The sequence below is a fragment of the Cucumis melo genome, chromosome 12, assembly GCF_025177605.1.
Source record: "Cucumis melo cultivar AY chromosome 12, USDA_Cmelo_AY_1.0, whole genome shotgun sequence".
In the NCBI taxonomy this organism is placed as follows: domain Eukaryota; kingdom Viridiplantae; phylum Streptophyta; class Magnoliopsida; order Cucurbitales; family Cucurbitaceae; genus Cucumis; species Cucumis melo.
Window position 1 is genome coordinate 7604232 of NC_066868.1, and position 72089 is coordinate 7676320.

The window sequence follows — 72089 nt, forward strand, 5'->3', positions numbered from 1 at the left end:
ATATACGTGACACACATGGATTTTGCTCAAAAATTCAAAAGAATAACTTGGTTTGAAATATCTTAAAATGAAACTTAAAATAATTCTATATACCTAATTTTTCCTTTAAAATATATAGATAGATGTAGACCTATCAATCAAACCCATACCAACTTTAGAGTGTTAGAATATAGAGAAATCATATTATCTTTGGGAAATTTTACCGGTGGCAAAATTATTTAGCAAAATAAGATTCATGTCACCACGTTTATTAATATTACAAATATGAAAATAGTAATTAAAAACTATTCAGCAGCTAAAATAAAGGTAAAATAACGTTAATCAATTTTATTTAATTCCAAAATTACCCCTTAAATAAATTTAGAGTTTATTCTCCCCCATCTTCTTCACCCACTCAGTTCTTCCTCGCCAACTCCACTCTTAATTCCTCTCTCATATACGACGTCTCCACCAGCTCCAACCAATATTTAGTCAACCTTCATCCTGAAAACCCTCCCCACGACCTTCTCATCATAGTTGACATTGTAACAACCTCATCGAGGTCAAATGTTTCTCCCACAGCAACTACTTCCATCCCATTTCTTCCTCATTATTCTCCTCACACTGCTACAACCGCCACTGCCACTTCTCATTCTTCTTCGCTCAGTTTCTCTAATTTTTTTCTTCTTTGTTTCTCAACCCTAGAACATCAACAATATTTTGTCAAGTTCCAAGATGTCAACCGATCTAACGCTCCAGTATTTCACCAATTTTTTCTACTCCAAGATTTTTTTAAATTCTTTGACTTCATTCACACAAAATTAAGGTTCTAATTTTATTTTATTTGTTACAGTTTTGTCCACTACAAGAAATCGGGCCTTTCATGTCACTTAACGACCGACATCTTTGCGAGCGTTATTAAAGGGCTTTAATGTCGGTTGGGCTTTAATGTCGGTTAGATGTCTTTAATGTCGGTTATAAACCGACATTAAAGGCCTTCAATGTCGGTTATAAACTGACATCTTTGAAGGTGTTATTGAAGGCCTTTAATGTCGGTTCATCTTTAATGTCGGTGGATAACCGACATTAAATATGTCTTTAATGTCGCTTATGATACATCTTTAATGTCGTTTTTCCACCGACATTAAAGCTATCTTTAATGTCGTTTTGAAACCAACATTAACGATGTCTTTAATGTCGTTTTTTCAAATTTATTTTTATTAAATCTTTTCATTATTGTCCATTTTGTATGACACCAAATAGTTAAAAATGAAATCTTTTACTTGTACATATACAAAATGAAATCTTAATAATGTGTACATTTATATACAACTTGGCTCCAAACACAAAGAAATTATGAAGCTTAATTATTACACTGATCATCCTTTGGAAAAAAAGAAAGAAAGAAAGAAAAAGAATATATTGAGAGAGCAATAACTAAAACTGCAACTAATAGTAAACTAGAACGCTTTACAAATGACAAACTTCAAGATCTTGTCACAAAGATGAGGGTCTAGTTAATTGTACTCACTTGCAACCATTTCTTCTATTGCAGTCATTTGTTTAGTGATAGCTCCCTGTAAAAGACATCAAGATGGTTCAATTATGTAACAATGTTATGACCTAGTTGCTAGTAGAAATATTCACATTTGATTACTAATTAATAAAGTAAAGGGTTGGTTACCAAACATAACTTTTATTGCGCAATGCGGAAGGGTCTGAGGGTGGCTAGATGGATCGATGACAGCAATCGGAATATGCAAAAGAACCCAAAACTTTTTTTTTTTTTTAAGAAAATTAAAAACATGAGTTAGCATAAATATTTCCATAATTCAGTGATGACAACACCTTGAGATTGGAAAATGACCAACATCAAAGAGATGCTAATTAATTACCAGAACGAAATTGTTTGATAGAAGCCCTATCAACTTAGAGAAAATGAGGAACGGTGAGAATTAGCCATTCACAAAGGCAGTGTTTTAAAAAGCCCTCTTGGACGGATCTAGCACCTTCCCTTGGAAAGGCACATTCTATGCCTAAATGAAAAATCAAGTTTACTAAGCCTAAATGAAAAATATACTTTGCGGGTTTTTTTCTTCCATATTTTAACTTCACCGATGCTTTCTCTGTTTAATGTAATATTTTTAGAAAAAAGAAAAAGAAAATCGGCAGCCCTTGCGCCTTGTACATTTAAAAACACTTCACCAATTTTTTTTTAGAAAAAAGAAGATAAGCACTTAAAACTTACTGATGCTTGACAAAGTTGACTCTAACACTAGGTAGCTTGGAGTATCCAGGCCAAATAGTCTCATTTGGAGTGCCTAGGGTTCTAAAAATCTGTCAAGTCATACCAACAAGAAGAAGAAGAAAAAGAAGCAGCTCGTTATTATAATACAAGAGTTTTTTTTAAACATAAACTAGAAAGTTTGGCTTATCGTTTCATTGAAATTTATCGTTTATTTGAGTCTTTTCAAAGCATTCTAAATAACTGTTTAAAGTTTAAAGACCAAATAGATACGAAGAGTAAATTGGATCGGATTGGGTCGAAAGAAAGCTTACTTTTGCATAAAGCTATATACCTCTCAAATTGTCATTCTGAATGGATACTTTACGGTGTTGATTCCCATCAGAATTCTGAAGGATGAGCAATGCTTATTATTGGGAAGAAACATCCTCTTGGAAGGAACTCAAAGCACTGATTAAGGATTCATAAACCTTGGTTCCCCTTATGAACACAGAATCACTCAAGAACTCATTGTGATCATGCAGTAAGATTGGAGTGTTAATCATTGGAGAGAAACCAAGAACAGGAATCCTCATCTGTCTCATGAATCGAGCATCCGTAGTCGTAGCCAAGATTTCGGGCTTAGAAAGCTTCCCTTCGGCGTCGGTCAGAACCAGGGTATTTCTCGTTATTCCATATTATTACAGCTAAAGAGGTATACAATCTACATTTTCTAGTATTTGAATGCTTAAGAATTAAGTGGTTCGACATCGTGTGGAATTTTGTTTTTTATGTTAAAAGAAAATCAAGCATGGGCACCCAGGGAGAGCATAGTTCTAACCTCAGAAGATAGGCTCTTAGAGAAAAGACACAGGAACCATTCAATGGCGACAAGGGAAACATCAACATCCAATGCTTCCAGATGGGCAGCTATCCTACATTTGCTCTCCAATTTATCCAAATGTTTGTACTCATCAGACAATAAATGAATGTCAAAACAAAGTAAGGCACTTGGGACACTTTTTGGTAAGTAAATCTTTGAACACCCTTTGCTCGACATGACATCCAGACAAGTTGGTCGTGTAACAGTCACTAACTAAAACATTTTCTAAGAGGACAGCTAGCATCCAAAAAGCATCTTCTTCTGTTTTCATCACGAGCAATAACAATGCAGCAACATAGTTTAAGCCCTGCACCAAAACTGAATTAATTCCAAAGTCTGCTACAAATTACAGGTCTAATTCAGCGCTACAAAAGGGCCAATACCAACGTATGTGATAACTATATCTTTTACCAATAGCAAATAGAAATCTTTTCCAGACTCTGAATCAATATTCTAGAGCAACAAAAGGATGAAGAGGACGGAAGAAGAAGAAGAGAGAGAGAGAGAGATGAATTAAGAATGGATAGAACATTGCAGCAACTGATGAGAAACAGAGTTGAATTCCAGTTTTAGACTGAGAAGAAATAATTTGGAATGTAGAATTAAAGTAAATGGGGAAAAACCTGTCCCAAAATTTTACTAAGTTACTGAGCAATTGCTATGTTCGAGAAAAGGAGAAGAAAAAAAACCCACCTGACAGTATCCAACCCTAAACTCATCTCCCGGTGAAGCTTGTCCTTCATCCATCATAAACCCTATTCAACTCCTTGAACTCCTTCGACTAAACGAACTTTGCAACTCCATCGGAACCCTTAATCTCCTCATTTGATACATACGATATATGAATCGTACGGACAGGGATGAAATCCTGGTTTCTGAGATTTCGAATGGCTTCAAGACACTGGATGGCGATAGACTTGTCATCTTGAGAACCACGGGCGAAGATTTTACCATCGGAGGTTCGGACAGCGGAGAATGGAGGATGAAGCCACTTAGAAGGCTCGGCAGGGACAGAGTCCATGTGAGAGTTAAGTAAAACCGAAGGCAAAGAAGGGTTTGATCCATACCAAATCACAAGAAGAAGAGGCTTACCTGGACCGAACTCGAGTACCTGCGTATGGAGATCGATTTCTTGTGCTTGAGATCTGAGGAAGGCGACGGCGGTGGCGTAATCGGGATCTGGATGTGCGGTTTTGATTCTGAGGTAACGTTGAAAGCGAGAGATCGGAGAATCTTGATCGGATTCATCATCAACGTACTACGAATGGCTGAAAGAGAGAGAAAATGAAAGGAGAAGAAGATAAAGAGTAACTGAAAAGAAGCGACAGTGAAGATGAAAGTTCGACATGGGCTGTGTCGGTGGTTGCGGTGGTCAAGTAGTTCAAGTAAGTGGCAGAGCCGGTCGGAAAGTGATGAGATTGAGCAGCTATCGAAGAAGAGAGGGAAGAAAGTGATGAGATTGAGAAGGGTGAAAGAAATTTGAGAAAGATGAAAAATAGTTTGGGGGAGGGTTTGAGAAAAGAGTAAAGTAAGAAAGAGAAAGTTTAATTTTTACAAAATTAAAAAATAAAAATAAAAATAAAATAAAAAATGGGCTTCAATGTCAGTTCTAATAAAGCAGGGTATTTAATGTCGGTTTTAAACCGACATTAAAGCTCTATCTTTAATGTCGGTTTAAAACCGACATTAAATATCCGCCTTTTGAAAAACGACATTAAAGCCCATTTTTTCATTTTTTTCACCCGACATTAAAGACTAGATTTCTTCTAGTGGTCCTTCTATACAGATTTAGGTTTCAACTTCATTCTAATTTTAAATTTTATGCATTAAATTTAACATATTTGAATTTTTTTTTCAACTTCATCCATGACTGTGTATTGGTATGCTGGTGCTACCCTCTTTGTGAATCTATCGACTGATCATAATGTAATTGATACAATTTGTAGCTTTTATACCTTTATTCTTGAATAGTGTAAATAATTGGTAGGTGATGGAGGAATTAAAGAACAAATTTAAATGTTTCGATCGACTGTTACTAATATTATGAAAATAAAGAATGACATGTAAATCATAAGCAGCTTGTGAGACAACCTCTTGGTGTTAACCTTCGTGAGGCATAGGTAATTTTCTTTAGTATTTATTCTCATTTGTGATCTTTGGCCTCTTTTCATGAGCTTAGGTTTGAACTGTTTCTTTCTTTTAATCTTTTTTAATACTAGATATACTATATCGATAATGCTTTTTAGGCAAATTGCTTTCATAATCCTGGAGTACATTACTGTGGTGAAATTGTTTGCTTTTCATCGAATTCTTATTTGATTACTACATGATTTTCATGTGATTTCTATTTTTTTTCTTGTTACCATCTTGTAAAAAAACTTCAAAGGCAGTGTACGAACAAATTTAGCCTCTCCTTTATTTTCTTTGTATTTTAAATGTAATGATATATTATAAATGTAGATATCCATAACCTACATAGGTTACAATTTTAATGTAACTCTCATTCAATTCCATATTGTAACATTCATTCCATTGAATTCCATAATGTAACCTATACCATGATATGTCCTATAAATAGAGGTGTGTGGTGCTTTTGTAATACACACCACAATTGAGTTCAATTGTCCATTACTTCCTCTCTTCTCTATTCTTCTTTGTGTTGTTGCATTGTTCTTATTTAGTTTCTTGGTTATTTATTTTATAACACGTTATCAACACGAGTCTCTACAATTTTATCATTTGCAAAAGGTAGGTTATAATATTAGTTATTTAGTTAGTTTTTTTTTTTTTTTTTTTTGTGTTTTGGTATTTGTGAACATTGCATGAAATAATCCATGTATACATCATGCATAGTTTAATTGTTTGAGAATCCAATATTTTATACCTATTGCATATTGTAATTTTATATATTATGTTTACATGATTATTGTTTGTTAAAAATATTTTTAGTTCATAATAAGATTATGGTTTAGTTTTATATTAATTTCTTTATGATTTATGTGATTGTTTATGTTTGGTTCTTATTCTGATTATTTTAAGATATATGTATAGTTTTTGGGTTCTTTATGATTTGTGTCTATAATATAGTTGTTTACTTTCTATTAGTGTAAGTTATGTAATTGTTTTTATGATCTAAATGCTTTTATCAATTTACCTAAGTATGTTGTTTTAACATATTATGTATAAGTATGTTATAAAATTAACTTTTTTTTGGTGTGTATTGTTGTTAATTTTTCATAATATGTATAAGTGATTTTTATTTGTAATTTTAATTATTGTACATTAACATGCACGTTTTGAATTATTATATATTGGTCCCATTGATTTTTGTATCATATGCATAGTATGATATTTATCTAAGTTGTCTTAGAAGACATGTTTGACATGTTTATTAAATTTTTAATATAAGTAAGTTTCTTTGTTCTTTGTTATAGTTTTACCATGCAAGTCTTACCAAATTAGAATTTCTAGCTCTTGATATCAATAGTGATAATTATTTATCATGGGTACTTGATGCTGAAATTCATTTGGATGCCATGAATCTTGGAGAAACGATTAAAAAAGGAAACATGGTTTCAAGCCAAGAAAAGGCGAAAGCCATGATTTTCCTTCGACATCATCTTCATGAGAGACTAAAGATTGAATATCTTACGGTAAAAGATCCCTATGAACTATGGCAAAGTTTGAAAGTAAGGTACTGTAACGACCCAACTCTTTATACTAAGCGAGGTCATTACTAAAAAGAAACAATAATAAGAGACACTTTCTTGAAAGGAGGGAAACTATATTTTCATTAAAAATGAATATTAAAACACTAATACATACACGCAAAAGCAAAACTGAGTCTCCATATGGCATGTCATGGATCCTTTTCTGTCGCTTGCCAGCTTTCCTCTACCTTTACCTTCGCCTAAAATATTAAACATAGAAAGAGTGCGTATAAACATATACTTAGTAAGGGACCCACTACTAATCCCACTAGGTGTCTGTTATCTTCCCATTAGAATTCTGTAAAGTGGTACTCCTAAACTGGCACATTCCTGAACACGTGCAATCTGTAATCCCGTAGGAACATCTCTGGTCTTCGGTGAACCCAAAGGAACACCTAGGACAAACTGGTCTTTAGTGGACCTGAAGGAAACACTAAGACAATCGGACTGTGACTGACCCCGTCGAGTCACTCATAAACATATCATCTCATATTGGATTGGTGGTCTCGTCGGACTATGCAGTCATAAGAAGGTGGTGATCCCGAGGGACACCCATGTGGGTACGACTCTAATAGACAAAGTTAACAGAGCACCATATCCATAGCATGCAACACATCATAACCTCATAAACATGGCATGAGTATTAATCTTAACGTTCTTAATCATGCGATTAGTATACCATGCATCATCATCAACATAAATCAGTCATCATCATCAACATAACTTAGACATAAACATAATATCGGTCACCATCATCAATCATCAATATAATGTCAGTCATCATCAATAGTATTGAGTTATGCATTTTAGCTATCACCAATGCATAACCACAAATACATGCGGTCTCTTAAATTCAGTTCGAAGGTTTAGTAGTAGAATCTCTTACCTTGAGATTTTAGCCAAACAAAGTAATCCATATTTGACAGTAAAAATTCTCCAATTAATTTGATCATAATCATAGAATGAAGTTTTAGTATCTTAATTAATGAAATTTCAAATTAATGAAATTTCAGTTCATGAATTTAAATATGTTTATTGTTTGTCATGATTGATTAGGTCATCCTGGATCAATAATAATGAGAATAATTATTGAAAATTCTCATGGACATCCACTAAAGAATTAGAAGATTCTTTAATCCAATGAATTATCATGTATTGCTTACTCTTAAGGAAAATTAATTATTAAACCATCACCAATCAAAGTGGGAGTTGAGTCATCTACATTTTTGGAACGGATTCATGGTGACATATGTAGACCCATCAATCCACCAAATGGACCATTTAGATACTTCATGGTTTTAATTGAAACATCAAGTAGATGATCACATGTGTGTTTATTATCAAGTTAAAACTCTGTATTTGCAAGATTACTTGCACAAATAATAAATTAAGAGCACAGTTTCATGATTATATAATAAAAAAACATTCGAATTGATGATGATGCTGGTGAATTTACATTCCAAGCATTTAATAATTATTGCATGTCAATTGGGATAAATATTGAACATCTTGTAGCTCATGTTCATACACAAAATGGTTTGGCTAAATCATTTATCAAGCGTTTACAATTGATTGCCAGACCATTACTTATGAGAGCAAAACTTTCATTATCTATATGAGGACATGTTATTCTGCATGCAGCGTCACTTATACGCATAAGATCAACATCTTATAATAAGTATCTCTCAATACAATTAGCTTATAACCAGGAGCCAAATATTTCTCATTTGCGAATTTTTGGTTGTGTAGTATATATTCAAATCTTTCCACCATAACGTACTAAAATGAGATCTCAAAGAAGGTTAGGAATATATGTTCGATTTGAATCCCCGTCAATTATTAGATATCTTGAACCCTTGACAAGGGATGTATTTACTGCACGATTCGCTGATTGTCATTGATAAGACAAATGTTCCAACATTAAGGGGAGGAATTAAGAAGTTGGAAAATGAAATTGCCTAGAAGGTATCGTTATTGTCTCATTTAGATTCTCGTACAAAACAATGTGAACTAGAAGTTCAAAAGATAATTCATTTACAAAGTGTAGCAAACCAAATGCCATATGCATTTACAGATACTAAGAAAGTGACCAAGTCATGTATTCCCACTGCAAATGCTCCATCTAGAATTGAATCCAACTCAGCAAGTTGATAGAATTAATGAATCAGCGTTGCACCAAAAGTGTGGTAGACCAATAGGTTCAAAGGACAAAAATCCTCGAAAAAAAAAGTGACCAATAGTCGAAATAACTTAATTGACAATAGAAACATTCAAGAAAAAGTCCTAGATACGACTAATGGTAAAAATACTGAAGAGACTCAAGTATATAAAGATAATAATGAGATCTTGATAAATTATACCATGACAGGAAAAAGATGAAATAGAACTAATGTAGTCATGGATAACATTTTTGCGTATAATGTTGCACATAATATCATTCATGAAAATGAGGATTATAAACCTAAATTTGTTGACGAATGTCGTAATAGAAAGGATTGGCCCAAGTGGAAAGAAGTCATCCAAGTAGAATTAAACTCACTCACGAAAGGTGAAGTTTTTGGACCTGTAGTTCATACACCTAAAGGTGTAAAACCTGTGAGATTTAAATGGGTATTTATGCGTAAACGAAATGAAAATAATGAGGTCATTAGATATAAACCATGACTTATTGCACAAGGATTTTCTTAAAGACCAGACATTGATTATGAAGAAACATATTCTCCTATGATGGATTTTATTATAATAAGATATTTAATTAGTTTGACTGTATATGAAAAACTTGATATGCATCTTATATATGTAGTTACAGCATACTTGTAAGGATCTTTGGAAAATGAAATCTATATGAAAATCCCTGAAGGATTTAAGATACCTGAATCATATAATTCAAACTCTAGAGAATTATTTTCAATCAAATTACAAAAGATCATTATATCGATTGAAACAATCAGGACGAATGTGGTATAATCGCTTAAGTGAATATTTATTGAAAGAAGGTTATCAAAATAATCCAATTTGTCCATGTATTTTTATTAAGAAATTACATTCAGAATTTGTGATTATAGCTATATATGTTGATGATTTAAATATAATTGAAACTCCTAAAGAGCTATCAAAGGCAATAAAATATCTCAAAAAGGAATTTGAAATGAAAGATATTGGCAAAACAAAATTTTGCCTAGGCTTGGAAATTAAGCATTTAGCCGATGGAATTTTTATTCATCAATCGACATATATATAAAAGATTTTAAAAAAATTCTACATGGACAAAGCACACCTATTGAATATTCCAATGGTGGTTCGATCACTAGATGTAAAAAATGATATCTTTCGACCTCGAGAAGATAATGAAGAATTACTTAGTCCTGAAGTACCATACCTTAGTGTAATAGGTGCACTAATGTATCTTGCTAATAATACGAGACCTTATATAATATTTTCAGTAAATTTATTAGCAAGATATAGTTCTTTTCCAACAAAAATACGTTGGAATGGAGTTAAACATGTACTTCGTTATGTTCGAGGGACAACTGATATGAGTTTGTATTATTCAAATAAATCAAACTTTGATCTAGTTAGTTATGTAGATGTTGGATATTTATCTAACCTACACAAAGCAATATCTCAAACAGGTTATTTGCTTACATGTGGAGGGACTGTTATATCTTGGCGATCTGTAAAGCAAACAATTACGACCACTTCATCGAATCATGCAAAAATTCTTGCAATTCACGAAGCTAGTAGAGAATGTGTATGGTTGAGATCAATGACTCATCATATTCGAGAAACACGTGATTTGTCCTTCAGTAAAAATTTACCAACAATATTATTTGAAGATAATACCGTATGTATAGCACAAATCAAAGGAAGGTATGTAAACGGAGATAGAACAAAGCATATCTCACTAAAACTCTTCTATACACATGACCTTGAAGAAAATGGTGACATCAGTGTTCAACAAATTTCTTCAAAAGACAACTTGACAGACTTATTCACAAAGGCATTACCCACATCAACATTTGAAAAATTAGTGCACAACATTGTAATGTGACGACTCAGAGAACTCAAGTGATGTATTCATAAGGGGGAGAAGAAATATTGCCCTTAAGGAATAGGAATACTGCATTCTTTTTCCCTTGACTATGATTTTTCTCTTTGGGTTTTTCTAGCAAGGTTTTAAATGAGACAGTTATTAATGTATAAAAATGTACTCCTTTTCCTTCACTAGAATTTTTCCATCGATTTTTTTTCTAGTAAGGTTTTAACGAGATATTTATTTATGAATATCTAAGTGGGAGTATTGAAAATATAATGATATATTATAAATGTAGATACTCATAACCTACATAGGTTACAATTTTCATATAACTCTCATTCAATTCCATATTGTAACATTCATCCCATTGAATTTCATAATGTAACCTATACCATGATATATCCTATAAATAGAGGTGTTTGGTGCCTTTGTAATACACACCACAATTGAGTTCAATTGTCCTCTACTTCCTCTACTTCCTCTTTTTTCTATTCTTCTTTGTGTTGTTGCATTGTTCGAAGAGTAATTTTCATAAATGTAATAAAACACCAAACTATTTATGGCCCATGTAACAAAGCCCATGAAGTTTGCCATTTTTTAAATATTCCAGATTTGCCCTTACGTCTTTCTTCTCCTCGCTACAATTTCTTTCATCATCTTTCTTCTTTTCCTCTTTCTTTTTCGCTACGATTTATTTCCATCATCTTTATTATTTTTTCTTTTTTTCGTTGCGATTTCTTTCAATCGTCTTTCTTATTTTCCTCTTCTTTTTATACGTCGTTTAATTTTTCCACCGTCTTTCTTCTTTTCCTTTTCTTTTTTCCTCTGTAATTTCTTTCCATCATCATTCTTCTTTTCTTCTTCTTTTTTTACATCATTTAAATTTGGGTAACCAAATCTAAACTATCGTGTACTAAAAATAACCGAATCTAAAAGATTGTGTATAAAAAATCTTGAAAAAATCATTAAGATTGGAGTAGCCAAATTTAAACGATCTTGTAAAAAAAGTAAACAATCGTGTAAAAAAAACTATCTTGTAGATAAATCTAAACGATCACGTACCAAAAGAATTAAAAAAATCGTTTATTCAAATCTAAATGATGGTGTACTAAAGAATCTTGAAAAAATAAACGATTGTGTAAACAAATCTAAACAGTTGTGTAAAAAAATAAATGATTGTGTACCAAAAGAATTAAAAAAATCGTTTAGTCAAATCTAAGCGATCGTATACGAAAAGAATCTTAAAAGCATTCGTTCAATCAAATCTAAACAATCATATACCAAAATAATTAAAAAAAATCGTTTAGCCAAATCTAAACAATCATGTACTAAAGAATCTTGAAAAAATAAACGATCGTGTAAACAAATCTAAACGACCGTGTAAAAAAAATAAACGATCGTGTACGAAAAGAATTAAAAAATCGTTTAGCTAAATCTAAACGATCGTTTACCAAAAGAAAAACGATTTGCCTACCCAAATTAAACGATCATGTAACCAAATTAAACAATAAAATTTAAAAAATAATAGCCAAATAAAATTACTAAATCTAAACGAACGTGTACAAAAAAATAACCAAATGTAAACGATTGTGTACCAAATATATTACGCACGCGTTGTTATACCAAATATATTACGTGTGCGTTGTTGACAGGGCATGTTTGGTATTTTACACTGTAGGCTTATGGGCTTTTTTCGTTTTCGAAATTGTTATATACAGTGTAAATATTTTGCCGCTTTATTCCATTTTTGAAATGACCCTTGTTTTTATTTTGTTTCTTTATTATTTATTTTATAACACATTGCATTTTTTTTAATTTTTACCAAATTTTTAGATTTTCTTGTAGTTTCAACATTTTTCACCTCTATTTAATTATTTTTCATATACATTTTTCATTTATTTTAAGAATGTTCAGTTTTTTTTCATTTGGTTCTATTGTTTGTTTATGTTCATGGTTTACGTTTGACTTTTTAATTTTATTCAATTTTTTAAAATCGACATTCACCTGATATTTTGGATTTCTTTATAATTAGAGTATATGATGGGTATGATGGGATGCTTAAGTAATCAGATAATAATCATATCATAGTTGGTATTATTGTAACGACCCAACTTTTCAGACTAAACTGAAGTCATTACTTTAACACAAAACAAAGGCACTTCATTTAAACATAAAAGTTCATAAAATCCATTTAAAATCAAAGACATTAAAAAAAAACTTTATTTAGACCTTATTTCAAAGTTCACAAGTGTTGTTTATAAAGTCACCAAGAAACAAATAGTTATTCTAAACATGAAACTCGTTTTAATCATTAAAACTTAAAATCAATAAAAGCGTGAGACGAAAGCATTTAAAAAACGTTAAACGGAAGCATTTGAAAAAGTGTTCCCATATGGCGATCACGAGTCCTTTCCCACCTCTCATATTAGCTTTGTGGGTAAAAAATATCCCCAGAGACCTGATCTCGTTCGGGGTAAAAACGGTTAACTTTCTATTAGAAGTCTGGATCACAGTGATCCCATATGATACATGTCAATTAGTCTAGTGATCCCTAAGGATACTAATTTGAGGCATATATAAGTCTTGTGGTCAAGATCCTGACCATTAATCTACATATAGTAGTCAAGTGCTTTTAGCCAATACATTCCTACATTCCAACTTCCATGGGTAGAAATCCCTTACCTTAACTTTACCTTAGCTCATTGATCGAATTAAAGTTCAGCGAACCAAACCTAAACATAAAGATAAGAAACTCAAACACTTTCACAAACCAATTCCTTCATTCAATTCACTCAATTGAAACTTCCATAAACTTACCCAAGTAGTGGAGAATTGAACTCTAAACCAAACTTGTTGTGAACTTCGAGAACTCGAGCGATACTTCCCAAATGGCACCTTCAAGGAAAAACCCAACTTTAAACCAAAGTAATTTATCTTAGACCAATATTTGATATTTAATGTTTAATGGGTATACCTAAACGTCAAAACTCACCAAAGGGTTATCTGCAGCGGCTAAGGGCAGGAAACCGCTTGGCTCAGCTAATAGGGATAGATCAACTCAGATCTGTGGACATGGCTCAAACGGCTCAACAAAGAGCAGATTGACATGCACGACTTGAGACTGAAGCTAACTGCTCGGGTTTGTTTCTGGCCCGGACTAAGACAAAAAAAATAGAGAGGCGTTGCGACAAAGAACGTTTGCTGTGGGCGGAGATCGAGGCATGAAGAATAGTTATAATGGTGGCTCGTTAGTGGTAAGGCAAATCTCGGACGAACGGATAATAGGGAAGACGTTCAAACGTAGAAGGATGTTGGCTCGCAACCAGCGTTAGACGACTTTGCATGATGCAGCTTAGAATCTCTTGGTTTCGTCGGACGGTGAATGAAGAAGAAGGTTTCTGATGGGGATTTGTAGCGTACGTTGGTGGAGGCTGAACGGTGGCAAGACTAGGGTATCTTGAAGAAGAAGAAGATAGTAAGAGAGATAAGGTCGATAAGGTCGCACGCAGAACGAAAAGAAATTTAAAATAATAAAAAGAATTTTATAATAATACAATTTCAAAAATGGAAGAAGTTCACATGCTTACAATGAAAATTACCAAAAATATCCCGTCAACTACGTCATCAACTTAATAGATTTAGGCGTTTAGATTTTGTTACACGATTGTTTAGATTTGGTAAATGAATTTTTTCAAAATTGTTTTGGTACACGAACGATCGCTTATATTTGTTTACATGATCGTTTTTTTTTTCAAGATTCTTTGATACACAATTCTTCAGATTTGGCTACTCCAATTAAACGATTTTTTTAAGATTCTTTATACAAAATATTTTAGATTTTTTTGCCCTAATCTAAACAGACTTAAAAAAGAGGAGGAAAAACAGAACGACGATGGAAAAAAATTACAGTGAAAAAAAGAAGAGAAAAAGAAAAGGTGATAGAAAGAAATCATATTTGATTAACCAAATATAAACGACATACAAAAAGAAGAAGAAAAGAAGAAAGACCGTAAAGAAATGGAGAAAAAAAAAGAAGAGAAAAGGAAAAGATGATAGAAAAAAATCGTTGGAGAAGAAAAACGGAAGGGCAAACCTGGAATATTTAAAAATGGCTAACTTTATGGGCTTTGTTACACAGGTTGTAAAGATTTTAGTAGTTTATTATATTTATGAAAATTTTCCTATTATTTTTCCTTTTCTTTTCTCTTTTATAAAAACATCTCTTCTTTCTCACCAAACTCAAATAACATAATGCCCACAAATTTTAAAATCTTAATAACATAAGATAATTATGTTGAGAAAATACCTTGAATTTTTTAGGCGTTACAATTAGTAATCAACAAGTTACAATTAGTAATCAACAACGGACTGAGTAAATTGTATTTTTTAAGTAAATAGTAGACTTAATTGACAATTAGTATCAAATAATATTCAATCAAATAATTTCTAATATTAAATAGCAATTAGACGACATTGATATAACAACTAATTATCATAAGCAATCAAGATAAGACCTAACAAGAACATGTAAATTTGAATTTACAAATCAAAGAACATGTAAATTGCTCCTATTTGAACAATTATATTGTTGTATATCAAAGATATAGTTGTTATTTGTTTTGATGTAACTACAATATTATATTGTTTTAGTACTTTTTAGCATATTAAAACACAAAGGTTTGGTACTTAAAAAACTTAATTTTTCAAGTCGAAGTTTGAGAATTGTGATTGACTTTCGATGTTGCCAAAAGAAAGAAATTGAAGTCACATTAAGTTAGGGAAATATATATATAGACACACACGATCAATATCAAATACCAATCAAACAATCAAATAACAAATAATACAATAGCAATATTAGAAAGCATACAAGTGTAACAGAAGATACATATCTATTCTTACTTTAATTGCATCTATACATTTTAGAGTTTAATCATGCTTAAAGAACTCTAATTAAATGAAATTAGAGAAAAAATGAGAAATATACCTTTGAAAACTCTCGTTTCTCAAAATCTCGTCTCGAACACGATCCCGAAACCATCATTATAGTTAATCCACTATTCTCCGAACTTAGAATTGGGTTGTGGGACCTGTAAGGTGGAGGAAATTGAGAGAGAGATGGAACTTAAAAGGTTGGGATTTAGGGTTGAAATATTTGAAGAGAGAAAAAATTGGACTAATTTTTGTAAATCAAAATTATTAAAAAAGGCAAAAAGTCATTTAATTTTTGAAAACAGCCTTTTAAAAAAACCTAATTACATACAACATGCAATAGTTGCATGTAATTAGTTCACCTAATTTCAACTAACAATGAGTGAAATTAATCACCATTCTAATTTCTCTTAGTGGGCTTGGTGTCATCACCATAAGCTTCCACTTAGCTCACTAAGAGTTATTAGGATTATCCAACAAAATGTTTGATTTTTCCACTAATTTTAGTTAAGAGATAAAATGGTTATTTGACCATTCTATTCAAAATCAAACTGACTTTTCAAGTCAAAAGTCAACATTTTGACTTTTTACCATTTTGTTCATTTTAACTAATTTCAACCTCTCGAGCATGAATCCGCATTCATTTTTCTGAAATTCAAATCACATTTGAAGATAAAGCCAGTCAAAGTTCGACTTTTCAAAGTCAAAAGTCAACATTTACAACTTTGACCATTTCCATCAATTTCGAGCTTCGGAATATGAATCAGTATTCATATTTTTAATATTTAAATCATATTTAAACATAAAACTCTATCTCAAATATACAACTAACGACTATATCAAATATATTTGTCGATTTTTCTCTCTTTACCTAATTCGAACAGTTCGAATTATTCCAACATATTGTTCTAAGTTAATTCCGTATGAGCTAGTAGGAGAACCTAATGGATCTATAGATCATGGACTCTAACAATCTGAGATTAACTGGCTAAACCCTTTTAGATCAAGCTAGTCAACATTTGTTAACTAACAGGTCATTCCACTAAAGTTCTATAGTTGCACTCCCCTCACTATAGATATATTTATGTCCATCTAATATTACCATGATTGGTAAGTTAATGTAATGCCCCAAATTTAAGGTTATTTATTTTTAAATATCTTAAGTTTAAATTTTTTATTTTTGGGTCGTTAGCCTAAGTTTTTAGGTTCTGCAGACTGACTTACTATGTAAGTCCTTGTTTTGTTTTTACCCCTATGGCTAATATGGTCCTTCGTCACTCTTCAGGTATGTTTTATGATTGAGATGATGTTATGTTTATAACCTTGTCTGAATTAAACTAGATAAAGTATAAATGTTATCATTATTGTGAAAACTTCTGTTGGTGGAATTTAGAAAAAATGTCGCCACGTAGAGGAGCACGTAGAGGTGGTAAGGGAGGCAGAGGAGTTGGACGTACCTAGCCTGAAGAGCAGCCTACCGTACAAGTTGCCAACCCTACTGTAGCCGTCACTCAAGCAGACCTCGCTGCAATGGAGAAGAGATATCAGGATATGCTGAGGGATGCTTTAGCACTGTTTCATGTTGTCCAGCAGACCTCGATCGCCCCTCCTCTAGCCCCAATGGAATCTCAGCCCGTGCTAGACCAACTATCAGCAGAGGCCAAACATCTGAGAGACTTTAGGAACTACAATCCTAAAGCATTTGACTGATCCATGGATAACCCCACCAAGGCCTAAATGTGGTTAACTTCTATAGAGACCATCTTTCTGTACATGAAGTGCCTAATGACCAGAAGGTTCAGTGTGTAGTTTTTTTCTTGGAAGATAGAGGTACCACCTGATGGGAGACTACTGAGAGGATGTTGGGTGGTGATGTCAGCAAGATAACTTAGAAGCAGTTCAAGGAGAGCTTCTAAGCCAAATTCTTCTCTACCAACCTGAGGTATGCTAAGCAGCAAAAGTTCCTGGACTTGGAGCAAGGCGACATGACTGTAGAGCAATATGATGCAGAGTTCGATATGTTATCCCATTTTGCTCCGATGTAGTGATGGATAAGGCTACCAGGACTGAGAAGTTCGTTAGATGTGTCAAACTAGATCTTCAAGGATTTATTCGAGCCTTCAGGCCAACCACCCATGCTGTTGCACTGCGCTTGACAGTGGATATAAGTCTGCATGAGAAAGCTAATCTATCCAAGACTGCAGAAAAAGGGTCAACTCCCGGTCAAAAGAGGAAGGTTGAGTTGCAGCTTACTATAACGCCATAGAGGAACCTGAGGTCAGGATGTCTTTTCCAACGACATCACTAGGAGCTTGCTGCTGTAGGAAAGGCTTTGAAAGAACTACCTGCTTGTTGTAGCTGTGGGAGATCTGATGAAGGTCGTTGCTTAGTAGGAAGTGGAGTTTGTTTCAGGTGCAAGCAACCAGGGCATACAACTGACTTTTATCCTCAGAAACTACTTGAGACTACTTCGAACCAGATTCCCACTTCCTAGCAAGGAAGGGTTTTTGCCACCACTCATCAAAAGGTCGAGCAAGCTGGTACTGTAGTGACAGGTACGCTCCCAATCTTAGGGCACTTCACATTTGTATTATTTGACTCTAGGTTATTCCATTATTTCATATCCTCAGTTTTTGTTCGGCAAATGTGTTTAGAAGTAGAACCGTAGGGTAGTATACTATCTGTTTCTACTCCATCTGAAGAAGTCATGTTGTCTAAAGATAAGATAAAGGCATGTCAAGTAGAGATAGCAAACCATGTGTTAGATGAACCTTTACTAGTTTTAGACATGCGATTTTTTGATGTAATTCTAGGCATGGATTGGTTGTCTGCCAACCATGCAAGCATAGACTGTTCCCGCAAAGAGGTAGTTTTTAACCCTCTTTCAGCGACTAGTTTCAAGTTTAAGAGAGTAGGGACTATGGTCCTACCCAAAGTCATCTCAGCTATGGAAGCCAATAAGCAACTCAATCAGGGTACTTGGAGTATCTTGGCCAGTGTAGTGGACACTAGAGAGCCAGAAGTTTCCTTGTCATATGAGCCGATGGTGAGAGAATACCCCAACGTTTTTCCTGATGAGCTCCCAAGACTTCCACCTCCTAGGGAGATCGATTTTGCTATTAAGCTAGAGTCAAGCACTGCTCCAATATCTCGAGCTCCTTACACAATGGCCCCAGCAGAGTTGAAAGAGCTGAAGATTCAGTTGTAGGAGTTTCTGGACAAGGGTTTCATACGACCTAGTGTGTCACCTTGGGGAGCACTAGTACTGTTTGTGAAGAAGAAAGATGGATCGATGCACCTTTACATTGATTACAAATAGTTGAGTAAGGTGACAATCAAGAACCGCTATCCATTGCCCAGGATTGATGACTTGTTTGATTAGCTGCAAAGAGCCATTGTTTTCTCTAAGATCGATTTACGTTCACGCTATGACCAGCTGAGGATTAGAGACAATGACATCCCCAAGACTCCTTTCTATTCCAGATATGGACATTACAAGTTTATTGTAATGTCTTTAGGCTTGACAAATGCTTCTGTTGTATTTATGGATCTGATGAACATGGTGTTTAAGGATTTCTTAGACACTTTTGTTATAGTTTTATCGACGATATCTTGGTCTACTCCAAGATAGAGGCTGAGCATGAGGAACACTTGCATCAGGTTTTGAAGACTCTTCGGGCCAATAAACTATACGTTAAGTTTTCTAAGTGCGAGTTCTGGCTGAAGAAGGTGTCTTTTCTTGGCTATGTAGTATCCAGTGAGAGAGTCTCTGTGGACCCAGCGAAGATTGAAGCTGTTACTATTGGCCTCGATCAGTCCGTTGACGTAATTGACCAGAAAGGGGACTCATTTTGTTTAGAGCCCAACATGTGAGAGTAGTTTCTAGGAGTTAAGAAGAAGCTTGTGACTGCGCTAGTCCTTACAGTGCCAAATGGATGTGGAAGTTTTGTGATCTATAGTGACGCCTCTAAGAAACGACTGGGTTGTGTTTTAATGCAGCGAGGTAAGGTAGTTGCTTATGCCTCTCGTCAGTTGAAGAGTCATGAGCAAAACTACCCTACCCATGATCTAGAGTTGGCAGTTGTGGTTTTTGCAATGAAGATATGGAGACACTACTTGTATGGTAAGAAGATACAGATTTTTATTGACCATAAGAGCTTGAAATACTTCTTCACCCAAAAGGAGTTGAACATGAGACAGAGGAGATGGTTGGAGTTGGTAAAGGATTATGACAACGAAATTCTGTATCACCCAGGTAAGACGAATGTGGTAGTTGGCTCAGTTGTTAGTACAGCCGATCTTAAGGCAGAGGATTATTGTTGCTTAGCTAAATGATCCATATTTGGTTGAGAAGTGTCACCTGGCAGAAGCAGGGCAAGCTGAGGAGTTCTCCATGTCCTCTGATGGTGGACTTATGTACGAGAGGCGTTTATGCGTCCCAGCGAATAGTGCTGTTAAGATAGAGCTTTTGACTAAGGCCCATAGCTCCCCATTCTCTATGCATCCTAGCAATACGAAGATGTACCAGGACTTGAAGCGACTCTACTGGTAGCGAAATATGAAGAGAGGAGTGGCAGACTTCGTTAATAAGTGCTTAGTATGCCAGTAGGTGAAGGCACCAAGACAAAGTCCAGCAGGTTTCTTGCAATCCTTCAGTGTGTACCAGGGTGAAACTGTGAGAGTGTGTCGATAGACTTCATTACAAAACTGCCTAGGACTCTAAAGGGTCATACGGTCATTTGGGTTGTTGTTGACAAGCTCACGAAGTCAGCTGACTTTATTCCAGGGAAATCCACTTACACTGCCAGTAAGTGGGGGTAGTTATATATAATCGAGATAGTGAGACTTCATGGAGTGCCTGTATCTATCGTTTCTGACATAGATGCTCGTTTCACATCAAAGTTCTAGAAAGGACTTTAGCTTGCCTTGGGCACGAGGTTAGATTTCAGGATAGCCTTTCATCCTCAGATCGATGGTCAAACAGAGAGGTTGTACGAGATTTTGGAAGATATACTGCAAGCTTGTGTATTGGAGTTTTTAGGGAATTGGGACTCTCATTTGCATTTGATGGAGTTCGCCTATAATAACAGTTACCAGGCTACCATTGGCATGGCACCCTTTGAGGCTCTGTATGGTAGGTGTTGTAGATCTCTTATATATTTGGGTGAAGTTGGTGAGCAGAGAATGTTAGGTCCTGAGTTTAGTCCAGACCACTAATGCAGCCATACAGTAAATTAGAGCTCGTATGTTGACAGTACAAAGCAGACAGAAGAGTTATGCTGATGAACGATGTAAGGATCTCGAGTTTGATGTGGGAGCCATGGTTTTTTTTAAGGTAGCACCTATGAAGGGTGTTCTGAGATTCGAGAAGAAAGGGAAGCTAAGTCCACGTATTGTTGGGTCATTTGAGATACTTGAGCGGATTTGTCCTGTACCTTATCGTTTGACGTTGCCCCCAACGTTTTCTACAGTTTATGATGTATTCCATGTCTCTATGCTAAGGAAGTATGTCACAGACCCGACGCATGTGTTGACCTTGAGCCATTGCAAATTAATAAAAACTTGAGCTATGAGGAGCAACCCGTTGAGATTTTGGCAAGAGAGGTCAAGATGCTCCGTAATAGAGGGATTGCAATGGTCAAAGTTCTTTGGCGAAACCATGGAGCTGAAGAGGCTATATGGGAGAGGGAGGATGACATGAGAGCCCAGTACTCTGAGTTGTTCGAGGATTTGAACTTTCGAGGACAAAAATTTCTCAAAGGAGGGAAGATTGTAACGCCCCAAACTTAAGGTAATTTATTTTTAAATGTCTTAAGTTCAAAATTTTTTATTTTTGGGTCGTTACAGCTAATCCTTCACAAGTTGTTCGTAATCTTGGCTAGTTCAAAATATCGTTTTACCCTCGAAATTACATTTTGTTCCCTAAGTCCCACTAATCCAATATTGAACAATTGGTTTAAGGTCCAACTTATAAATCAAATTTCTCTCGAGTCAATGAGAGGTTGGGACCCCTTGTTCAATACTTAGATTCAGCCTTTAAGGGAAAAACCTATCTACTAACCCTAAAGTGGGTAGGAGTGAATTTCGTCTTGCACCCTATGTCTCTAGCCATCCACCCAGTCTTACCCCTTGAAATGGGAGGCTTATTGGGTCAGCGCTGTTGAGCTTCTTACCTATGCAAATATAAGGATAATTCTGTTTGAACAAAAGTTCATAGTTAGATCAAGATTAAGATTAAGTTACCTAGGTCATCAATAATCCAAATAGTCAATTTTTTAAAGTCAACAGTGGTATGACTTAAAAGTGACTATTTCATGGTTCTAGTCTTATGTAAACTCTTTACATATGATGTCCCCACTATCGTGTCTCTACATGAACAATTTAGGATCACATCGTTTGTACTATCTACAAAGCGAGCTACACCCATAGCGTTCTCAAAATAAGACGCCTAAACTTATTCATACATTATAGACCATTTGGGCTATAAACTTGAACTTGATCCACGTTTATACCTCTACATAAAGTTCAAATCTACACTAGATAGCCTCGGGATCTTAGTTTATTGGATTCAAGATTATAGTATTAATTTTCACTAATAAGTCCTCAATAACCATTTTATTGAATATAATATTATTTAAACTACAAACTAGTTTGAGGACATAAATTCCAACAAGCAATTAGATGATAATCAATATCAAATAACAATTATACGTGTCAAAGAATAAAAATTAATTAGATGTCAATTAGAAGACAATCAACCAATATAAAAAAAAATTACTATAACAAAAAAAAAAAGTAATCAAAAAACAATTGGAAAGTAACCAAATGACTATTTCAAAAGCTAATTAATTTTTTTTTAAAAAAAAAGACAATTAGAAAGTAATCAAGTAACTATCTTAGAAGGTTAGCTAAAACTAAAAAAAAAAAGTAGAAAGTAATTAGATGACAATCCAAAGGTAATAAATGACAATCAGACAATAATCAAATGGCTAACTTAGTATGTTATTGTCATGGTTAAGCTTCCTATGATCATTTCTTATAGTGGCAATAGGATGATCAACAATGTTATGTAGATTACAAAAATGAATGGTAATCGGAAATTACTTAGTAATTGGCAAAAAGTAAAATGTAAAGTAATCAAATGATAATCATAATGTAAGAAAAAAAACCTTACGAATTGACAAAAAATGAAAGGTAATCACATGACAATATAATGGTAGTAAAAAACTACTTAATAATTGACAAGAGCTGGAAGGTAATTAGATGATTGTCAAATTCTACTTCGTCATTATAAAAAAATTGTAAGGTCATTAAATAGCAATCAGGATCATTTACAATTAAGTAACAACCAATATTTAATTAAATAACAACTAGGTAGTAAATCAATATCACTAACAATCAGATAATAGTTAACATCAAATAGCAATTTGACAATAATTTTAAAATTTGATATCAATTAGATGATAATCAAATATAGTTCCACAACTTTTACTATAAGGACATTTTAGTCATCCGATAATTTTAATTGGGTTGGACTTATTAGTTTGTTATTCTTAAAAATTTTAAAATGTCATGTGCTCATTTTTCATTTTATATTTTGTAACGAGCAAGTGCCCCTAATCTTTTATAGTAACTTAAATGTATGTGCCTATTGTTTTGTAACGACTACACTAGTTAGACGGTTACAAATTCAAGGGACAAGTGGACAAATAGCTAAAACAAAATGACATATTAGAAAAATGACCAATAGGTTTTTTTTTATTGTGAAAATGGCAAAATTGCAAATTTGCATACTATTTAAAAATTAGCAAAGGACGAAAATATCCCTACTGTCCAATCCCTATAAATATGAAGTATTTCGAACAATTGAAACAATCTAAAACAAAAATTTAGTAAACTAAAGTACATATTGTGAAACGAATGCAAAAAACTAAAACGGCCAAGATCGAATAGTAAATCAAATGGAACTTTAGTTCTTAAACAAAATTTAAAATAATATCACTAAAACAAAACAAAACAAAACAATAAGTATCTTGAATTCAAAATCGATATCAAGTGAAGTCGATCTCATGCTACCGTCTACTGCAAATGTAAAAAGCAACTTCAACCTTAGTATGTATCAACTCATGCAAATACCTTATATTAATTATAATCTTTCGGTCATATTTTATCATCCACCTAAGAACAACTTAAATCCAGCTAAAAAAGAAAAAAAAACTCCAAGTCATTACCAAATGAAAAATATTTTATACCCAAAATACTATGCATAGGTTCCTTTTGCCCTTCTTCGATAATCTTCGAGGATGCATTTATATGGCCCCACGCTGGGAACTCCATCAAACCAAATTAAAAAAACACTTCAAGAAATTTTTTATTAATCAGTGTAAGCAGGTTCCATATTCTTATTCAAAATCCTTGCACAGTCAAATTTGGTTAAAGAAGAAAATAAGAGTTTATTCTACACGACATTTGTTTATGAGATGATAAAACAGGCAGATGATACAGTTTCAAGTTTCGAGCATCTGTCACTTCCTTCTTTCTTCTATATATTTGAACGACCAACTCGAACTTGAACCCTATGCCATGAGGTGTTGAGTATACCTCTTAAATTCCATATCTCTTCCACTGTTCCTGGTTGCACATTTGCTGCTGAATCAACCTGCATTTCATTTCGAAATTTGACTAAAAGCTTTGCACACTTATAAACAAACTTAGATGCATAAGCAGCCCAACAACCAATCGCCCATTTTTTTCAATCAAATAGACTTGCAGCTTCGCACTAGTTCAAATTTCTAGGCATCAAATAAGGGACTTACAGCTTTAGCAACGATTTCAGTGTTCTGTTGGACATTGAGTGTGACCTCGAAAAACACCCATGCCCACTTGTCACTGCTCGGACTATCAGCGACGTATGGGACACCAACCTTCTGAGATCTGGAGGCTTCAATCCAGTTTTTACCTCCATCAACAGATATGTCTACTCTCTCTATTCCCCTACCACCTCCTGACACTGCATAACCACTAACTGTAACCTGACATACATTTGAAGATCACCATCACATTTGCTTGTTTAAACTTTAAAGTAGCTACACAGGGATATAAATTAACTTCAAGAGAGTAAGATGAAAATTATTTTTACTAAATAATGCAAAAGAGATGAGAGCGAGATTATAAATATGCAAGTAGAGCAATATTCTGCAGGAATTTCTGATTTACATGTCCCAAATTACGACTTAACCTGGACAGAGAAATGCAGAAGATTGGAGGCTCTTAGATCTGAAATAGGAAATACTTCGCATAGATCATCATCATCTATATTTTATATATTCGACTATACATTGAAATTACAGAAACGAACTAACCTTTCCAGGCTTTATATGATCTACATCCTCCAAAGAACATATGACACACTGCAATTCAGCAAGTTCAACCGCATTAGATTAGTCAGGTCAATTTGGACAGTGACAACAGAGAATCAAAGCCTGAAAATTTTGTTGGGTGTATGTTCAGAGTAAATGATGAGAGTGGGTGCATTTAAGGTTTGTTAGGTGTGCACCATCTTATGGATTTTGTAGCGTGAGTAGAATAGTAGGGTGATTAGGGGTGCGGAAAGAGACCCAACAGAGATTTGGTCCCTCATTTGCCTTCTAGTTTCTTTGTGGGTTCAATTATGAAAACTTTTTGTAACTATCATATAGTCACTTCACTATTTCACATAGTTGGAGTCCCTTCTTTTCGTGAAAGATGCTCCGAACATCTGTCAACTTGTCTTTTTGTTTGTTCGTGTATTCTTTCGTTTCTTTTTCTCCATTAAAGAAGTTGTTTTGACAATAAGATGAGGGAGAACTATTGTCTAACTTTCCTAATCAAGCAAAATCGAGGAAAGGGAACATAATACAAACCTGAACAGGAAAATCCATTTGAGGCCTCCTGGTAGACCAATCAATATTATCCCAATTTACGGAAGGCGGAAACATTTTGTAGTCTTTTTGCATAAAGAAACCCTGCAAGACAATGCCATGAACTCAATTATAAAGAATGCAATTTCTTGAGGAAAAGAACCAAGTTTTATATTTCACATTTCCTACCTGACATTCCTCTGCAATTATGTTAATAGAATCGATCCATTTAACGGAGCGAGCACCAATAACACCCGGGACAACCACACGTAACGGATACCCATGATCCCTGTTAAGAGGCTTTTGTGGAAGAGTAAATAATATTAAGAATAGTAGAGCAGCAACAGCACAATAAGCAACTTAACAGCATGAGATTTAGAAGTTAAACTTCTCCCGCCCCTTCAACCTATATTTATAAAAACAACGATGTGATTACTCAACATCAAAAGGTATACTTGTGGGAAAGATCCAACAAGCATTAATAAAAACTATAATAACCAAAAAACAAAAAAATTAATTAAGGCAAGCCCATTTGATCAAATTGAGTTCATTCATTGTTGTGTAATCATTTCTTTATAAGTGCATTGTTGTGTAATGTTATATTTGGTATTTTGTCTATTAAGTAGGAGAGACGAGGAGTTTAAAATGGCAGGTATTTCAATACGTAGAAATGTACTTCTAACTTGTTTAAAGCAATATAACTCACTTCTCCATTCATTTCGTAAGCAAGCAGAACATCTGCTTCAGGATCTGAAGCTTGGCTAAGTGGAATTGATCCCTTATATGGACCTCCCTTTTCTTCCTGTACATGATAAGCGTAGAAATCAGAATTATTGGTCTATATCCACACATAATTCCTTCAAACTAAAGCAAGTTAACTTTCAATAACATCAGTCATAACTTCTTCAAGACATGCCCTGTTTTTTCTCATCCTCTTTTCGAAAAGAGCATCTAAATGTGCCAACGTTGTACCTTGCATCTATCAATGCTCACAAACTCAACATGTTTTCCACCTTTTTGTGTCCTATAGCTGCACTTAGGTATTCCAACAAGTTCAAGAACATCAGCCAATTTAGCACCACCCCAAACAGCTGCAAGGTTCAAAACGTTATTTCCAAATGGATGAACTTCATAACTAACACATCTAAAACACTAGCTGGTTCATGTCTACCATTTCCTAGAGCAGAAACATCCCAGCCAACTCCCTTCACTGTTTTGGTTTTGCTCATTGCTGTCCTTCTATTCCCTGCACACTATGTCCATATATGCCAAATGGTGTCAAATTATATAATCAAGCATAGTATAGTGGGAACTACTCATAAACCTCGTAGTTTTCAATTAGCATATTGCAACCACAGGGCAAAGAAAAATACTTGCAGTTAATGCTTAGTAATGAGATACCTGTAAAGTGGCAGTGACATTGTACTTTGGAAGCATCCTGTTACATTATAATAATCTTAGCTGCTTTGTGAAGCACTTTATTATACAAAGTTTCATCGTGTTGGTATCTTCATAAAGCTAAGGAAATGCTCTTTTAAATCCAAAATACTACAGCTCACCTGATATCTTTCATGAACAGCTCTTTTGGTTTGTCTATTAGGCCATTTATAGAAACAAAATATCTACATTGTCAGAGAAAAGGTTTAGTAATTGAATTGGAAATGGAAGCAAAAAGAACATTTACATTCAAAAAAGGAAAAAAAGAAAAAAAAAAGGAGAAAGAAGGAAGAAGGAAACCTTTCAATATCATTCACTAATGGAATAGGTCCATGATTTCTCTTATAAAAGAAATCTACAGGGGTGACATAAGATGAAATCAGAGTTGAGCGCGGTGGCTCCGCATTGAAGGGCTCCTGAGGCAGAGATATAAGAGGGAGAAAATCAGCTAAATATTTATTACACATCTGTAATTGTTTCCCGCTTAGTTTGATTCTTCTAGACGCTGAGGAAAGGCAACCAGAGCAGGAATAGCACACTTTAATACAAAATATTCACGTTCAGCACATATGGTGGACAAATTTATCAACAACTAAGGCATCCTTTGGTAAGCGTTTAGTTTTTTTGTTTTTTTTCTTAAATTAAGCCTATAGACACTCGTATGATCCTTCTACCTCTAAATTTCTTAATTTGTAATCTCTTTTGCCAATGTTTTCAAAAGCCAAGAGTAATTTGTACTAATAAAAGATAGCAATTTATAAAAACTTGTTTTTGTTTTTGCAATTTAGCTAAGAATAACTCTGGTATTTAAAAATCTGCAAATCATTGTAAAAGAATTGAGCGAAAATATACTTACTTTTCAAAAAACAAAAAACAAAATACAAAAGAATTACCGAACAACGCCTAATTGTTTCAACTTCGTCATTTTCATGTACCCATCAGACAACGGCCCTTTCCAGGGTTCCTAAGGGACCGATTCACTCTAAGTAAAAAAGGCAAGGCCATTGTGTTTTTCACATAATGTTTTTTCTTCTTGTTTCATAGCCATGAGTATTCAGGTCAGTTTATCCGCAGCTTAACTCGTATGATATTAAATTGTAAGACACACCAACACCATGGATTAAACCCATCCGACTTCAAGCCTAGGTGTTTATAAATACCTATTAGACAAAAACATGAAACTTTTTGGACTAAACTTGTGATCGAGCTCACACTCCAACACTAAGTATACAAGGAAATACACAGAGAAGATGAAACAAAAATCACAAAATATATCCTCAGAAGTAGGGTTTTCAACAAAATTGACAAGCAAACGGAAATGAAAGAAACCCAAATCATGAAGTTGATTATGACCCCTTAATAAATCAAATGTTGATGAAGAAAAGGAATTGGAATTCCGAGAATTAACTTGCCTTGGCGTTGATTCGGAGACATGGATGACGAAGTGGTTCTTGTGAATAATCTGAGGGTGCAATCAATCCAGGCATTTTCTCAATCTTTTGGGAGCAGAACACAGATGTTCTCGAAAGTTGGATGGCCACAGATTTCGTGAGAACGACGAGATGTCGCAATTCAATGGGTAATCTTAGTTTTGGTCACAGCCAAGTGAACCCCAATTAATGGAGAGGTTAAGCTAAGCCTGTGCTTATTCAAATCGTCACAGGCGAGTGATGAACTGACAACGATAAAGCTACGTCGAAAGTATCGAAGCCAAGTTGCCAACGCCCACTGTTTCACTTTCTTTTGTTTTTTATGCATCATCAAACTAATTTCCAATGTTTAATATTAGGTTTGAGATGGAAAGATCCAACGTATCATTTTTTAAGGATAAAAAGAACATATGTTTTACGTAATTGAATGGTTCTAAAGTGTTTGGGTTATTGGTATTGTCATCTTTCTTCTTAGAATTTTAGAGGTTTTATCTATCAGCACATAATGGTCAGGGGAATTTCACCAGATGTCAAAAAGTTTAGAGATAAGTAGCATGCAACCTCTTTTTTTTTATATATTACAAATATGGTAAATAATTTATAATTAAATTTCATTAATTTCATTAATTTTTTACTTTCATCCCTTTATTGCATTCATTATTTTCAAAATGACAAATTTACCCTCTTCCCACTTTTCCTTTTTCCCCTCCATCATCTCCATCCATTTCAAGAATTCTCCATGGAATCAAAAGCTTCATACTATACTTTCCAAAAGCTCCTCCATTGTTCATCAATCTTGAGCTCTACGAGCTGGATTCCTCCACTTACCTCGCAAAAGGCATAAGACTGCTCTCCCTTAACCGCACTCAAAAGAACATGCTTCTGATTTTGTTGCCAAAGATCTACGCACCAAGCGAGTCTTCTCCCCCAATTTACAGAATCGCTCCTCGGTGTCATCTAGAGAACTGATTAACGATAGAGAAGGACTACTAACCCCAAATCAAACTTGTTCGAATGAAGATAATGGAGTCGTCAATGCACACATGTTGAATGTAATTTGGTATTGACGATGTAATGGAAAGAGTGAGGAATCAGTGCACTCTACTCCTCCTGATGTGGATATTCTGATCGGGGGTTTTGTGTCGGCTTCTTCAAGTGGTTGTCCTCAATAAATTTTGAGGTATTTTAGGCGATACTCTGGCTTGGAAATAGTATTAAATTTGGGTTTATGTTTGATTCACCATTTTTTTTTCTAAAGTTCTAGCTTTGATTCTTTTGTGTTTTATTTTCCATGATAATTTTTCTGTTTCATTTGGATTGATTTCTGATAGAATTCAAAGAGATTGTGGAGCGTAGATTCATCAATAAAGGCATGCTTTTCTTTAATTCGTATTATGGTTAGAGATTTAGTAGTTTATGATTGCCATTTAACTTCTATTTGATAATATAAAGTTTTTTTTCATCTAATTGTCATGCATAATATTTTGTAGTTTTTATTTATATTTGATTGTTATCATTATTTAATTATATATTTAAGTTATCATAATGAATATCAAAGACATGGTGGTTAAAGACATGGTGTGACCATTACAGTTGGCAACTTTGTCGAGATCAAAGAGAAATTAGAAGAGTAAAGCCACATCAAACCGACAAGAACATGTAAATTAAATTTGATTTCACTAATCAAAGAACATGTAAATTTGCTTCTATTTGAACAATTACATTGTTGTATATCAAAGATATAGTTGTTATTTGTTTTGAATGAGCTACAATAGTGTTGTTTTAATAATTTTTAGCATATTAATTATGGTTTTGACAGTTTTTTAGTATATATGTTTTCTATCTAATTCATATTCGATTGCTATCTGATTCCTTTCTAATTGCATGTAACATGATTGCTATCCGATTGCATAATATTAGGTATGTTGTAAGTTCTTTCCAATTGTTATTTATTTGATTTTTCTTGTTATTTTCATTAGATGTTATGTATTAGACTTGCGGTTTAGGTTTATACTATGTGATTTGATAAGAAAAAAAAGTAATCAAATGACTATTTCAAAAGGCTAACTAAAATTGAAAAAAACAAAAAACAAAAGGCAACTCGATGATCATTAAAAGGCAATCTAATCATTATCTCAAAAGGTTAAGTAAAGTTGAAAAAAAAATACAAGGTAATTAAAAGGTAGTCAAATGACTATCTTATATTTTGTTGTTGTGGTTAAACTTCCTATGATCATTTCTCATGGTGGTAAATGGGATGATCAACAATGTTACATAGATTACAAAAATGAATGGTAATTAGAAACTACTTAGTAATTGGCCAAACAAAAAAATGTAAGGTAATCATATGACAATCATAATGCAATATAAAATCCTTACTAATTGACAAAAAATTGAATGATAATCACATGACAATATGATGGTAATAAAAAACTACTTAATAATTGACAAAAGCTAGAAGAGAATAAGATGATTATTTCTACTTAGTAATTATAGAAACAATGTAAGGTCATTAGATAACAATCAGTATCGTTTGCAATTAAATTGTCACACCCCCTCTCGGATCATTTGCTTTGGACCCGAGAGGTGGTATGATGTCAACCGAAACCATCGACCTTTGAGATGATTCCAGCTGACCCTTGACATGAAATCATGAAACATTTGCCAGCAAAAGTTTCAAACTTAGAAATTACTGAAAATACTTTAAAACATTAGTGGAACCCATATTGGAACGTCTTTTGTTAAATATCAAGTAAAATGTATAAAACATGGAAAAATATATACACCTTTAAACAAACACAGTAATACTTTTAACAAATCTATTCCTTTCATGATTTAAAACTAAATTGCCTTGGCAGCAGTATGTTCAACACACAGAGACTCACAATCTGTACGTAGAAAGAAGGAAAACATTTTGAAAGGGTGAGTTAAATAGCCTAGTGATAAACTGTTTTGTAAAACATATTTTGAAATAAATAAACTTTAAACTTTATCTTTGCATAAATAAATTATGAAACATAACATATAACCTTTAAAACTTCCTTTCAATTCCTATACCACATGAATCACAAGGATGGAATTGTAAACCCTCTGGTGGGCTCTCATCCTGTGATATGATATTTACGAGATGAAACCTAGGCATCAGTAGTGCCCTCGCTCATTATAGCTAGAATAAGATGGAGACTAGATATTCTTACAAGCCCTCATCTCTTAAGATGGAACTAAGCATTTGTAGAACCCTCATCTCATTAATCTGTTCTAATGATAGGATACTAGATATCTACTAAATACCATTATCAAAGGAACCTCTGTGCACAGACAATATCTCCTGAAGGGTTGCTATATATATCGAACGGTATGGTCTAAAATATTCTAAAATCATTCTTTAACTTAAATACTTATCATAAACATACTTGCTTTATAAATCTCATGTGTAAATTCATCAGGAAATACATGCTTGTTAAATATTTATAAACTCATGCTTTCAAAACATTTTATAAATTAGTATAATCAAATATTCATACATCAAAGCATGCTTAAAATATTTGATAATTAATCGTAATTAGAAATCAACTTTAAACTTATTTTGTCACTTACGGATGGTAGTTCGAACTTTTGGCCTATAAATTTTTCCAATATCCTCCTAACCTGAAATAATGGGAAATAATTACATTTAATTCCCTTAAGTCATAAAAATATCGAAACTTTGCTTAAAATTTTCCAAAATACCAAAAACAGCTCAAAAACACCAATTTGGCATGGCTGGTGCGTAGTGTCACGAACATGCTTGTCCAAGACGTTGTTTGCCTATGGTCGTATGTCTAAATACCCCTAAATTATCTTGTCTTTATGTTTTCTACTTTGTTTAATCTATTGCTTTCATTTTTATGTCATCGATCTAGGGTGTGACATTTCGACATTTTCATACAAGCCTGCTAGGGCTAAAAATGTTCAAAATGTACTATAGGGGAGGCATAATAGTTGAATTCCCAACCAAACCTTGTCGCTCTCTTTGCAAGCTAAGCTTTTCTTTGCAATTGACAGTCTTCAATGCTTTTATTTATGATGTTTTCAATGATTTCTTTTCTCTCTCACGTTTTATAAAATAATTCTCAAGAATGTGAAGGGAGGCTACATCATACATTGAGTTGTCTGTGATTTTTGAATTTTATATGGCTGACTTGTTCCGAGTAGAATAAGTGTCGGACAATCGTGTTTGAAAGATTACGATTGTGATAAGTGGTATTAGAGCCAAATTGGCTAATCGACAATTAAGACATAAACATGTCGACGACAAATTAATTGAGCAAGGCCCAGAAAGATCGACTAGTAGAGTTGGAAGAGCAGATGCTCTACCTAGTGGAAGTTTCCAACTCTATTCGCTTCTTGAAGTTCCGTCTTGAAAAAATTTTCAAGAAAGTGGATACTATCGATGTGGTGGCTGACCGTCTCAAAGGATTATTGATACAAGAGTTGTTGGCAAGTGTCAATAGTTTAGAAGGAAAAGTTGGAAGAACTAGTAACTACGAACGTGGGGGCAGTTTGATGGGCCCTATTTGCCCATATTGAAGAATGGCATGTCGGAGGATTTTTTAGCTACCCTCGATGTTGTTAGAAATGAAATCACAGATATGAACACGAGACTAGCTAAATCTCACAATGCAAGCAATGACAAACCAAGCTTCGGCTGGAGGAGCAATTCCTATTAGCAGAGTAAAGATTTTGGAACCCAAGCCCTTTTGTGGGGCAAGGGATGCAAAGGCCTTAGAAAACTTCATCTTTGATCTCAAGCAATACATCAAGGCCACAAACACGGTTACAGAGGAAGCCAAAGTAGCATTGGTGACGATGCATCTGTTTGAGGATGCCAAGTTATGGTGGAGATCTTTGTATGTTGGCATTCAAGAAGGGCGTTACACAAAAGACACTCGGATGCTTTAAAGAAATAACTCCGCTCACAGTTCTTCCCAAAGAAAGTTGAAATCTTGGCTCTACGAAAATTGCGTGAACTGGAACACACAAATAACATTTGCGAGTATATAAAACAGTTTAGGGGGCTGATGTTAGACATAGGCGATATGTTAGAGAAAGAGAAAGTTTTCTGTTTTGTCGAAGGTCTGAAACCATAGATGAAGACAAAGTTATATGAGCAGAGGGTCTAAGACCTTACATCAGCATACGCAGCGGCTGAACGGTTGTTTCATTTATTTAATGACTCTCAAGATGTGAGACGTTATCAAAACTCCCCATCTGGAGGAAATAAGAATAACCGCCTAAGTTCTCCCAAAGCTACCGGGGGAGACAAACGTCCTAATGGAGATCGTAGGCCTTATCAATCGAGTACTGGAAATACATGGCGAGGACCAAATAATTAGAATTCATCAAATCGTCCTCTTAATTGTTTCATATGTAAGGGACCACACTTAGCTAGAGAATGTATGAAAAGAATTGACTTCAATGCCTTTTAGAACTCTTTAGCCTCAGACTCAGACAATAAACAGGGTCAAACAGAAGGGGAAGTAGGCTAGATAGAGGAAGGTGATAACCCTTAAATAGGGCCTTAAAATTGTTGTCGTCCCTCCAAAAGAAGGTAGGGGAGACAAGTACACCAATGGAAAGAGGTCTAATGTATGTTGACATCTGGATCAACCAGAAATCGACCAAGAGCACTATGGTTGGTTCTGGTGAAACTCACAATTTTATAATAGAGGCAGAAGCTAGGTGATTAAAGTATAAGTTACCATGAAGGATAAGTTACAACTAGTTTAAAGTATAAGTGATGAAATAATGAACCCCTTTAGAATAACTAGCTAAGTTGATGTCATTAAAGAAAGCCAATAGTTGAACATTGGTTTGGACTTTATCAAGAAAAAAAACAAGAAAAAGAAAAAAACCTATTGAGTTCTAAAGAATGCTAAATGGTGGAGAATACCTTATTAATGGTGGAAGTTCGAAGTTGGAAAATAGAATGTAGTTTTTGAAGGGTTATGAATCACTTGGATGAGTGAAAAGAAAAGGAGGAGGAATTTTCCTTGGATTTAGTGGTTTCATAAAATTAAGTGTAAAGGAAAGAAAAGTATTTGAGAAAAGTAATATTTTGTCAAGTGAAGTGAAGCATTGTGCAACATGAAAGTTGCACTTAGGAAAATTTTATGGTAGAATTACCAAGTTGAGAAGGCTACTTAGGAACAAGAGGATGACATGAAAGCACGATACCCGAAAATGTTCAAGGACTAAAACTTTCGAGGACGAAAGTTTCTTAACAAGGGAAGATTGTAACACCCCATAAATTTAAGGAACTTATTATGGGTATTACATTAAGTGGAATTGAAAGTTATGGAATTTATCTGGTGTTAAATTAATTAAAATTCAAAGTTAAGGAATTTATTTGGTGTTTTGTGTTGGATTAATTAAATATATATACATGGGTGTGTATATTTAATTAAATATTATGGAGTTTGGTAGAAATTGTTATTAATTAAGACATGAGAACCCAATATCCCAAGTTGTTTGAAGATTAGAACTTTCGAGTACGAAAGTTTCTTAAAGGAGGGAAGATTGTAACGCCCCCAAAATTAAGATAATTTTGGAGTTAATTATCTTAGTTTTGTTTAATTAGATTTAATTTGTTGGGTATTATTTTTGAATTCATTTAATGAAAATTATTTGATTTTTGTGAGGATTGAAATTAATTAAATATTTGTTAGATGAGTATTTAATTAATTAGAGGTTTTGACATGTGGTGTTTGTTGAGATTTTGATTAAATGGTAGGTTAAGAGGATTAAGTAAAGTTGTAGATTTTTAGTGTTGTTGAAGTTGAATTAAATTAAATAATTATGGATGTTATTTAATTAAATTGTAGAGCATTTGTTGAAGATTTGATATTTATATGTGTATGTGGAAAAATATATCTAATTATTATGTGAAAAGGAAAGATAATTATATATTATTATTTAAAGAAAAGATAATTGTCTTTTCAAAAATATAAAAAAAGGGCAAAGTATTTACACTGTATATAGCAATTCTGAAAACAGAAAAAGCCTAGAGGTCCACCGTGTAAAATACAAAAAATGCTCCGTCAAATACGCTGTCAACAATGCGCGCGTAATATATTTGCGATCGTTTAGATTTAGCTGTTGTTTGGTACACGATCGTTTAGATATGATTACAATTTATTTTTTCAATTCTATCGTTTAATTTTGTTACACGATCGTTTAAATTTGGTTACACGATCGTTTAAATTTGGCTAAATGATTTTTTTAAATTCTTTTGCTACACAATCGTTTAATTTGATTACGTTTAAATTCGGTCATTTAGATGGTCCAAACAATTTTTTTTTCAAAACTTGATACCCGATCGTTTAGATTTGGCTAAACGATTTTTTAAAATTCTTTTGCTACACGATCATTTAATTTGGTTACGTTTAAATTTAGTTACACGATCGTTTAGTTTTGATCGTTTAAATTTGGCTAAACGATTTTTTTTAAATTCTTTTACTATACGATCGTTTAATTTGGTTACATTTGAATTGGTTACACAATTGTTTAGATTTGGAGGCTCAAATCTAAATGATTGTTTTTCAAAACTTGGTACATGATTGTTTAGATTTATTTGGCTAAACGATTTTTTAAATTATTTTGCTACACGATTGTTTATTTTTTTTATACGATCGTTTAGATTTATCTACACGATCGTTTATATTTGGCTAAACGATTTTTTTAATTCTTTTGGTACATGATCGTTTAGATTTGTCTACCAATGATTTATTTTTTTTACACGATCGTTTACATTCGACTACTCTAATCTAAATGATTTTTTTCAAGATTTTTTATATACGATTTTTTAGATTTTTTAGATTTTGCTATTTGTTTTTGTACACAGTCGTTTAGATTTGGTTATCCAAATTTAAACTACTTAAAAAAAGAAGAGGAAGAGAAGAAATACGATGGAAAGAAATCACAGCGAAAAAAATGAAAAGAAGAAAGACGATGAAAGGAGTAAACAACGTAAAAAAGAATCAAAAAAGAAGAAAGACGATGAAAATATGAAACGACGTAAAAAAGAATAAAAAAAGAATAAAGACAATTGAAAGAAATTGCAAAATCAGAAAAGAAGAAAGACAATGGAAAGAAATCGTAGCGAAAAAAAGAGAAGAAGAAGAAAGACAATGGGAATATTTAACGACGTAAAAAAAATAATTGGAAAATAAGAGAGATGATGGAAAGAAATCATAGAGAAAAACAAGAAAGACAATGAAAGAAATCGCAGAGGAAGATGATGAAAGAAATTACAGGAGACTATTTCATCGCGAGTAAGTGAAGAAAGATGGAAGGACAAATCTGAAATATTTAAAAAATGACTAACTTTATGGGCTATGTTACTCGGGCCGTAAATAGTTTGGTGTTTTGTTAGATGTATGTAAGTTTCTCTTAATAGTTAATTATTGTGGAAGATAATTAATTATTTTGGAGAAAGATAAATAATAATTAATTACTGTGGAAGATAATTAATTATTTTGGAGAAAGATAAATGTTGATTATGGAGAGAAGTTGTTATGATTGGGTAAATAAGAAAAGAGAAAGAATTGGATTTATTTAAAAGAAAAATTGATAATTATATATTGAAATATAATTATTGGGAAAAAAAGAATGTAACGTCCTAAGTTTTTAAGGAGTTTTTATTAATTATGTTAAATTATTTGGGTGTTATAATAAGGATCGAAGCCAAAATTTAATGGTTGGGTTAAGATAATTCATGTTGGAATTTTATGAGTGATTTATTGGAAAAGATTTGATTGATTAAAAAGAATTAAGGATTTAAGTTAATTTGAGATTTTGGAGGGAAAAGTTAATTTTGGTGGAATATGATTTAATTGAGTATATATATTTAGTTAATAATTTGGATTTTTGATGAAATATGATATTAATTATTTGGATTTGTATAAATAATTAATATGGCAAAGTAGTTAATTATATGACGGAATATAATTATAACTATTTGGTAAAGAAGATAATTCATGAGGAGGAAGATGATTGATTTGGTTGAACGAGAAAAGATAATATTTATTTAGAAGAAAGAATGATGGTTTAAATAGATATATATATGTTTATTATAGATTTTGGTGAGAGAAAAATAATAATAATAAAAAGTATTATTTATTATTATTATGAAGAGTTATAAATGCCTAAGATTTTGTGCATTTAAGGAATTTATTTATGAAAGATAATGAGAATAAATATATACGTATATTTTGGTATTATATATATATATATATATATATATATATATATATATATCCTAAAAGGAAAAGAAAATAATAATAATAAATATTATTGTTATTATTTGGATTTATAAATAGCATTGGAATGCTTAAGTTGAAGAGAAAAGGAAAAGAGAAAAAAGTTCTTCATCTTCTTCGTTAAGATAACTCTCTGTCGTCGCCGTCTCACCAGTTTTAGTTGTGATTGGTCTCTTTGCAAAGCTTGAGGATTTAAAGTGATGAATCCTTCCATCAAGGATAAGAGAATTTTTCAACCTCCATTTGAATAACCTTGGTAAACTAAGGTAATTAAATTAATAATTTGTTAATTTAATTTTGGATCTATTTGGGGTTTCTTTAAAAGTTCAATTGACTAATTTTTGAAGATTTAAATCTTGGATTTTTTCCAATCAAGGTTGAATTTGTTTCAATCCCATTTTTTTAGAAGTTAATTAATTTGGGAGAATTTTTGGATGATAGCCAATTGCTAATTTCATTAATTAAAATACTAAAATTTTCTTTTACGATTAGGATCAAATTAATTGGAAAACTTTTACTATCAGCTAGGGAGTACTTTGTTGATGTAGCCAAGATGTTTCTACAAGATTACAGATTGCACGTGTTTGGAAACGTGTCATTTTAGTACTTTTTTTGGCTAAAATCTCCAAGTAAGAGATTCTCCTACAAGACCTTCAAACTAAAGTTAAGAGCTTGTATGTAATTTTTCATTATGCATTAATGTAGCTAAGATGCATAATGTATTGATGTTGATGATTGATGATGATGATTGATGATGATGAATGATATTATGTTTATGACTGGTAGTATGTTGATGATGATGACTGATTTACATTGACGATGATGCATAATATATTAATTACATGGTTAAGGACGTTAAGATTAATATTCATGCCATGTTTATGATGTTTATGATATGCTATATGTTATGGATAGATGTTCTGTTAACTTTGTCTATTAGAGTTGTACCCACATGGGTATCCCTCGGGATCACCACCTTTTTATGACTGTGTAGTCCGACGGGACCACCAGTCTAGTATGAGATGATATGTATATGAGTGACTCGATGGGGTCACTAACAGTCCGATTGTGTTAATGTTTCTTCGGGTCTACTAAAGACCAGTTTGTCCTAGGTGTTCGTTTGGGTTCACCAAAGATCAGAGATGTTTCTACGGGATTATAGATTGCACGTGTTCGAGAACATGCCAATTTAGGAGTACTACTCTACAGGACTCTAATGGGAAGTTAACAGACACCTAGCGGGACTAGTAGTAGGTCTCTTAGCGAGTATATGTTTATACTCACTCTTTCTATGTTTAGTATTTCAGGCAAACGTAAGGGTAGAGGAAAGTTGGCGAGCGATAGAGAAGGATCTATGACATGCCATATGGAGACTTAGTTTTGCTTCCGCGTCTATGTATCAGTGTTTAAGTATTCTGTTTTTAATGAAAATTTAGTATTCCTCTTTTCAAGAAAGTGTCTCTTGTTATTGTTTTTTTTAGTAATGACCTCAACTTAGTATAAAGAGTTGGGTTGTTACAGCTTACATGGGACGAAGTATTTTCTGAAACTAGACTGGCGGTCGGGATTTTATCAAGTAAGAATTGTAGAGGGAGATGAGCCTAAGACAACCTGTGTTACAAGATGTGGAGCGTTTGAGTTTCTCGTAATGCCATTTGGTCTTACCAACGCCCCTGCAACTTTTTGTACACTAAGGAACCAGGTCTTCCATGAATATCTTGACATGTTTGTTGTAGTCTACCTAGACCATATAGTGGTCTATAGCTCGACCATGGAGGAACACAAGGACCGCCTTCAAAGGGTTTTCAAAAATTGAAGGAAAACTAGTTGTATGTCAAGAGAGAAAAATTCCTTTGTACAAGAACAGATAAACTTTTTTGGCCATGTGATAGAGTGTGGCTGAATTGGGATGGAAGAAGAGAAGATTGTTGCGATATGTGATTGAGCAATACCGAAATTAGTCACAGAATTACGCTCCTTCTTTGAATTAGCTAATTATTACAGGCGATTTGTGGAAGGATTCTCCAAAAGAGCAAGTCTGCTGACTGAGTTACTGAAAAAGGACATTCAATGGGGTTGGACCCCCGAGCATCAAGCCGCCTTCAATGGTTTAAAGCAAGCCATGATGGAGGGGCCAGTTCTTGGGGTCGCTAATGTGACCAAACCCTTCGAGATTGAGACCGATGCGTCCAATTATGCATTGGGAGTGTTCTCCTACAGAATGGACACTCAATCGTATATAAAAGTCAAAAGCTAAATGCAACTTAAAGAGGTATATCATGTATAAAAAAGAAATGCTTCTAATGGTACATTGCCTAAGGGCCTAGAGACAATATTTACTAGGTTCGACATTTGTTGTGAAGACGGACAACAGTGCTACCTGCCACTTCTTTACAAAGCCAAAGTTGACTTTGAAGCAAGCAAGATGGCAGGAATTTTTGGCTAAGTTTGATTTCGAATTTGAACATAAGAAGGGGTTGAGCAACCGGGCTGCTGATGCCTTGAGTTAGAAAAATGAACATGCGACCATGTGCATGTTAGCTCCCTTTCAGACGAGTAAGATTGATGGGTTAGTTCAAGATGTCCTCAGAGAATTCTTACACTCTGTGGGCTGGCCATCTTGGATGACATAAGACATACACTTTGTTGAAGAAGGGCTACTTTTGGCCAAACATGAGAGATGACGTCATGCAGTACACAAAAACATGTCTCATCTGTCAACTGTATAAAATCAAGAAAGCAAAGATTGTCAGACTTCTCGAACCTCTGCCAGTTCCAACGAGACCTTGGGATAGTGTTTCTATGGACTTCATCACTTATCTTCCCAAGGAAGGCAACTTTGAGGCCATCTTGGTCATTAGTTATTGATCAGTTTTCAAGTTATGCCACCTTCATTCCTACTACCAAGTTGTGTTCAGCTGAATTGACAACCTAGTTGTTCTTCAGACATGCTGTTAAGTTGTGGGAAGTCCCAACAAGTATAATGAGCGATAGAGATGGTAGATTCATTGGCTCTTCTAGACAGAGTTATTTACCTTCTTAGGGACGAGTCTGAACATATCCTCAAGCTACTATCCCCAGATCGACGGTCAGACTACGTGATTCAATTGTATGCTCAAAGAATATTTGCGTCATTTTGTAAATGCAAGGAAAAAGAATTGGGTTCAGCTATTGGATGTAGCCTAATTCTGTTTCAACGTCAGACAAGTTCGTCCACCGGGAGAAGCCCGTTTGAGATTGTTTGTGGTAGGCAACCTGTATTGCCACACCTTCTTGATCATTCCTATGTAGGGAAGAACCCTTAAGCCCACAACTTTACGAAGGATTGGAAACAGACGATAAACATTGCCTGAGCGTACCTAGAGAAGGCCTCGAGACGGATGAAGAAGTGGGCAGATAAGAAGCGATGCCCCCTTGTGTTTTTTGGGGGGGGGGGGGGGGGGACCAAGTCCTCATTAAGCTACAACCAGAATAGATTGGATTTTCAAGGATGCAAAGACCAACACCTCGTCAGAAAATACGAAGGACTAGTGGAAGTGTTAAAAAGGGTAGGGAATACATCTTAGAGAGTGGTGTTACCCACATGGAGAAAAATCCATTAAGTAATTCATGTGAGTAACCTGAAGCCCCGTCATTAAGATCCCAAAGACATGCAATAGAATGTCATAGTTCTTCGAATTCATCAATCTTAGTCAGAAAGAGGACAAAGATGTTGAAGAAATACTGGCTGAACGAGTAAGAAACGGCAGAAGACCCACAAGAAGGTGATGTATATGATAGATGCACATCAGATAAAAGGATCGAGATTTTACCCTAGATGCATCTAACTACTTTGAGATTAACATGCAATAAACACAATCCTAATCACACTAAAATAGGGTTAAAAGAAATATACCTTTGTAGCTTCCCAATATCTCGAAATCTCCTCCTGAACTCGTATTAAACCACCACTAGGGTTGACTCGCTATACTCTGGACTTAGAATTGGGTTGTGGGACTTATTCAATAAAGGAAATTTGAGAAAGAGGTGGAATTTGAAGGGAGAGATAGGGTTGAGAATTTTAGAAGAGAGATTATTTTTGAAATAATTTTGTAAAAGAAAAATTAATAAAATGGCAAAAGTCTTCAAAACTTTGAAAACATTCCTTTAAATAGATTGATTACATGCAAAATTGCATGTAATTAGTTTATTAAATCTCAACACCTAATAATCCACTATCCATTAGTGAAACTTAGTGGACTATATGTTTACATCTCATGTAGCCACTTTTCCCACTAAGTGTTAGTGGGATTATCCAACAAAATGTTGGACTTTCCCACTAACTTAGTCCAATGGCATTTTGGTCATTTGACTATTAAAGTATAAGTCAAACTTTGACTTTTTCAAGTCAAAAGTCAACTTTTTGACTTTTTACCATTTTATTCATCTTGAATAATTTTAACCTCCCGAGCAGGAATTCACATTTTTTTTTTCGAAATTCAAATCACATTTGAATATAAAGCTAGTAAAAGTTTGACTTTTCTAAGTTAAAAGTCAAAATAAAGTCAACATTTTAACTTTTTACAACATTGACCATTTCCATCAATTTTGAGCTTTCGAATATGAATCTGTATTCATATTTCTAATATTTAAATTATATTTAAACATAAAGTTCTAACTAAAACTGATAACCGAGGCTATATCACATATATTCGTTAGTTTCTCTTTCTTCACCTAATTCAAACAATTCGAATTATTCCAACATGTTATTCTAAGTTATTTCCATATTAGCTAGCAGGGGAACCTAATAGACCTATAGATCATGGACTTTAACGATCCAAAATTAACTGGCTAAACCCTTTTAGATCGAGCTAATCAACATTTGTTAACTAACGGGTCATTCCACTAAAGTCTCATAGTTGCACTCCCCTCACTATAGATATATTTCTATCCATTTGATATAATCATGATTAGTAAGTTAATCCTTCACAAGTTGTTCGTAATCTCGGCTGGGTCAAACTATCGTTTTACCCTCGAGATTACTCTTGTTCCTTAAGTCCCACTAATCAACTATTGAACAATTGGTTTCAGGTCTAACTTAAAAATCGAATCCCTCTCGGGCTAATGAGAGGGTGAGCCCCTTGTTCATGACTTGGATTCAGTCCTTAAAGGAATAACTTATCTACTAATCTTAAAGTGGGTAGGAGTGAATTCCGTCTTGCACCATATGTCCTTAGTCATTTACCCGATCTTAGCCTTGAAATGGAAGGCATTTGGGCCAGTGCCATTGAGCTGCTCTCACCTATGAAAATCTAAGGATAATTTCGTGTAAACAGAAGTTCATAGTTAGCTTAGGATTAAGATTAAGTTACCTAGGTCATTATAATTGAAACAGTTAGTTTTATATAGTCAACCATGTTATAACTTAAAAGTGACTATTTCATGGTTCCTGTCTTATGTAAACTCTTTACATAGGATGCCCCTACTCTAATTTCTCTACATGAACGATTGAGGATCACATCATTTGTACTAATTACAAGTAGGTTGCATTAATAGTGTCTCCATAATAAGGTGCCCAAGCTTATTCATACACCATAGACCATTTGGGCTATAAACTCGAACTTGATCCACGTTTATGTCTCTACATAAAGTTCAAGCCTACACTAGATAGCCTCAGGACCTTTGTTAATTGAATTCAAGATTATGCTATTCTATTTTCACTAATAAGTCCTCAATAACCACTTTATTGAATATAATTTACAATTTAAACTACAAACTACGAGTTTTAGGATATAAATTCCAACAGAAGGATCCACGAGTATCTAGTAAAGTGGAAAAACCTTCTTGTGTAAGAAACTAGTTGGGAACGTGTCGAAGATCTCAAAGTCTGGACGCAGAAGATAGAAGAATTCAAGCTTTGCCACAAGCCTAGATGTCAACTATTTAGGTGGGAGAGAATATCATGAATATGCTTGTCCAAGGCGTTGTTTGCATATGGCCGCATGTCCAAATACCCCTAAATCATCTTGTTTTTATGTTTTCTACTTTGTTTGATCTATTTCTTTTCATTTTTATGTTGCTAACCTAAAGTGTGCCGTTTCGGCATTTTCATATGCAAGGTTGTTAAGGTTAAAAATGTTCAAAATGTACTATAAAGAGGCATAGTAGTTGAATCCCCAACCAAGTCTTGTTTTACTCTTTTCAATATAAGCTTTTCATTGCAATTGACAGTCTTCAATGCTTTCATTTATGATGTTTTCAATAATTTCATTTCTCTCTCAAGTTTTATAAAACAAGTTTCTCAAAAATGTGAAGGGAGGCTACATCATACCGTGAATTTGTCCACGATTTTTGGAATTTTATAAGGCTGACTTGGTAACCATACAAGTGTTGTACAATCATGTTTCAAAGGTTACGATTGTGACATGCAGGAGGTGGGTGGCAGAGCTAGCACGTGCATGCATGGCCTAACCAGGCTAGTTGTGTGCTAACCTTGCAAGGAACTCACTCAAGCACGTCTCACACTTTCCACATAGCCATCTCGCGCGCTTAGGGCTTGCCGTGTGCTTGCCTGGTCGCACGGCCATGCACGTAGACTATGCATCCAACACATGTCTAATATGCCCATGCTAACCTGTATTACCCCAAAACACACGCCCATCTCGCCCAGCAATCCATGACACTCGACCAACCACCCACACTACCTAGAACTCACTTTTTTTTGTTAGAACCTTACCTTCAATTTATTGCTTAGTATCTTAAAATCCATAACTCAAATAAAAATATATCCTTCTACGAAGTTTCTGGAAAATATCTTAACTTTCTTACTTTCAAATTTCAACTTCAAAATTCCAAAAGATGAGCCTTGCAGCCCTCTAGAAGTCCACCTTGTTCAGATTCTCTTCTAAAATGACCTTCTCGCATTTTCTTGACCAAAATACCTAGCTTCACCCCTTTAATTTTAATAGCAGCCTTCTGTAAACAACTAGACTCAATTATTGAACTTTTGAAAATGGTTTGAGAGAAATTGCACGAGTAAGTTGTGAGAAATCTTTATGTGAAGTTACCTATTTATAGGAAGCCTTGCATGAAAATTATTTGACACCTAAGCCTTGCTTAATCCACCTTTAATTTTCCTTATGGCACCTCTTACTTCCATTCTAGCTCCGTCTTGGGCGTAAAATGCATGTGATTAGCTTAAGACACTTGAATTAACTTTAAATTGATTCCCAAAAGCTTGTCATGTAGTTGTCCAAAATGCCTAGATAATCTCTATGGTCCTTCTCACATAGCCTTGGCAGGCCAACCAAAACACTCAATGTCATCTTATCTCGCCTCTTAGTCCATCATCTCACCTAACCAAAATGCCAAAGTGCTAAACATCAAGCCAAAAATCCTTGCTAACCTCACTTGGTATGGTCGTAAGCTACAAAACGCATGGTCATGTCGTACTAACCTTTAAGGAAGCTTTCTCGTCAAGCCAAAACGCCCTAAATAACCTCTAATGACCTTCTTGATGCCTAGGCCACAACCAAAATGCCAAGCACACTTTAGAGGTTATTTCAACCTTCTTGTCCACACACATAACACTAGCTTGTCGCCTAGCCTATGTCCAAAAAACCAAGATAACCACTTTAGAGGTCATTTTCTCCTTTTTTTTTTTTGGCCACCTACCAAGCCCCAAAATGCCTATGGTGTGGCCTCAGCCAATTTTTTCCTCTTTTAAATTAACTTTTTAAACCATTCCTTCTTGGCTTTCCTTCTTTCTACCTATTGTGACACACTTACAATGACACTTCTCAAACCTACATCTCTATCTTAACTTCATCTAAACATCATTCTCTCAAACTCTTTGAAATATCCAAGTTCCTTAGGGTTTAGGGTTTACATAAATAACAATCAATATTAGATTAAATAACAACGAGATGATCAATCAATATTATTTACAATCAGATAATAATGAACATCAAATAGTAATCCAACATGAAGGTTTGATACTTAAACAAATTTTCAAGTCAAACATTGAGAATTGTGATTCGACATTCGATGTTGGAAAAAGAAATAAATTGAAGTCGCGTGAAATTAGGAAATAATAAATATACATATGATTAATATCAAATACCAATAAAACAACTATCAAAGAACAAATAAATATAGATGATATCAATTAGATAATGATCAATGTCAAATGGCAATTAGATGTGTTAAATAATAAGAAATAATTATATGATAATTAGAAGGCAATATAAAAATTATTATGATAAAACAAGTAATCAAATGACAATCATAAGGAAATAAAATGACTATCTCAGAAGGCTAACTAAAATTGAAAAAAAAAAATAAACAGAAGACAATCAGATGATAATCAGAAGGTAATCAAATGATTATCTCGGAAGGTTATCTAAAGTTGAAAAAATTAGAAGGTAACCAGACGATAATCATAAGGTAATCAAATAACAATAGAAGGTAATCAAATGACTATCATGGTATTTTATTGTTGTGGTTAAGCTTCTTACGATCATTTTTGGCAGTGACAATGAGATGGTCGACAATGTTATGCACATTACAAAAATGGACGGTAATCAGAAACTATTTAATATTTGACAAAAACAAAAAGGCAATGAGATGATTATCATATTCTACTTAGTAATTATATTAAAAAAGTATGGTCATTAGATAACAATCGGTATCATCTGCAATGAGTAACAATTAATATTAAATTAAATAACAATGAGATGATAAATTGGCATCATTAACAATGAACATCAAATACCAATCAAAAAATAATCAGACAATAATCAAATAGTAACTGATATCATTGATAATTAGTATTAATCAGATGATAATCCAATAACAATTAGATGGAAAAATCAAATGTAGTTCCACGGTTTCAACTATGAGGGTATTTTAGTTATCCGACAGTTTCAGTTGGGCTTAACTTGTTACTTTTCCATTCTGCAGATTTTAAAATGTTGGGTCATGAATTTAATTTTTATTTTATATTTTGCCATGAGTTCAAATGCCCCTAATTGTTATATAACAAGAATTAATTGAAATATAGTCACAAACCATAGCTTTAATGTCTTAGGCCTTAGATTTGGACTTTGAGAATGACTTCATGCAACAAAGTTTCTTTTGTGAGGTCTTGATCATGTTCTACCTTACACGATAGGAATACACGCGACAAAGAGCTGACATTGAGATGAGACATCTATGTGTTTAAGGTTACGCGAGAAATTGTTATGCGTTTTGAGCATCCTTCACTGGGTAGTACTAACGTCGCCCTTGTGTAAGAAAATTGACAATTGATTTGACTATGTTGCCCAATCAAATTTCATATGAGGATGTGGCAGTGACACGTGTTATTTCGACATTGGACCATTCTCACTACTGGACAGAAGTAATCATTCCAACATGAAAGTTGCACCAAAAAAATGTACAAATAAGTGAAGTTTGGTCATTTTGAAACTGCTTTTTATCCTAGGTTTACTTAAGAATTGAGAGAATTTCCAAGATTTTTAAAAGATTTTCAAATAGCTTGAATTCGACAAGGAGTTGCGAGGAAGACTAAAGGAGTTTTTGGCTAAAGAGATAGGCGAGGAAGCACATTGATCATTAGTGGTTCTTCTTTAAAATGTTTTAAAAAGGAAAAGGATCTTCAATGTGTTTAAATCCTTATAGTTATTTCCATTGAAACCTCGAGATATATGATTTCTATTATGCTTTCCAAATGCATGTGATTTATAAATACATAAAATTTGATATGAATTGAAATGAGGAAATACTGGTCTTTTGTACCTTATGCAAGGAGAATGCCTCATACTTGTTGTATGATCTGGTATGAAATGTCTTATCCTTGTTGTGTGACCTGAGATAAAATGCTCTATTCGTGCTGTGTGATCTGGAATAGAGTATCTCATACTTACTGAGTGATCTGGTATGGGATACCCTTTGCTAATTGTATGATCTTGCATTAGAAGATACATTATGTGTGATGGAATTAATTAAACTTGCTAAATGGCTTGAGACTACTTCGCAAGTTGCAACTTGGCAAAAGAATGTGGTAAACGCTTGAGTTAAGGAAAGGATACAAAAATGTAATGAAATAAGCAGAATAATTATGTGTTGTGATTATAAGATTCGATGAATGTGTTTCTACATAATATGAGTCTTATGCTTGATTTAAAAAGGAAATGATTTTTCCTACAATTTGTAAATGTTTGATGATGAGATTTGAATTGTTTTAATCGTTTAACGTATTGAAATGATTTTCTTTAGACTCTATATTCTATCATTAAAACACAAAGTATTTGTATCATATGTCTTGTTAAAATGATTGTAACGTGTTAAGACAGAAATTGATTTTTTAAAAGTGTTGATAAAATGTAACGACCCAACTCTTTATACTAAGCTGAGGTCATTACTAAAAAGAAACAATAACAATAAACACTTTCTTGAAAAGAGGGAAGACTAAAATTTTCATTAAAAACGGAATACTGATACACTGATACATAGACGCGGAAGCAAAACTGAGTCCCCATATGGCATGTCATGGATCCTTCTCTGTCGCTCGCCAGCCTTCCTCTACCTTTACCTTTGCCTGAAATATTAAACATAGAAAGAGTGGGTATAAACATATACTCAGTAAGGCACTTACTACTAGTCCCGCTAGGTGTCTATTAACTTTCCATTAGAGTCTTGTAAAGAAGTACCCCTAAACTGGCACGTTTTCGAACACGTGCAATTTAGATCCCGTAGAAACATATTTGGTCTTCGGTGAACCCAAAGGAACACCTAGGACAAACTGGTCTTTAGTGTACCCAAAGAAGACACTAAGACAATCGGGCTGTGAGTGACCCCGTCGAATCACTCGTAATCATGTCTATGTTAATGTCAATGTCATAATGGACTAGTGATCCTGTCGGACTACACAGTCATAAAAGGTGGTGATTCCGAGGGACACCCATGTGGGTACGACTCTAATAGATGAAGCTAACAGTGCACCCTATCAATAACATGTAACGTGTCGTAACATTATCATAAACATGACATAACATAACAATCATAGCATACTTAACCAAATATCGTAATCATAAGCATAACACAGTCGTCTCATCAACATACTACTAGTCATAACATAACATCAGTCATCATCATCAATCATCAATATAATGATAGTCATTATGAATAACATCAAGTTATACATTTTAGCTACCATCAATGCATAATCATAATTACATGCAGTCTCTTAAATTCAGTTCGAAGGTCTAGTAGTCTTACCTTGAGATTTTAGCCAGACAAAGTACTCCATAGTTGACAGTAAAAATTCTCCAATTAACTTGATTCTAATAATAAAAGAAAATTTAAGTATCTTAATTAATGAAATTAGAAATTGGCTATCATCCAAAATTCTCCTAAATTAATTAACTTTGTAAAAAAATTGGGGTTGAAACAAATTCAACCTTGATTGGGAAAAATCCAAGATTAATTCTTCAAGAATTAGCCAATTGAACCCCAAATAGATCCAAAATCAAATGAATAAAATATTAATTTAATTTCATTGGCTTACCAAGGTTACTCAGATGGAGGTTGAAAAAATACTCTTATCCTTGATGGAAAAATTCATCATTTTAAATCTTAACTAAAACTGGTTAGGCGGTAGCGGCAGAGGGTTATCTTAGAGAAGAAGACGAAAAACCTTTTTCTTTTTCCTTTTCTTTTCAACTTAAACATTCCAATGCTATTTATAGACCCAAATAATAACAATAATATTTATTATTATTATTATTTTCTTTTCCTTCTAAGATATATATAGATATATAATACCAAAAAATATACATATATCTTTATTCTCATTATCTTTCCTCAATAAATGCCTTAAATGCACGAAGTCTTAGGCATTTATAACCATTAATAATAATAATACTTCTTTATTATTATTATTTTTCTCTCACCAAAATATATAATAAACATATATATTTATTTAAAACATTATTCTCTTTTCTAAATAAATATATATGTTTTCTCGTCCAATCAAATCAACCATCTCTTTCCTCATGGATTATCTTCTTTTCCAAACAAATATAATTATATTCCATCATATAATTAACTTCACTTTTCCAAATTATTAATTAAATATATATATATATCTATAACGACTCAACTCTTTATACTAAGTTGAGGTCATTACTAAAAAGAAACAATAACAATAGACACTTTCTTGAAAAGAGGAAAACTAAATTTTCATCAAAAATAGAATATTAAAACACTGATACATATACGTGGAAGCAAAATTGAGTCCCCATGTGGCATGTCACAGATCCTTCTCTATCGCTCGCCAGCTTTCCTCTACCCTTACCATCGCCTGAAATATTAAACATAGAAAGAGTGAGTATAAACATATACTCAGTAAGGGAGCCACTACTAGTCTCACTAGGTGTCTGTTAAGTTCCCATTAATTAATTAATTAATTGTAGGATGGATATTTAATTAATTTTAATTCCCACAAAAAAACAAATAGTTCTCATTAAATGAATTAAAAATAATGCCAAATAAATTAAATTTAATTAAACAAAATTAAGATAATTAACTCCAAAATTATCTTAATTATTGGGGCGTTACATAAAAGACCCCTCTTCTAGACATCTTCATCTAATCTTTCAAATATTTTGTTTTATTCCCTCCCCAGGTAACGAAGGATATCCAGTGTTGAACTTGCAGCCTTGATCATCTATTATGTCATTCTAGAATGCATTAATTTGGTAGTGGTAATTATCAACTTGTATAGCATGTAGAAGCTAAGCAAGAAGAGCAAAATGTTGTTTGAGTTTATGTAATGTTCTTTTGAAGGGAACTTTGTACTAAGTGTTTAATGTACTATGTTATCTACATATCAATGAAGTTTCTTATTTCATTTAAGTTCATATTTCACATTTAAGCAATTTGGTTGAATTTAATTTGCTTACTAGGCGTTTTGTGTGCTGTCTTCCGGAGAGACTCGTGTAGAATGTCTAGGTGGTCATGTATCCACTTGGTCGCAAGGAGTGACTTTGGGGTGGAACATGACAAGTTGTTATCAGAGTATAAGTTCTTAGGAAAAGTCTTAGAGTCTTACCTATAGAGAGTATTATAATAGTATGAAAGTTTAACTTATTAATACGATATAAGAGTAATAGCATCGCAAGGAAGGTTAAGCCGAGACTAGTAAGTAGCAGTGGATGTTCCAACTTCTAGGAGTGCCAATAAAGCTCAAGGATCGAATAAGATATCTAGTAACCCACATAACACTACTGAAGGGAAAAACTACAAGAGGCATGCTACAGCGGAAGATATAGATCATGTTTTACTTTATATGCATATAAACAATTTAGAAATTAACAACTACATGCTATGCAATGGTCCTAAACGAGAAGCCAAAAAGGTAAACGAAAAACTTACCTTTTATAGGTATGGGCTTCTTCTTTGAATTCTTTTCCTTCTCTGCCTGAAAATCACGAACAAGGACAACCACCAAGCTGATCTACTATGCTCAGGACCAAGAACAGAGTTGTGGGACTCGATTTTGTGAAGTGAAATATAGAGAGAGATGGGGAGCATATCGTTTAGGTGTTCTTTTCTAGAGAAAACATCATACTTTTCTCATTCGATAATGAGAAGTTCTATATGAAATTTACATGCAAATTACATGCAATTTATTTCATGTATGTTCAACACCTAATCTTTTCATTACCTCTTTAATGAAATTAGTGGCCTTTAATTCACAATAGGCTGCCCCATCACCCACTAACATCTAGTAATAGAATAATTAGTCAAAGGGCATTTTGGTCAATTGACCAATTAAGTCAAAGTCAAACTTTGACTTTTCTTAGTCAAAAGTCAACTTTTTTACTTTTTACTAATTTTCCCATCTTGACTAATTTTAACCTCTCGATTATGAATTTGCATTCATTTTTCTAAAATTCAAATCATATTTGAATATAAACCGGCTTAAAGTTTTGTTTCTCAAAGTTAAAAGTCAACAAGTTGACTTTCACAACTTTGACCGTTTCAAAACTTTTCAAGCTTTTAAATATGAATCTGTATTCATATTTATTTAAATCATATTTAAAAAAAAAGCTTAAAGTTTATTTATATCGACTTATATCTTATATATTTGTCGGTTTCTCTCTCTTATCTTAATTCGAATAATTTGAGTTACTTCAACATTCTTGTTCTTAGTTGAATCCATATGAGCTAGTAGGGGAACCTAATGGACCTATAGATCATGGACTCCAACGATCCAAGATTAACTGGCTAAACTCTTTTAGACCAAGCTTAATCAACATTCATTAACTAAAATGTCATTCCACTAAAGACTCTTAGTTGCACTCCCCTCACTATAGATATATTTTCGTCCACCTGATATAACCATAATGGGTAAGTCGATCCTTCACAGGTTGTTCGTAATCTTGGCTAGGTCAAAATACTGTTTTACCCCCAAGATTACATCTTGCTTCTTACCCACCGATCCACTATTGAACAATTGGTTTAAGGTCGAACCTATAAACCATAATCCTTCTTGGGCCAATGAGAAGGTGGGGCCCTTTGTTCAAGACTTGGATTCAGTCCTTAAGGGAACAACCTATCTACTATCCCAGAAGTGGATAGGAGTGACTTCCATCTTGCACAATTCCCTAACTATCCAATCAGTCTTACCCCTGAAATAGGAGGCTTATTGGGCTAACAATGTTGAGCTACCCTCACCTATGTATATCTAAGGATACTACCAAATGAACAGAAGTTCATAGTTAGCTCAGGATTAAGATCATGTTACCTAGGTCATCATAATTGAAATAGTCAGTTTATAGTTTACGGTGTTATAACTAAAAGTGACTACTTCGTGGTTCCAGTCTTATGTAAACCATTTACATAGGGCGCCTCCACTCCCATGTCTCTACATGAACAATTCAGGATTACATCGTTTGTACTAACTACGGAGTGAGCCGCATCCATAGTGTTTTTCCTAAATAAGGCATCCAACCTTATTCATACACTATAGACTATTTGGGCTATTAACTTGAACTTAATCCATGTTTATGTCTTAACATAAAGTTCAAGTGTATTTGACAAACTCAATAAAATAGCCTTGAGACCTAAATTTATTGGTTTTTAAGATTATAACATTCCATAATAAATTTTATTGAATCAAATAACAAAGTACAAGTTTTAGAACACAAATTCCAACAACTACTAGACAAAACATGGAGGAAAGCATGTTTAATCACTTTGCTCAGCGAGTAGTTGATTATCTTATGCCTACAAATCATAGTGTGGGCAAGAGGTTTAGCGTTGAGAGGTTGAAGGTGTTGGGAGCAATGACCTTTGAAGGGACCATTGATCTAGCTGATGCGAAAAATGGTTGAGCTTGATTGAGAAATGTTTCGGGGTGATGGATTGCCCCGAGGCAAAAAAAGGTGAAATTAGCAACATTTTTGTTGCAAGAAAGTGCTAAAGACTGGTGGACTCTACATGTAGTGAGAGCAGACGAAGTGAGTTTTGTTACATGGGAGGAGTTCAAAAAAGCGTTTCGAAACAAGTTCTACCCTCGTTCCTTTTGTGATGCAAAGAGGGATAAATTTATGAGTTTTGTTCAAGGCAACTTGATCGTCGCAAAATATGAGAAAAGATTTACTGAATTGACTAAGTACGCCTTAGCCTTCGTGATTGATGAGACTGGCAAATGCAAGAATTTTGAGCACAAATTGAAGGCAAAAATAATGACTTCGGTGACAGCCAACATGGATTGGTTAGATTTTGCTAAGCTATTTGAAGCTACCATGTGAGTTGAGAGCAACTTGGCAGAGGAAGAAGAAAACAAAAGTGAAATAGAAGGCTCACATGGTTAAAATGTTAGTCATATGGTGAACAACGTGGTAGGCGTTCACCAGAGAGGAAATTTTAAATCTCATCTCATGCCACATCTGGACCCAGAATGAATTATGGAGGAAGTTTTCAGAGACATAGCAAAGGTCAAGAGAGAGGAAGTGCTTTAGTGTGGTCAAAGGAAGCCTACAAGGTAGACAAAAAGCTTAAATGAATGTAAATCTTAAAGGAAGACCTGGTTTTCCAAAAGTTTGCTTTAATTGTGGTCAACAAAGAGATTTGCAAATTATTGTCCTAACTTGGGAGTTTTGAATTTTCAAGAAGCTATGTCACAATCTTAAACCAACCCTATCATCCAATTGGAGGTAGAGAAGGACCCAGTGCAATCAAAGGACTTAAAATAATAAAGAGCTAAGGGAAGGTTTGCATGATGACACAATATGAGGCGAGGAACAGTCCGCATGTGATTATAGGTTCGTTACTTGTTTGTAACTCCCTTACTCTAGTGTTGATTGATTCTAGAGCTATACACTCTTTCATTTCTGTATCGCATGCTAGGTCTCTAAACTATAAGATAGAATCTTTAGAAAGTGGAATGTTGATTAGCACTTCTCAAGTGAGGTGTTTATGGTAGAGTTCATATGTAGTGATTGCGAGATAAGGATTGAGAATGTCGAGTTGAAAGTAGACTTGATTTTTATTTGAGCTTGATGAGTTAGACGTGATCTTGAAAATGGACTTCCTCATCGAGTATCATGCAGTGCAGGCTTGCTCCAATAAGGAGGTAGTATTGAGAGAACAAGGAAAAATTGAAGTTAAATTTGTGGGTGACAAGAAAGTGAAATTTGAGTTTGTGTATAGTTCTTTTGAAGGGAACTTTGTACTAAGGGTTGAATGTAATCTATTATCTCAATGTCAATGAAGTCTTCTTATTTCATTTATTTTCATATTCTGCATTTAACTTTGTTCAATTTAATCCACTTACTAGGCATTCTGTGTGTTATCTCGCTGAGAGACTCGCGTAGAATGCCTAGGTGGTCACGTCTTCACATGGTCTTATAGAGTGACTTTAGGGCGATGTGTGACACCTTTGCCCTAAAATAACGTGGCAAAGATACTTTTTTATTTTTTGTTTTAAGAGGGTATTAGAAGAACACATATGTAAAATAAAAATGCATTTAAGGTGGTTTTAAGGAAAAGAAATGAAATAAGAGGCGAGAGGAGGATATTGGCATTCGAGTAGTACGACACAACCTTAAAAATTTAAGGCTCATGCTAGCTTTGTGATCTTAAGACATCTTGCCCTTAGACAGTTTAAGCTCATGCCCAATAAAGTATTTTGAAATATCAAGTTGAGACAAGAATGAAAGTTCAAATTCATTAATAAAGGTTGGCCTGAAGGCGTTTATAAAATAAAGTACGACATATTTTTGAAAATTCAAATCTAAAGTGTCTATAGTATCATCTCCTACCTTTCCACTTCTGTCTGAATCATCCGAAAAATGAGGGGCATTAGGATTATTGTGGCAATAAACATATATATATTTTTTGTGGAGAAAGAAGTAATCTTGACCACGATATTGTGGTGCCCTAAATCTTGTGGTTCTCATAGTTTGTAATTCATAATTATAAATTATTTTTAATCAAATAATTATTGATGTATTTGAAATTTAGATTGTATAAACCCAATCGAATGAACTAAGATCCAAGGTTATAATGTAGTTTAATTAGTATGCATAGTAAACATATAACTTGATCGAGCTTACGAAATTATCTAAACAATTTGTAGTATATGGATAAACTTGGGTGCCTTATCTTCATGACATTATAAATATAACTCACTTTGTAAATATTATAAGAGTTGTAAGTGCTGCATATAATTTTATCCAAATCATTCACATGAAGACAAATAGGTGGAGATACCACAAAATGTTTATTTTTTCTTTGTAACATTATAGATTAAAGAGACTATTTATTTCATAGGATGACTATAGGTAACTCAATATCTGTAAACCCTAGATCTTAGAAAACTTAAGCCATTTGAAGTGATTGGAAGTTTAAGTGTTGAAGGGAGTTAAGGATAAAAGTGTCATAAAAGGTGTGTCATGGTTATTAAAAAAGAGAAAACATTTTGCTAAGTGCCATGGATAAAGTGGTAGGTGTTTAGAGGTTATTTTGGATAGTTTGTAGGTGGCCAAAAGGATGGAAATAATCTCTAAATGAGTGTCATTAGGTGTTTAGAACCTGACAAGGCGGCCAAGGATTGTTGGTTGGGCATTAGGGAAGAAGAGAAGAACCTCTAAATGGGTGTCATGGGCAGGTAAGAGTAAGTGTGTGTTTGGTTGGGCAAAAAAGGCTTGGTAGCTAAAAATTATTTAAGGTGTTGATGGACTAGGCGAGAAGGCTGGGCAGCATAGTGATAGGTGAGGAGCATGGCATGCGAAAAGTTATGAAGGTTAGTAAGGCATTTGACACTAGGAATTTGGCTTGTTATTAGACATTGGGTGTTTTGGTTAAGTGAGATGATGAAGAGGTAGAGTCGATGTAGTGCTTTACAAGTGTCCTCTGCATACTTAAGTTAAATTTCGACTAGTAGAAGGTGTCAATAAAGGTTCATGTACGATTAAGTATAAATAGGTTACTTCAGATGAACATTTCTCTCGAACTACTCGTGCATTTTGGTTGAAATTACTCTCAAAAGATCAAGAATTGAGTCTATTTTCTAGGCTAGGGCTTTTGAATGATTTTGAGGAAATGAGAATTGAGTTTGAGTTCAGGAAAGCGAGGAAGGTTAATTTTTAGATAAATTTGAGCAAGGTGTACTTCCAGAAGGCTATAGATCTTATAATTTTGGAGTTGAACATTTATGGTAAGAAAGCTAAGATGTTTCTAGGCAACTTTGTAGAATAAAGTTTCCTGAAAAGAGTTGTGGATTTTTAGTTATGATTTTTCAAAGTTTGGTTAAGTTTTTAGACGAAAAATGAGTTTTTGGGAAAGTTGGTGGCTGGCCGAGTGACAAGGTAAGCTAGGCGAAATGGGCAAATGAAGAGTATTATTAGACTCGAACTCAGGGCTGGTTGTATGTATAATTAGTTCTATGCGATAAGTCATCGATCATGATCATTGTAGGCGAAGTACTCATTATGTATCTCTTTGTCGCATAAGAGCTAAGTCCTCGTTGATTACAAGTTTTCCTATAGCTTGCCTAAGTATAAGCGAAACAATAGGTCTATCTGGATGATCCAGAGTCAAACACAAGGAATTGATATCAAAGATTAGTTCTAGGATTCACTTATCATTCAGGTGGTATAAAAAATAATGAATGAAGAATGATGAATAAATAGATGCAAGCAGAACTATAACTACTTATGTACGTTAGAGATTTTATGACAAGAAATTAGATGGAAGCAAAATGAAGATGTGAACTAACTTGTATTAAGAATGGGTGAAAGAATGTCTACGAATTAGTAGGCAGTTAGGCCATGAAGGTCTTGATGCGATATAACTTTCATAAATAGTATATGATTAAGGCAAGCTCTCTTGGAGTCTTTAAAGCCCACACTTGTTCTCCTGTCAGGGTACAAATGGCTAAACCTAGTTAGGCGAGACATATCTAGAAGATTTCACTTATAAAACATATAGAGCTTCGCATTTAAGGACAACAACCTCTCTGCGTCTAGTGCCCACACTTGTCCTTCTATCGGGGTAAAAATGATGGAAGTTATCTCGCCAAGGTGGAGTTTGTGTCTAAATTCTTCAATGCGTTCGTAGTCATATCCTTGCTACTTGACCTCTCGGGTAGTTGGTGATATACACAGGTCAAGTGATGAAAATAGCTCAACTAACACGATTAGAGTTATAAGCAAAACATTTTATCAAGAATATCTCATAAATCTTAAACTATGAATAACACATTAATAGATGAAAAGGAAAGAGATGAATGGACTGAAGAGGTATAAACATGCAATATATATTTAAAAGAAAATAGGCCTTTGGCCATTGTACAATATGAACAACATATATTACAAAGAATACAAAAAATGAAGACAAAAGAGAATGGAAAATGATTACAAGTTAAGGAAAAAATGGAAATGAACTTCATTTCCTTCAAATTCCAACCTCTCACTCACTGTCTGATCAGAGATGAAGAAGAAGAAATATCTTTGCAGATGATGGAAAGGCTAATCCTTTCCACCACTCTTTAAGGTTTGGCCCATTTAGGCACACCTTCTTTTGCGATAGAAGGAGACTTTATATAGCAACTTTCGACCGAAAACGTCTATTCTTCTGATCATGTTAGTGACGATTACAGCCTTTGTTAAGTCACATCAACTCCAACCACCATTCTTGTTCTTTAGTGAACCATCACGTGATGTTGTAAATACTTACCTAGCATTTATTCTCGCCAGATGGAGTCTTCTCGCATAGCTTTTGCGCGAGATCCTATGCGATTCACTAGTCTCTTCTTCTGTTTCTATTCCTATGTTAAGACACTAAAAATGCGGTAAAACAGTCATGGATACTTATGTAGAGTGTATTTCTAAATACTTAGAATTTTTCAACATAATCATGGCGTTTTGATACAATTCTTCTACATTTTGGCCTCGCTTTTCTATAAAAGAGGCTACAAGAACTTGTATTTCTACAAGTTATCATACCCCCAAATTTAGAATAATTCTTATCCTCAAGAAAATTCCTCCTAAAAAACTTACCTTCCTCCTTGTGTTTCTCAACTTCTTAAAATGCGATTAGGTTTTATTCGTTATTCAAGGTTTACTCTCATTGCGTACTTTCTGCTATAAAGATATTTCTAGGTTCAAAATGCGGCAAGCTAATACTCAAAATACCCTTGTTCATTTCGACAAAAATCTTATTTTCAATATCTGAAATGGCTAAAATTTATGAAGAGTTTTTATTATACATACAGAAGGTTTTGCATTGAGTGGAAAGTCATAGGCGCTCTATGAGTTCGTTTCTCTCCTCAACTATAACTCTTATCGCCTCTTACTACTAAACTCTTTAAGCTTTTACTTTTGAATCTATGCTTCTTATTTTTGTGAGAGGAAGAAAGATAGGAGTTGTTATTTCAAATGAATAAAAGAATGCAAAAATTTTAAAAATTTTCACTTTTGGCAATGTTTTAACTTCTGTTAAAATGCTTGGTAAGATTTCCAAAAAGTTTCGAAAGCTTTAACGCGAACCTCGCAAACCCCCAAATTTAGAGGTTAGTGATGTCCTCATTACTAAAAATGAATGGTAAGATTATTCACAGAAAAATATTACAAAAAAGGTTTGAGGTAAAGCTTGCTCGCCTAATAAAATCTAGAGTTGTTTTCTAAGTAAATTTTCTTAACAAGTTAAATGCCTAGATAACTAATGAAACCTTGTTTCGCATATTTTATTTCACTGAAATAATCATTGAGGCACAAAGAAAAATTGAAGTGCTAAAATGTGGGGAGCTAAACTTGCTACAAGAAATACTAAACAAGAAAGAATTGCATCAAAAGATGTAACTTATATTGAAAATAACATAAATATAAAGAAGTACAAAATAAATAAACAATAATTGAAATTAAAAAAAAAAAGGAAAAGAAGAATTACAAAATTTTAGAACAATTCCTTGCTTAAGTTTTCTGTGGAAGAGGTGGTGAATTCTGATATTGTGGTCGAGGTGGTTGTAGTTGAGGTGGCGATGGAGGCCATATATTCAACCTTGCTCGCATTGTCGGGTCAAATTGCGTAAGGGGTCTCACCAAGTTTTGTGGAACTTGTGGAGCTGAAATGGTGCTACAAAATAAAAGGTACCGATATTGCTTTAAAGATTGGAATTGTGCATTGCACCTTGCTGCAAGTGCTTCATAAAAAACAGTCAAAGTCTCACTTTATTTTCTCATTGTCGCGTTCTGCTCCTTGATTTCTGTGAGTTGTTTTTAGAGCTCTTGATCTGCGTTTTGAGCACTCCCACTTCTTATTTGAGTCGATCCATTTGTGCCTAACTGTTTGCACTTGCGTTGTCAACTTTGAGTTCCAGATGTCTTATTTGCTTCTGACCCCGCAATTACATTTCTTGCAAATTACTCTAGCACTGGACTATATCTTCAAATCCTCTCTCTAATGATTTACAGATGTACTTATCCATGAACCTTAAGACATAGTCCGCATCAACTTCTTCTTCTTCTCTGACCGCCTCCTTCAACTTGCTTGATTACGTTGAGGCTTCTAGGATTAATTTAGTTAGTGAGGGGAGACTTTTTTTGCCCAAGTCCTCAGGGACTTCTTCTTTTTCCCTTGGAATGGGTCATCAATAGTCTCCTCGATGGCTTCCTTTTCTTTTTCTCCTTCCTCAAACTCTCTAGAAGCGTCATCCAATAATATTGCTAGGTTAAAGGAGGTTTCTTCGAAGACGTCCTAATTTGATGTTTCAGGGCTTGGCATTTTGGTTTGGCTAAGAGGGGTTGTGTCAAGAGGTTGAGGAGTTTTCCCTTGACGCGATAAGGAGGTTTCGGTTGACAAAAGAAAACAAAGGCATGATCCTTGCCAAATTCATGTCTTGGTGAGAAAGTGGGGGTCAAGTCATTGATGGATGGTGGCGATTTGGATTTTACGGGTTTGGATTTTTGGGATTATGGGGAGGCTTGAGACTTTGTTGGGGTTTTAGATTTTGTGGGAGTCTAAGAGATTGTGGCTTTGGCGAGTTTACATTTAATGGGTGAGAGAGGGTCAGTGGGCTTCTTTTCGCTTGGACTTCTAGATGACGCGAGAGGCAAGGATTCCTTAGAGTCCCTGGCCTTAGAGGTTTTAGCCTCTTTTGATCCTAAAGCCTCCTCCTCGCCTTGCCTCTTGCGTTTCAGTGAGACTTCTGCTTCTTTCCATTTGTTTCTTCTTTTTCTTTACTATCCCCATTTTATCCTTTTTTTGACATTCTTGTTTAGTCTGAGGCATCTGAGCTTCGCTTTGTTCTTGTGGATTGGTAATGATGCAATGGAGGGTTGGTCCAATACAAACTCCATTGCTCACCTTAACTTGTGGGGATTTCTCTAACTTCATGCACACCTTTATGCAAAGTGATCAATAAGATGCGGAAAAGGCTTTGCCTTACATGGATGATTGACCTATGCGGCTAGATTGTCGCAGATGATCTCGCCTACGTTGACTGGGATCTTCATGATTATGCAATACAACAACATGATCCTCTCCATTGAAATTGTGCTGTCATGGCGAGTTGGCATTATGCTTTTCTTGATAAACACCAACCAAACACTTGCATCTATGTTTAAGTTATGCGGGAAGAGTAGGTACTTTTCGGTTGGCGTCCTATCTTACTTGGTCCTTGGCCACGTGACATTTTCCAAGGCCTCTTGTAGATTGCGCTCCTTAGAGTTGTTGAAGATCACATGTCCAATTTCATTGTTTTCTAACCCATATAACCCATTGATGGCTTCAGGCCCAAAGTCCACCTTCTTTCTCTTGACCTTTGCGTAATGTTCTTTCACGTTGATGTAACATTTGTAAGTCCACCATGTTAGTGTCGAAGAAATTGGCACTAAATAAAGAGACACTCATTTGGAAGAAAGAAAGTTTTATTAAGACAATTTACAAATGATGGACATTTTTAGAGAGGACACTTACACACTTTCACTCAAAGTTTCTTATTAACTCTCTTTCTTTCTTTCTCTCTTTGCTTACTTGCTTTGATTTTGCTTGGTTCACGAATGAGGATCACACCTCTATTTACAGGCATGAATTCCTTGGAGCCAAGTTAAAGGACTTCTCTAGAATTCTACCTATTCTAGATATTTATTTACATAATTCTAGATATTTCTTTCTTATCCTTATGTGAAAGAAATCTCTAGAATTCTTTATCCTAAAAAATCTAATATATTTCTAGGTGTCTTCTTTAGTTTACATAATTCTAGAATTTTAATCTACTTATTAATATCTCTAGAAGATTCTAGTTAGTGTTGCTTTATACTTTAACACTCCCCCTCAAAACGAACTATCCTTGGTCTTTCAATCATTTCGAGTTGCTGCAGAAAGTTTGTATGCTTGGTTGTAGGTAGACCTTTTGGGAAAATATCTACAATTTGAACTTCAGTCTTTATTGGCTTCATTTCAATTTTCTCTGAAGTACCTTTTTCTCTAATGAAGTGATAATGTACCTCCACATGCTTAGTCCTTGCATGGAAGACTAGATTCTCAGCTAAGTGAACGGTGGATAGTTTGTCATAGTATTAAGTTGCTGCATGATTAGTCTCTTGGTGCAAATCCTTCATTAGTTGCTTTATCCACATATTCTCTTATGCTACCATGGTCGCTGCTCTATACTCTCGCTTTGTGGTAGATAATGCAATTATCGGTTGTCTCATGCTACACCAAGAAACTGCTTCACAACCAAGTTTAAATAAGTATCCAGTAGTTGATCATCGTGTATCATGATCTCTTGCATAATCAACATTACAAAAGCTTTCTAAATTGTAATCCTGCCCTTTCTTATATAAAATTCTCTGAACTACTTCAAGATCAGACTTCTTCAGTTTTTGTATGTAACGACTTATAACTTCGACAGAGTATGAGATATCGGGTCTTGTTAAGGTAAGATAGATCATGCTACCTACCAACTAACGATATATTGTTAGGTCTGCAAGATTTTTACCTTCATGCATGTAGAACTTTTTGTTAGCCTCCATTGGTGTTGATATTAGCTTGCAGTCACTCATACCATACTCTTGTAGAAGATCCTACATATATTTTTGTTGTCCAAGAAACAATCCTTTTTTTGAGTGCTCTACCTCTAGTCCAAGAAAGTGTTTAAGTTCTCCAAGTTTCTTTATTTCTAATTGGACTAGTAGATTCTGCTTTTTATTTGTCGAACTTCTTCTATGTGGTCTCCTGTTATGATTAAATCATCCACATAGACTAATATGATTGTGACCTTTGAGTCTTGAGCTTTGACAAATAAAATGGAATCTGCTAAGCTATTGCAAAGCCACTTTTAACTAGAAATTCTACAATCTTTCCGTACCAAGCTTTTGCCGCTTGTTTCAAGCCACATAAAGCCTTTCTTATCTTGCAGACATAGTCATGGTGAATTTTATCCTCAAATCCTTTTGGTTGCTCTATATTTATTTCTCAATCTTACTCTCCATTTAAGAAGTCATTCTTAATATCCATTTGTCATAACTTCCAGTCCTTACTAGCAGCCAATGCCAGTAAGACTCGAACAGTGGTGAGCTTTGCCACTGGACTAAACATCTCATCATAGTCCAGGCCATATTATTGAGAAAACCCTCAAGCCACCAATGGAGCTTTGTATCTCTCGATTGTTCCATCTGCTCGTGTTTTAACTTTGTAAATCCATTTACATGATATGGGTTTAACATCCTTAGGCTTCGACACCAAGTCCCACGTATGATTCTTTTTTAATGCGTCAACTTCTTCTTCCATGGTTTTTCTCTATTGGATACTTTGTAACGCTTTTTTATATGTTACTGGCTCTTCAAATATTACTAATGTTGTATCTACATTTCTGGAATTTGGTTTTCTTTTTTTGGTTGACCTCTGTAATTGTGGTTCTTGATTATGTATTCCACTTTGCCAAAGACTTTGTGTTCTTAAATGTTCTTCGTCATTTTCGTCGTTTTCTTCTTCAACTTTTGTTGGAGCCTGTTGTACCTGACTTATCTCTTCTTTTGATCCTTCTTTAAAAGACTTCTCATCCTTGGTTGACTTTTCTGATTTGGGTGTCCACCACAATGATGCTTGATCAAATATAACATTTCTTGATGTGTAGCATCGTCCACTAATAGGATCAACGCACCTCTACCTTTTTGTTTGGTTGTCATATCCAACAAAGATGCATCTGATTGCTTTCTTGTAAAACTTGTTTCTCAAATGATCCGGTATGAATACATAACATGCACAACCAAAGACTTGAAAGTATTCAACTATTGGCTTGATATTCAACAACTTTTCATAAGGTGACTTGAATTCAAGCATTTGTGGAGGAAACTTATTAACCACATGGGCGACTGTTCTCATGCACTCAGCCTAAAATCTTTTCGAAACATTAGTGCATGTAACATGCTATAACATACTTCTGGAAGATGTCTATTTTTCATTTCTGCCACTCCATTTTGTTGTAGAGTGTTTGAACACGTTAACTAGTGACATATCTTATACTTTTGCAAGTATTGAGAGAATTCATCAGAGATATATTCTCCCTCGTTATCTAAATGTAAACATTGAATTCTCTTTCCTAACTCATTTTGAACTTGTTCTTTGAATTCTTTAAATTTTATAATTGTTTCGGACTTTTCTTTCATAAAGATCACCCAAACATACGTAGAGAAGTCATCAACAATGGTTACCTTGTAGTGGATTCTACTGATTGAAGGTTGCTTGACAGGACCAAATACATTTGAATGCACCAACTCCAGTGGTTGTTTTGCTTTGAATTTGGACTTCTTGAATGGTAGTTGATATGCTTTTCCATATTGGCAACTAGCACATACCATGTCTTCTTTGATATCAAGTTGTGCCAACCTCTTCAGCATGGACTAGTTTATTATTGGCTTTAATTTATTATAGCTAACATGACCAAGTCTTGCATGCTACAAATTTCTTGTTTCATTGTTTCGTGTCTTATTTATGTAGGCAGGCTCTGTTGATATAACGTAAATGGAGTCCATCCTTCGTCCTTCCATCAACAGTGTACCACTTACTTCAAGAATATGATACACCTTGACATCATCAAGTCCAAACACGACGAAGTTACCTGCTGAGGTCAATTGAGATACTAACACCAAATTTTTCTTCATTCCAAGCACATAAAATACATTATCTAATTCCACTTGATTGGAATTAGAATGAGGAACTATCATAGTTTTACCAGCGTAAGCAATTGGCAACTTTGAGTTGTTTGCAGTTACAATAACTCGACTTGCTTTGTACTATATTATGTTTTGTAGCTTCTTCTTATGTCTTGTCATATGGTTATAACATCCCGAATCAATAATCCAATCATTTTCATAACTTTTATCTTCTGCGTGGAGAGCTAACACTTCATTCTCTATCACATTGGATGTCGACTCGAGGTGGTTGAGATCTGTTGCTGCACAACATTCTTCTGTATCACATTCTTCTTCACTAATGCTCTCGCCTTGGGAGGTGACTGCATTGCTTTCTATTGTCTTCTTCTTGTAGCAATATTCTTTGGTATAGTGGCCTAGCTTTCCACAGATGTAGCATTCACCCTTCTTTCTATGGATGTGTAGACGATCAGTTTTACTAGCTCCACTTACTTGAGAGCCCTTTGGAGTCTCTTCAACTCGTTTTAACCTTACCTTTTTTTCGAAACTTTGAATGACCTCTTCTTTGGCCACTAAAAAGCGCTTCTTCATTATTGCTCTTTATTATGACCTTTGATATTTGCTTAGCTAATGTTTTTTGTTTGGAAATCATACTTTCTTGGTCAATCAAGGAAGGTTGGACCACCCAACCTTGAAAAGTAGCAGTAAAACTTCTATAATATTCTGATTTAAGATCCCGAATAATAATTCTTCTCATTCTTGATTCTAGGATCTGATTTAGAGATTTCATGACATAAAGATTTTACCTTAGTGAAATATTAGTTGATAGTCATCTCCCTTTGAACAATTGACAAAAGCTTGTTCTCTAAAAACTGCAATCTTGCATCATTCTTTTTTTAGAAGAGTGAGGCGAACGTGTCTCATGCTTTCTTTGGTGTTTCCATAATACTAATGTGCTCACACATTTCTTCATCAACTGTAGTTTTAATTGCAAACATGGCCTTACCTGCCTTGATATTTCATTTCTTCAAAGCAGAGCATCTTTAGACGAATTAACAGTGCCTCCTACAACATCCCACAAGTCTTGGCCTTTGAGATATGACTTCATGCATGTGGACCATGTTTTGTAATTCTGAGTATTAAGCTTCTTGATTCATCCAACAACTTGAAGGTCTCTCATCATCATGTAATGGTGAATGCACTCTGCGATCAGCTGTGTCCCAGACAACAAGCTTCACAATCCAAGACTATACTTGATTTCCAAGAGCTTCAACACTGTAGACTAAGCTAACCTTGCTCTGATACCACTTGTTCAAAAACTTTTCACTAAATAAAGAGACACTCGGAAGAAAGAAAGTTTTATTAAGAGAATTTACAAATGATAGATACTTTTAGAGAGAACACTCACTACTTTCACTCAAAGTTTCTTACTAACTCTCTTTCTCTCTTCCCCTTTTTGCTTAATTACTTGCTTTGATTTTGCTTGGTTCACAAATGAGGATCACGCCTCTATTTATAGGCATGAATTCCTTGGAGCCCAAGCCAAAAGACTTCTCTAGAATTCTACCTATTCTAGATATTTATTTACATAATTCTAAATATTTCTCTCTTATCCTTATCTAAAAGAATTCTTTAGAATTCTTTATACTAAAAATAAAAGATATTTCTAGGTTTCTTCTTTAGTTTACATAATTCTAGAATTTTAATCTACTCATTAATATCTCTAGAAGATTCTAGTAAGGTCTTATCGTGTTTACCCTTTAAAAGAACCTTTTCCTTTTTAATACTCGAATGGGGGACACAAAGAACTTTGGCATAGTTTCCTTGTACGGGCAAAGTCTTTTCTCAACTATAATAATTTGTTTACTCTCTTCGTAGAGAGGGGATCTTTCATCTCGCTTTCATCAGTCTACCTTTCTTCGCCTTTCTCAATCTTGCTTTTCTCCTTCTCTTCTCGCCTCTTTCTAAACTGTTCCCTCAAAACCTTCTTTTTCATGGTAACTTTCCTTTTTTTCTTAGCCTTTGGCGCTTTGTCCACTAATAACTTTTAGAAGTACAAGTTATTATAACCTTTTAAGTAAATAATGAAGTCTTATCACACGCAAATAGAAGAAAATAGAGGAAAAAGTAGGTGATTTGATTAATCTGCAAAATGAATGATATAAAAGAACCTTATCCCTGTGTTATTATGTTTTAATGCTTCAATCGCAGGATTTTAGGCAAAAAAAAGTGAAGTTCGATGATATCATGTTTACGTGAGAAGACACGCTCAACCTAAGCAGAAAAAACAGTACAAGCTAGGCGTTCAAGGTATTAGTAAACAAAATTGGTTAGGAGGAAATTTAGAGAAAGGACAAAAGGATGTCTGCGCGTGGCGTCCTATCAACATAAACTCTCACCTTTAAATAGAGCCTTTCACTCCTAAACACAGGGTTCACATTTTGGCAAGAGAGCAAGTTCTTCCTTGTCCTTTTCTCCATTCTCTTGAGTTTTAGGTGAGAGCTTAGATCTAGAGAGAGGGAATCATCCCTCCATCTTTCCCCTCATCAATAAACAAAAAATCATAGCCAAAGAGTATGAGAAATCAAACTTTGCGGTGTAACTGTTGGAATTTATGTCCTAAAACTTGTAGTTTGTAGTTTAAAATGTATATTTTATTTAATAAAGTGGTTACCGAGGACTTATTGGTGAAAATAGAATACTATAATCTTGAATTCAATTAACTAAGATCCCGAGGCTATATAGTGTAGACTTGAACTTTATATAGAGATATAAACATGGATTAAGTTTGAGTTTATATCCGAAAAGATCTATAATGTATGAATAAGGTTGGGCGCCTTATTCCGGGAACACTATGGATGCAGCTCACTCTATAGTAAGTACAAACAATGTGATCTTGAATCATTCATGTAGAGATATGGGAGTGGGAGTCTCCTATGTAAAGAGTTTAAATAAGATTGGAACCATGAAATAGCCACTTTTAAGTTATAACACTGATGACTATATAAACTGACTATCTTGATTATGATGACCTAGGTAACTTAATCTTAATCCTGAACTAACTATGAACTTTTGTTCAAACGGTATTATCCTTAGATTTACATAGGTGTGGGCAACTCAACGGGCTGGCCCAATACGCCTCCCATTTCAGGGGTAAGACCGGATGGATTGCTAAGAACATATGGTGTAAGACGAAATTCACTCCTACCCTTTTTAGGGTTAGTAGATAGGTTGTTCCATTAAGGACTGTATCCAAGTCTTGACCAGAGGGATTCAGTTTATATGTACCTTAAACCAAATGTTCAATAGTGGATCAGTGGGACTTAAGGATCAAGATGTAGTCTCGAGAGTAAAACGGTATTTTGACCCAGTCGAGGTTACAAATAACCTATGAAGGATTAACTTACTTATAATGCTTATATCAGATGAACACAAATATATCTATAGTGAGGGGAGTGCAACTATGGGACTTTAGTGGAATGACCCGTTAGTTAATGAATGTTGATTAACTCAGTCTAAAAGGGTTTAGCTAGTTAATCTCGGATCATTGTAGCCCATGATCTATAGGTCAATTAGGTGATTTGAATTTTAGAAAAATGAATGTGAATTCATGTTTGAAAGGTCAAAATTAGTCAAGATAGAAAAGTTGTAAGCAGTAAAAATGTTGACTTTTGACTTGAAAAAGTCAATTTTTGACTTTGACTTAATTGGTCAAATGACCATATTGCCCTTGAACTAAAGTTAGTGGGAAAATCCAACATTGTGTTGGATAATTCCACTAATACTTAGTGGGACAAGTGTTTACATGTGATGTAAACCACAAACCGAGTAAGATTAAATGGAAAATGAGGTGTTAATTCTTTGAAAAATGTTTTCTTTCAATTTGCATGTTATTATTTTATAAAAGTAGTTCTTAAAATGATTTTGGAACTTTTCGAAAATTTTGAGAAATTATGAAAGTTCTTCTCACCTCTCTCACACAACCAAGATGTTGGTTTCTTCCTCTTTTTTCCATCTCACTCTCATATATTCCTTCACTTAACAGGTCCCACAACCTGGTTCTAAATTCAGAGAATAATGGGTCAACACTAATGGTGGTCCTGATTCGTGTTCGTGAGGAGATGTCGAGGATTGAGTGGCTTAAAAGGTAAGTATTTTCCTTAACCCTAATTTAGTTTGAATTAGGTCTTTTTTTAGCATTTTAATCACTAAAGTGTTTAGTTGCATATAGAGCAAAGATTTTTGTTTTCGCTATGAATGTTTCGTATTTCATTATGCAAAAATTGAGGATGAACACAATAAATAAGATAAGGGAGATTTATACATTACAGGTGCATCCTTGCATTCAGGTAACCATGTTATAAGTACAAAAGCATTAATGCGTTTAAGGTAATGTATATGAAGGCATTTTACAATAAGTCCACAAAAATTTTAACGCAATCTTCATCTTCATGGTATGCCTTGAGTCTTTGACCATTTACCTTAAATACATATTTCTCATCCAATGAGGTAATCACCACAACACCATGCAGGAAGATTTCTTTCACCACAAATGGCCCTGACCACTACGAGCAAAGCTTACCTAAAAACAGACGTAAATGTGAATTGAAAAGGAATAGTTTTTGTCCAATGTGTAATTTACGTTTATGAATGTGGCGATCATGTCATGCCTTTGCCTTTTCCTTGTAAATTTTGACATTCTTATAGGCTTGAGAACGCTATTCTTGAAGCTTGTTTAATGGAAGTATCCTTGTTTCTCATACGACGTGATTGTCGAATGTTAACTTTTTGCATGCCCATAAAGCCTTGTGGTCTAACTCTGGTGGTAAGTGGCAAGTTTTCCCAAAGACTAACCCATGAGGAAACATTCCTATAGGTGTCTTGTATGCGATGCGATAAGCCCATAATGTTGAGTCCAGGTGATTAGCCTAGTCCTTGCGAGATGAATTAACCACTTTTTCCAATATTTTTTTGATTTCTGGAGATTTTCGCCTGACCATTTGTTTGAAGGTGGTAAACGGTGTGCTTGAACTTGAAGTTGTGTATGTTTGGAGTCAATGCTTTTTGGGAGTCGATCCCATTAAACCGTACCTACAACTTGATCTAGTTGGTTAACTCCACGGACTTAGTGTGGTAAAATGTATTTCATTCTTCATAATGTCCATTGATTCAAGATCATTGCATGTAAAATGCTCCTTTTGTATCTCTTCATTATGCATTCATACATGATCATTGCATGCAAAATGCTCCTAATGTCTCTATTCATCACATACTTCTAAGTTTTCCTACTGCTTATCCAAATGTAAGCGAAACAATATGTATCTTGGGGATCTAGAGTCGAACATAGGGAATTAATATAAAAACTTAGTTTTACGGTTCACTAGGCATTTGGGTTGTATAAAAGAATAAACTATACAGTATAAATGAGTGTAAGTTTAAACTATACCTACTTATCTACACTAAAGAATCTATAAAGGGGAATTAAGATGGATGCAAGACGAAGTTGTGAAGTAACTTGCATCAAAGAAGGGGGTGAAGGAAAGTCTATGCATTACCTGACAATTAACCAATCAAAGATCCTTGATGTCATATAACTTAGTTAACGTGCTTGTGATTAAGGCGAGCACCTTTTGGTGTCTTTAAACACCACACTTGCTCATGTCTTGGGATCTAAATGACCAAGCTGCCTTAAGCAAGTTATATCTAGAACGTTTTCACTTACAAAACTTATAGAGCTTCGCGTTTAAGGGTGACAACCTCTCGACGCCTAATACCCACACTTGTTCCCCTTTCGGTATAAAAATGATGGAAGTTATCTCATCAAGGTGGAGTTTGTTTCTAAAATCCTCATTATGCGCGTTAGCCATATCCTTGGTACTTTCCCTCTCGGGTTTTCGGCGATATACACTGGTCAAGTGATGAAAATAGCTCAGCTAACACGATAAGAAATATAAGTTCACCTTCTTATCATGAACTGATCATAAATCTTAAACTACAAATAACTCAAAGAGGGATGAACAGTAAAGAGATGGAAGATTGAAACTAGTATAAATATGTAATGTATTGAAGAACATAGGTCTTCGGCCACTATACAATACAAACAAATACATTACAAAGAAATGCAAATAATGGAAAGAATAAAAATGGCATTATAAGTTTGGGGAAGTAGGGAATGTGATCTTCTTCACTAAAACCTCAAGCTTTCACTCTTAGACTGATCGGAGAAGATGAAGAAAAACTTTACAGACGATGAAAAGGCTAGTCCCTTCCTCACTCTATAGAGTTTAGCCCATTCAGGCAAATACTTTGGCCTATTCATGCCCTGGGCCGGACACAAACATTTGGCTATTCACACAATCGACCTCCCCTTTCTTAATGGTGGTGGAGTACTTTATATAGGCAGATTCAGGCAGGAAATCTAATCTTCTAAGCATGTCAGTGTCGAAAGCTATCTCTGTGTCTAGTCACATCAACTCCATCTACAACGTTTTTCTTCTAGTGAACTTCTTCTCGCTTACTAATATGGCCTTCTCACCTAGTCTTCGTATGAGTTCCTCTACGATTCACTAGTTTTTTCTTTCGTTCATAATCCTACGTTTAGACACTTAAAAACAAGGTGAAATAGGCTTAAGTGCTTATATAAAGTGTATTTCTGAATATTTATGAATTTACAACATAAGCTACGCATTTTGACACTCTTCTTATGTGTTTTGGTCACATTATTCTATCTAAAAGGCTATAATAACTTGTATTTTTACAAATTATCATGGTAGGGACTTTATGGTTGATGTTGTACTTTGACCATGATGTGATTAATGAAATCAGAAACTTCGTCACTCATAAGGGCTCTAGGTGTCCCAAATCATGAGAAGATGTTTTGTTTAAAAAACTTGCTTATTGCAATGGCATCATTCTTCGTGCAGGATATGGCCTCACCCACTTCGAGACATACTTTATAGCCAACAAGATGTATAAGTGGCTGTTAGATTGAGGAAATTATCCCATGAAGCAAATTTCCCACACATCAAAGAGCTCAACCTATAGGATGGACCGCTGAGGCATTTCTTCGCATTAAGACATGTTCCTCATCGTCTAGCACCATGACGACAAAATTCCTCGAATCTTGAAATAGAGTAGGCCAAAAGTACCCACTTTGCACGGCCTTTATAACCGTCTTTTGTTCGGCAAAATGCCCTCCATAGGGTGTTTCATGACACCTGACGAGTATTTTAGTTGTCTCATATTAAGAGACACATCGTCTCAATATTTGGTCTGACCCCAATTTGTAAAGGAATGGTTCATCCCATCTATAGAAAGGACATTGATGAAACAATTTCTTTTCTATGCTGGCTGTTGAAGTCTTATAGCTATGTTTTATAGACTAAATGATTTACTATGTTTGCATACCTGGGTTCTCTTACTTCCATGCAGAAGCGCTATTCATTTGACAAACAATATTCATTCCCCTCTTTTCGCGTTGAATGGCTCATTGCTTAAACGCGATAAGTGATTTTCCACTTAGTTCTCAATACCTTTGCAATCTATAATCTCCAAATCAAACTCTTGGAGCAGAAATACCCATCTTATCAACTACAGTTTGGCATCCTTTTTC

At 34.3% G+C, this 72089-nt stretch overlaps 1 protein-coding gene, 1 long non-coding RNA gene and 1 pseudogene across 2 annotated transcripts; 1 reads left to right on the forward strand and 2 right to left on the reverse strand.

Moving 5' to 3' along the window:
• Nucleotides 1-3797: 3797 nt before the first annotated feature.
• On the reverse strand, nt 3798-15873 carry LOC103502441 (uncharacterized; annotated as a pseudogene).
• Nucleotides 15874-24110: 8237 nt separating this feature from the next.
• Nucleotides 24111-29029, reverse strand: LOC103501076 (sulfite oxidase-like). The gene is made up of 12 exons (XM_008464567.2): nt 28513-29029; nt 27401-27516; nt 27223-27285; nt 27065-27101; nt 26835-26916; nt 26636-26754; nt 26370-26465; nt 25853-25963; nt 25667-25768; nt 25127-25174; nt 24581-24796; nt 24111-24423 (listed from the first exon to the last, which is right to left on the reverse strand). The coding sequence occupies exons 1-12, from the start codon at nt 28585-28587 to the stop codon at nt 24307-24309; spliced, it is 1182 nt and encodes a 393-aa protein (XP_008462789.1). The 5' UTR covers nt 28588-29029; the 3' UTR covers nt 24111-24306.
• A 20-nt stretch (nt 29030-29049) lies between these two features.
• LOC127144201 (uncharacterized) lies at nt 29050-30283 on the forward strand. The gene is made up of 2 exons (XR_007815769.1): nt 29050-29710; nt 30124-30283. It is a non-coding gene; the product is annotated as an uncharacterized LOC127144201 (long non-coding RNA).
• The last annotated feature ends 41806 nt before the right edge of the window (nt 30284-72089 follow it).

What these genes read in the sequence shown, in the direction of transcription:
- LOC103501076 (XM_008464567.2), bottom strand. Translation starts at nt 28,587, where the DNA reads ATGCCTGGATTGATTGCACCCTCAGATTATTCACAAGAACCACTTCGT. An exon ending in GTCTCCGAATCAACGCCAAG is followed by an intron (nt 27,517 to 28,512) that starts GCAAGTTAATTC and finishes TCTCTGCCTCAG; the next exon opens with GAGCCCTTCAATGCGGAGCC. An exon ending in ATCATATAAAGCCTGGAAAG is followed by an intron (nt 24,797 to 25,126) that starts GTTAGTTCGTTT and finishes AATGTATGTCAG; the next exon opens with GTTACAGTTAGTGGTTATGC.